The sequence below is a fragment of the Gracilinanus agilis genome, chromosome 4 (genome assembly GCF_016433145.1).
Source record: "Gracilinanus agilis isolate LMUSP501 chromosome 4, AgileGrace, whole genome shotgun sequence".
Taxonomy (NCBI): Eukaryota; Metazoa; Chordata; class Mammalia; order Didelphimorphia; family Didelphidae; genus Gracilinanus; species Gracilinanus agilis.
Window position 1 is genome coordinate 377297550 of NC_058133.1, and position 72089 is coordinate 377369638.

The following is a 72089-nucleotide window of genomic DNA, read 5'->3' on the forward strand; positions in this document are numbered from 1 at the left end:
CTGCTCTTTTGCCCATGGATAACAACAATAATAGCTTGCATGTATGTAGCACTTTAATGTTGAAAAGCACTTTACAAATATCTCACTTTTTATCCTCACAATCACCCTGGAAGGTAGGTGCTATTATCCCTATTTAAGAGATGGGAAAACTGAGGTTTAGTGACTAGTTCAGAGTTATATAGCTATTAAGCATCTTTCCACTTTGCCACAGATACAAAATCTTATCTTTCTCCTTTTTGACGATAGATTGCTTTTAGTTTCTTCCTCTGATATTTTTTAGCTGTAAATCACTTAATCTCTATAAACCTTAGTTTTCCTATTAAAAAAAGTCATATTAATACCTATTGCAGTAATCTCATACAGTTGTCATGAAATAACATATTTATAAAATGCTTTACATTAATCAAGTGATATAAATTACAGTTATTATTCCAAAGGAATATTTGATTTAGGTAGGTTATCTTTAACATTGGTGTATTTGTGCTGTGTCTTAACAGAAGCATTACCAAAGACTTCTATTAATTATTGGGTTATTTGAAAATTTTAAAGAGTTGTATAAATGTGACTTGCTTTTTTGTTTTCTAATAATCTACAAAGAAAAATTTCTAAGTAGCCCAGTTAATCCCATTTACTTTTTTAAAGTAATTTCTATTGAGATACTAATCCCCAATAAGAACCCAACTCTCCAATATTCTGTCTCTGTCCCTATTAGCCCATTCCTTATTTAGACAGGAATCATTAAAATGCAAAAATGCAAAGGTGAGTACAAAATTGGCACCTGAGGGAGCACTAAGTATCTTAAGAAGTGCCTCATTATCTACTGGCATTGGTGGAGGTACTACTAAATAAATTAAACCTATTTCCTTCTTAAACTTTGCTACTTGCTGCTACCATATTGCTGCTGTAAATAACAAGACCAAAGGCCAGCAGGCTCTTTGAAATGTTCTTAAGAATGACACTATTATTCTTATTAATTTGTTTTGTTCTTCTGTGCCATCTCTGTTCCTTAGAAACTCAATAAAGTATATAGCATCTCCTGGTGATGTCTTACTGAGGACTCATCTTAGACAAACTCCCCATTGACCACGTACTCTTCATGAGGTGATGTACATGCTCATTTTTAGCCAGTAAGAACTAAATAAAGAATTATAATAACCAGTGGTCTAAAGCACTTCTCTAGGTAGAACTATGTGTTCAATGGAGCGATTATTGGTATTCTTCTGTTACGTACCACTAACCAGGACCTTAGTGATGGATATAATGCTACTGTAAAACTGAAACATTAACTAATATAGATCTAAGCCATTCAGGGTTTCATACAGAACATCAAGGAAAGGCTTAAGGGAAATAAGGGATCAGAACTACCAGATAATTCTCAAGTGCAAAACATAAAATCAATTTTATTCATCCAATGAAACATCTGAAAATTATTTTCCAGTATATTCAAAGATTAAAGAAAGACATTCCATTTTGGACACTCAAATTGTCTTACTTAATGGAACAGAATTCATTTTAATTTATTGAATTAATGGAAAGGTCTTTTGAGATGCAGAGTGATATAATTGTATATATGCTTCCTTATGTACAAAATGGGGCATATTGCTTTTATATCTTACCTTGTCTAGTCATTGAAAGGAAAGTGTGGTATAAATAGGTACATAGTGGATTATGATTATTAAATAAATATGTAAATTCCTTTATAAAATCTACTCATATATAATAGTTATCCTTTGCTCTCTAAGATTATGCCAGTGTAGTGCAGCCTCCCTGGTGGAGAGACTTCAAGCATAATCCTTGCACAAGATCAGCCAAACTAAATATGGACTAACTCATAACAAAATGACTGACCACTTGGCAATAAATTATTTGGCCATTGTAGGAGTCCAGGCCTATATTCATCTTGAGCACTACTAAAATAATCCAAAGATTAATATATGGATTCCTACAGCTATGAAACAAAGAAAAATACAAAATGATCTCCAATTCCATGAGGTTTTTTTTTTTTTCAGTTTCTTCAGGAATGGTGTGAGTGGTAGGAAATGGGACAGATGGTTTTAAGTATTACATTTTTAGATTGTCTATAAGCAGTAGCTTAACTGCTGGCATTCAAGATATTAGATCATTGTCCAATGCACAAATGGATATACTGGTAGAGGAACTAAATTATATCAATCATGTCATTCTTACTATAAGTGCAACAAGGAAGTTGAAGCTAAATTAAAGAAGGGAATACAAGTTGGCAGAGTTCATTGTAATATGTGTCTGTAAGCAACAATAAATGGCATTTCATATTGGAAATATGGCACCTCATATTGCAGTACTCATGAAAAATGTGTGCAAAAATATCATCATGAAAAATAGTGTAGATTATGTAGCAACATCTGTTGCATAAGATGAAAAGATAGGGAAATTCTATGAAAAATTCATTGAGCCACTAAATTAAATTAGCATATACTTTGATTTTTTAAAAATTTCAACGAGAACATGAGAATAAGCAAGGAGGGCAAAAATATGTAGCATATGATCTCTTGGTCTTATTCTCCCTAACCCAGTTCAGAATAATAAATGGAGTCCCAAGAGGTTGGCTGTTTATTCCTCTCCTCACCTCGGAATTCTAGAGTAACCCTTGGAGGTTGAGCTATTTTTCTAATATTACTTTTCTTGAGCTACAATAGTATGCTCTCCCCAGTATTATTTACCAATTAATGTCTCCTTAATATCATTTTGCCAATTAAACTCAATTAGCTTTTTATTTATTTTTTTCATTTAATAATTTTTATTCTTTAGAAAAGTTAACATGGTTACATGATTCATGCTACTACTTTCCCCTTCACCCCCCGAATTCTCCCCCCCCCCCATAGTCGATGTGCATTTCCACTGGTTTTAACATGTGTCATTGATCAAGACCTATTTCCAAATTGTCGATAGTTGCATTGGTGTGGTAGTTTCGAGTCTACATCCTCAATCATGTCCGCCTCAACCCATGTGTTCAAGCAGTTGCTTTTCTTCTGTGGTTCCACTCCTGCAGTTCTTCCTCTGAATGTAGGTAGTGTTCTTTACCATAAGTCCCTCAGAATTGTCCTGTGTCATTGCATTGCTGCATTACATTCGATTTTACCACAGTGTATTGGTCTCTGTGTACAATGTTCTTCTGGCTCTGCTCCTTTCACTCTGCATCAATTCCTGGAGCTCTTTCCAGTTCACATGGAATTCCTCCAGTTTATTATTCCTTTGAGCGCAATAGTATTCCATCACCAGCATATTCCACAATTTGTTCAGCCATTCCCCAATTGAAGGGCATACCCTCATTTTCCAGTTTTTTGCCACCACAAAAAGTGCAGCTATAAATATTTTCATATAGGTCTGTTTATCTATGATCTCTTTGGGGGTACAAACCCAGCAATGGTATGGCTGAATCAAAGGGCAGGCATTCTTTTATAGCCCTTTGAGCACAGTTCCAAATTGCCAGCCAGAATGGTTGGATCAGTTCACAACTCCACCAGCAATGCATTAAAGTCCCAATTTTGCCACATACCCTCCAGCATTCATTGTTCTCCCCTTCTCTCATTTTAGCCAATCTGCTAAGTGTGAGGTGATACCTCAGAGTTGTTTTGATTTGCATTTCTCTAATTATTAGAGATTTAGAACACTTTCTCATGTGTTTATTGATACTTTTGATTTCTTTACCTGAAAATTGCCTATTCATGTCTCTTGCCCATTTATCAATTGGGGAATGGTTTAATTTTTTATACAATTGATTTAACTCCTTGTATAGTTGAGTAATTAGACCCCTGTCAGAGATTTTTGTTATAACGATTTTTTCCCAATTTGTTGATTCCCTTCTGATTTTGTTTGCATTGTTTTTGTTTGCACAAAAGCTTTTTAGCTCAATATAATCAAAACCATTTAATTTACATTTTGTAATTTTCTCTAACTCTTGCTTGGTTTTAAAATCTTTCCTTTCCCAGAGATCTGACAGGTATACGATTCTGTGTTCACTTAATTTTTTCATAGTTTCCCTCTTTATATTCAAGTCATTTACCCATTCTGAATTTATCTTGGTGTAGGGTATGAGATGTTGATCTAAACCTAATCTCTCCCATATTGTTTTCCAAATTTCACATCACTTTTTGTCAAATAGTGGATTTTTGTCCCAAAAGTTGGGCTCTTTGGGTTTATCATACACTGTCTTGCTGATGTCATTAACCCCAAGTCTATTCCACTGATCCTCCCTTCTGTCTCTTAGCCAGTACCATATTGTTTTGATGACTGCTGCTTTGGTTTAATATCTGGTACTGTTAGGCCCCCTTCCTTCATATTTTTTTTCATTATTTCCCTTGATATTCTTGATCTTTTGTTATTCCAAATGAAATTTGTTATAGTTTTTTTCTAATTCAGTGAAAAAGTTTTTTGGTAGTTTGATAGGTATGGGTTAAATAGGTAAATTAATTTGGGTAGAATGGTCATTTTTATTATGTTAGCTCATCCTACCTATGTGCAATCAATGTTTTTCCAATTGTTTAGATACAGTTTTAATTGTTTGGCAAGTTTTTTGTAGTTCTTTTCATATAATTCCTGTGTTTATTTTGTTAGATAGATTCCCAAATATTTTATATTGTCTAGGGTGATTTTAAATCATGTTTTTCTTTCTACCTCTTGCTGCTCTGATGTGTTGGAAATATATAGAAATACTGATGATTTATGTGCATTTATTTTGCATCTTGCAACTTTGCTAAAGTTGTTGATTATTTCTACAAGCTTCTTAGTTGATTCTCTAGGATTTTTAAGTATACCATCATATCATCTGCAAATAGTGATAGCTTAGTCTCCTCATTGCCTATTTTGATACCTTCAATTTCTTTTTCTTCTCTAATTGCTACCGCTAGTGTTTCTAGTATAATGTTAAATAATAGAGGTGATAATGGGCATCCTTGTTTCACTCCTGATCTTATTGGAAAGACTTCTAATTTATTCCCATTGCATATGATGTTTGTTGATGGTTTTAGATATATACTGTTTTTTATTTTTTGGAAAGGACCTCCTATTCCTATACTTTCCAGTGTTCTCAATAGGAATGGGTGTTGTATTTTGTCAAAGGCTTTTTCAGCATCTATTGAGATAATCATGTGATTTTTGTTTGTTAGACTGTTGATATGGTCAATTATGTGGATGGTTTCCCTAATGTTGAACCATCCTTGCATTCCTGATATAAATCCCGCCTGATCATGGTGGATAATCCTCTTGATCACTTGCTGGAGTCTCTTTGCTAGTATTCTATTTAAGATTTTTGCATCTATGTTCATTAGGAAAATTGGTCTATAGTTTTCTTTCTCTGTTTTTGATCTCCCTGGCTTTGGAATCAGTACCATATTTGTGTCTTAAAAGGAATTTGGTAGGACTCCTTCTTTGCTTATCATATCAAATAATTTGTATAGTATTGGGATTAGTTGTTCTTTGAATGTTTGATAGAATTCACTTGTGAATCCATCCGGCCCTGGCGACTTTTTCTTAGGGAGTTCTTTGATGGCTTGTTCAATTTCTTTTTCTGATATGGGATTATTTAGGTATTCTATTTCTTCTGCTGTTCATCTAGGCAATTTATATTTTTGTAAATATTTTTCCATATTCAACCATATCACCTAGATTGCTATATTTATTGCCATATAATTTGGCAAAATAGTTTTTAATGATTGCTGTCAATTTGGTTTTCTTCTTTCCTTTTTTTATTAGATTGACCAGTACTTTGTCTATTTTATCTGTTTTCTCAAAATACCAGCTTCTAGTCTTATTAATTAATTCAATAGTTCTTTTAATTTTGATTTTGTTAATTTCTCCCTTGATTTTTAGTATTTTTAATTTAGTTTTCATCTGGAGATTTCTAATTTGCTTGCTTTCAAGTTTTTTAAGTTGCATGCCCAATTCATTAATCTCTGCTCTCCCTAATTTGTTAATATCTGCACTCAAGGATGTAAATTTCCCCCTGAGTACTGCCTTAGCTGCATCCCACAGAGTTTGGTAGGATGTCTCATTATTGTCATTCTCTTCAATGAAATTGTTGATTGTTTCTATGATTTCTTCTTTGACTAACTGGTTTGGGAGAATCATATTAATTTCCAATTAGTTTTTGATTTACCTGTCCAGGTACCCTTACTAATTATTATTTTTATTGCATTATGATCTGAGAAGGTTACATTTATTATTTCTGCTCTTTTGCATTTGTTTGCAATGTTTCTATGCTATGGTCAATCTTAGTGAATGTACCATGTGCAGCTGCAAAGAAGGTGTATTCCTTTTTGTCCCTATTTATTTTTCTTGCTGTTCTAATCACTCAAAATGCATGTGTTAGCTTAATGAAGTGTCAGCTGTTCCCATTCCATAGATTAAACAAAGTTATTATTCTTCTCTTTAGTTGAAAACATTTTATAAAAAAAAGTGCCCATTATAAGCACATGTTGTTTTTACCTGGCCAGTTCTATCTCTGGTATTCATTCACAACAATGAGCACTGATATTCATGGGAATAAGCAAATTATTGTGGGCTTGTAAGCTATACAATTAGAAGAATTATATCCCAACCTCAGGGCTATCCCTGAAATATCAAGGGAAAAGTAGCCTAGTTGAACTCTGGGGATCTGAAGTGACAATATAAAAGTGTGTTGGAGAATAGCTCCAGAGTCCATATGTAATATATACTGAATTAGAAATTCCAAAAAACTCTAAAGCATTTAGAAAATTTAAAGAAAAAAAGGCCATTGGACTGAGGAAGAAAACTAGAAGCAATAAAAAACCTAGTAAAATAGTTATCTGAAAAGAAAAGGAAGAAAATAAAATCGTTGGTTTCAAAAAAAGAATTTAATACAGTCAAAGATGAAATGATTGGGAATTGCACATTGGCTGTGGGAGGGGGTGGGAGAAGGGGAGGGAAAGAACATGAATCATATAACCATGGACAATTTTTCTTAATCAAAAAAAAATGAAAAAAAATGAGTGATAAATAAACCAATTCCAAAAAAAGAAATTAAACAAATAAATGAATTCTCAAAAGAAAAATAAACAAACTGACACCAATTGCAGACATGTCTTTTTAGTTTTATATTTTTTTTGTCTCTACAAAAAGGACTGCTATAAATATTTTTTGTACATTTAGTGTCTTTCCTTCTTTCTTTGACTGAAGCCTAGTCCAACATAGGACTGGGTTAGAGGGTAGGCATAATTAGGTAATTTTGGGGTATGGTTTTAAATTGCTTTCAAGAATGGGTTTACCAGTTCTTAGTTCCATTGGCAGAATTGTAATGTTCCTGTTTCTCCCAGCTTCTCCAAAATGTGTCCTTCTCCATTTTTTGTCAATTTAAAAAATTTTATGTGTATGTATTCTAGTATTGCTTTAATTTGTAATCCTCTATTAGTGATTTGGAGCATTTTTCCCCATAAGGCTGTAGAATACTTGGATTTCTTCCCTTAAGACCTTCCTGTTCATATCCCATCACTATTTGTCAATTTGCAAATGATTCTTGGCTTTATAAACTTGCTCAATTCTTTCTATATCTTGATAATGAGAAAAGGGAAAACAATTATTAATATATAGAGCTACCCAAGTCATGAGGTCAGAAATCAATAGACTCTAGATACCTATAAGGGACTTCAGAAGTCATCTAGTTCAAGTTTTTCATTTTATATATAAGAAAACTGAGTTAAAGGGAAGTTTCCTAAGGGTACAGGTATAATAAATATTGGAGATAGACTTTAAACTAATGTCCTCTGACTACAAAAACAGGGTTCTTCCCACTCTTCTGCCCTGAGAGCTCCACATTAGTTATTCAAAAAGCATTATATACTATGTGCCTGGCATTGTGCTAGGTGGCTACTCATTATGGGTCCTAGGAAAATAGGCTTAAGGCTGGAAGGAACCTTGGAGGTCCCTGAATCTAACTGCTTCATTTTAAAGATGAGGCAATTGAGGTCCAGAAAAGTTGTATGATTTTCCCCAGGTTACATCATAAATGTCTGAAATAAGATTTGAATGGAGGTGTTTCTGACTCCAAGTTTAGCAATCTTACCTCTAGACCATACTTTGGACTATGTAGGCAAAAACCAAATTGTTTGTTTATTGACATCTACAATTTAGAATCTTTTCTCCAGACCTCCATTCTGTCCTTAGTTATCCTTTTGCCTCCTGCTGACTTACATACTAATTATTGTCATCTAAAGCCTATAGATATGTTTAAGATGTCAGGGCTTCTTGTTTCTCTGCTTCTTCATTCCTTCACTCTGGTGAGAATTAAAGAAATTGAGCCCATATGCAGATAATTCTGTATTTAAATTTCTGAGCATTTATATCACTAATTAGATGTCTATTTTCCCAGCAAGTCTTAAAACTAATTATTTAAAATATCTACTTTTAAGCCAAATCTATTTTATTATTATACTCAATAAATAGATTTTGCCAGCTCCAAGAATATTGCCTTATAAATTCTTCCTATCATAAGATTCACAGAGTTTGAGAATTAAAAGGGACTTTCTTGTTCATCTAGTCCAGTGATTCCCAAAGTGGATGCTACTGCCCCTGGTGGGTGCTGCAGCGATCCAGGAAAGCAGTGATGGCCAGAGGTGCATTTATCTTTCCTATTAATTGCTATTAAAATTTTAAAAAATTTAATTTCCAGGGGCCTAAGTAATATTTTTTCTGGAAAGGGGGCGGTAGGCCAGAAAAGTTTGGGAGCCACTGACTAGTCCAATCTCTATTCAAAAGGAATCCCTATAAAATATACCCAATAACTCATAATCCAGCTCTTGTCTGAAGTCCTCCAAGGAAAGGGAACCTATCACCACTCAAGATAATGTAATAGACCCTAATTGTTAGGAAGTCTCCCCGCCCCCCCCCAAATCAAACATAAATTGGACTTTTTGAGGCTTCTAACCATTATTTCTGGTTTTGCTTTTTGAGTCCACACAAAACAAGCCTAATAACTTCACATAACCCTTTAAATACTTGGACCCAGTATTTCATTCCCTCTTGGCTTCTCTTCTTTAGGCTAACCAAACCCAGTTCCTTTGATTCTCATATGAATTGATCTCAGGACCCTTTATTATTCTATTTATCCTCCTTTGGACAAATCCAACTGATCAAGGCACTGCTTAATACTAGAAGGACTGAAATTTTAAGATACCTCATACCTTGTTCAAAGGAGGATTAATAGGATGATGAAGGGTCTTAACAATACTGTGATGCCCATAACTGTCCTTAATACTCCAGATGAGACCCAAAGAGGGAAGAGTGCAGTAGGACTTCACCTTCCTATTCCTGGAAAGTGTACCTCTCAATACAGCCTATGATCTTTTGATTGCTACTTCACAGCGTCGGCTCCTACTGAGCTTTCAGTCCACTAAAAACCCCAGGCTTTTCCTCCCAAATTTCTATGTAATGATAACTCTATCATTTTATACTTGTTAAATTGATTTAAAATCTTTTGTCAGTGTTTCTTCTTTAACTAGAGAAAGGAATTTCTATCCAATTATGTGAAATATTCCCAGATTTTGAGCCAGAATCTATGTAAGTCTCTTCAAGTTTTCTTCCTCATGCTTACTCAAGAAAAAGGAAGCTATTAAAACAGCAATTATCTTAGTAAGCAATAGGTCTTTGAAATAAATGTTTTTCAGCTCCAACAGACTAATGATGAAACATGCCACTTAACTTAACTTAACTCTAGATTAAGAGCTGAAGACATATTATATGTTTATATGGTTATATTTATATAAGGAATTACATGTGTGTACATATAATCTATGTGCATATATGTATATTACATATGTGTATGTATTTATCTACAGAAAGAGAGAACATGGCTAATGCAAGAATTTGTTTTGTTGACTATATGTGTTTGTAAAGGGTTTAGTTTTTCTTGCTTTCTCATTGAGATAGGGTGGAGGGATTTCAGCACTGAAAAGAAAAGAAAATTGAATATAAAAATAAGTGAATGACTTTAAAGGAGAGAAAAAGGACAAATAGCCACATATATCCTAGCTTAAATTTCTCCTGTCTCTTTTCCAGCCTCCATACAGCTGCCAAAGTGATAATTCAAGAGAAGAGGGTTTACCATGACATTCCTCTTTCACAAACTCGATTGGTTCCTAATGGTCCCTAGGATAAAATTCAAACTTTTCTGCTTAGTATTTAAAGCCCATCAAAATCTAATTCAAGCCTTTCTTTCCAGAGTTATTATATATATTATTTCTACTTACTTACTCAACATTATAACAAACCTGGCCTCATGTTTCTCACCTTTACATAGGCTGTTCCTGATGCTAGAATGCTCTTTCTCCTTACCTAGCTCTTTTCAACACTCAGCTCAAGTGCCTACCTCTTTTATGGAGCCTTCCCTAATTACTCTAATTATTAGTGTCCCCTCTTTATGGATTTTTTATTGACCATATATGTGTACTTATCACATACCTTCCTAGATATAAGCTCTTGGAGGACAGAACTATTTTATTTTTGTCTTTTATCCCCCAAAGTTTAACACAACATAATAGCAATAATAAATATTTATGGATTGATTGAACATAGCATCTCTACACTGAAAAAGTGGTTTGGGTTGTTAAAGTTCTTATGCTTGATTTCCATATTAGTGATAGCAAATGTGGCATGTCCTTGATTATTTTCCCTCAGGCTGGGAACTATTCTCCTTTTAATCTTTCTGCCCCAGAACCTTATACAGAATCTGGCAAGCAATAAGCACAAAATAAATATTTGTTGACTGATTGATTTATACATGGTGAAATATCAGTCATACCTTGAATGCAGTGCTTGGAGTGAGCCAAAACAATACATTCTGTTAGCAGGGTGCAGTAGAAGGAATAATAGACTTGGAATCGGCCAACTTAGCTTCAAATTCTAACCTTAAAACTTATTACCTTTGTATCCTCGTTGTCACTTATTATCTAGAGGTTTCAGTTTATTTATAATTTAACACTAAAGATTTGGCCTAAGTGATTTTTGAGGCCCCTTTTAGCTCTAAATGTTTAATAATATGGCTGGTTCTTTAGCATATACTTTAATTAATTGAGTCTAGTTCTCTTTTTCACAGTTATAAAGTCCATGGTAGCATTTCTAAACCATATATTACTAGTGGCTGATAGTGGAAATAAAGAAGGAAGGAAGGAAGGAAGGATGGAAGGAAGGAAGGAAAGAAAGAAGTAAGGAAGAAAAGAATTACTTTGTACCTACTATTGTGCCAGGCATTGTGTTAAGTTTTTATAAATATTATCTCATTTTACACACACACACACAACAACCCTGAGACATAGAAGCTATTCTTATTTCAATTTTACAATCAAGGAAAATGAGAAAAATGAAGGTTAAGTGACTTGCCCATGATCACGCAGCTAATACATGTCTAAGGCCACATTTGAACTCGGTTCTTCCTGATTCCAGGTCCAGCGCTCTATCCACTTGCTTCCAAGTGCCAGTGTTTCTTTCCATGAAAATTGAGATTATTCTCCACAGCATGGAATAGCATTATCCCAGTGGTTACTCTGGCTACCCATTCTATACTATCTCAAGGAAAGAAAGAGATTTCCACTGTCCATTCCCAAAGCAAAATTGCTTCCCAACCAATAGCTATCTAATGGTTTCAAAAGCAAAATCATTATATTGTCAGGGCTGATATTCACTTTTACTGAAACATACTCATTTTAGTTCAAAGTGATTTTTGTTGTCAGTGAATAACACTTTTTGATTGCTTGCTGGGTGGGTACTTGAAGGCACAAGGAGAAGAAAGAAAGAAGAAAACCACAGCCTTTGTGATTAATGTTTCATTTTCTCCTCCAGCGAGTCTCATTTTGTAAAGGTAGATGCAAAGTACAAAATCTTTAAGAATATCTATAGAAATTAAAAGCTCCTTGAATTCAGTCTGTATCTACATACAGGGGAACAATCAAATAAAAGCTCAGTCTAATGCTTGCTGTCATCAGAGTGATCTGGACAAATTGCTGTGTGATTGATTCAGAGTCATTGAATCCAGATCCTTTGAACAAACAGGCTATGAAGAGACAGACACACAAATTCATCTGGGTCAGAGGGTCTTTCTTCTCTAGAGGGGACATTATCTGAGTCTGGTTATTCTCTTTCTTGTTAAATTGCTGCCCAACTCCCAGAAGAGGAATCTGCTTTTATAAGTCTATATTAATCCTAGATATAACATGATGCTATTCTTAACATAGAAGATTCAATAATTAAGTACTAGAAGACCAAGAGTATAGTTTAGGAAACTAGTAGAAACAGTGAACACAGGATTCCAATTGTGTATGTTTACTCAGACAGTGTGATATAGTGGAATGAGCATTGTTCTTCAAGTCAGAAAGTCCTAGGTTCAAATCTAGCTTCTGACATTTGCTCTGTATTAATGCGGGTAGATGGCACAGTGGATAGAGTGCCAAGTTAGAAATACTCATCTTCCTGAGTTCAAATCTGGCCTGGACAAATCACTTAATCCTAATTGCATCAGTTCCTCCTTTGTAAAATAAACTAGAGAAGGGAATGACAAATGACTCCAGTGTCTCTAGCAAGAAAATTCTAAATGAGATAACAAAGAGCTGAATATAACTGAAATGACTGAAAAACAAAAATGTTCATGGGGAGGTCACTTTAATAGTAGCCCATATATTGCACTTTAGAGTTTGCAAAGCCATTTATCTATGTTAATTTATTGAGTTCTCACAAAGGACCTATTAGATAGGCATTATTATTATCACCATTTTTACAGATAATGAAACCAAAGTTCTAACTTGCCTAGAATCCTACAGCTAGAAGGCATCTGAAGCAGGATTCAAAGCCAGAGACTCAGTCCTTCATTCTAGCCTCTACACCTGGCTTTCTTTCATTTAAACACTCTCTGTGACTCAGTTTCCTCATTTCTAAAATGAAGATAATACTTGCAGTACATCTTTCAGAGGATTATTTTGAGACTCAAATGATAAAATGGATTTTATATGTGGTTTCTAAATTCTAAAGTATTTTATAAATGCCATCTATTATTATGATGATTAGATTTCCTGTGATAATTACCTATTTCATGTTGAAAGATTGACAGGTATAATGCAGATTATACTAATGTCAATGGAAAATGAGTTTTCCTTTTTTAATATTTAATATGGTTGATAGAGAGTTCATACTTAGGAATAGTCTTTATGTGTAAAAACAGCAGGAAATTATGTATATTAGTCAATCAAAATTTTAAGTACTTACTATGTGCCAGGCACCATGCTAAGTGCTGGGAAGACAAAAAGAATTAAAGCCCCTGTCCTAAGGGAACTTACAATCATAACATTAAGGGGTTATGAGAAGCCCTATTAGTAAAAATCTTCCTAGTGCATGAAATTCCACCTTGAGAAATTCACAAAATTTTTGAGTAAGGAGAGACCTTAAGAATCGTTACATCAACCTTCCTAATTTTAAAATTGAAGAAAGTAGGCTTGGAGAGGCAAAATGTCCTACCTCCTGTCATACAGTTTATTAAGTCTTTTTCTTCCATGCCGCCATACCTTCTTTTTCAGTTAAAGTATAGAACATAATCTTGTCAGAAAGTTAGTGTTAAAATATTTAGGCCTTTGGGAAAGCTATAATATTTAAAAAACAGTATGAGTCATTAAAACATCATCAGAAACTTTTAAAGCAATTACCTTCAAAAGCTGATATAGGATTCTGAAATAATGCAAAATAAAACCTAAAAATATTAATGAGAAATTTAGGATGGAGAAGGAATACAGGAGGAATAATTCCTGAGAAGAGGGACAGTGGCATAAAAACAAAAGGTATATTCTGCCTAGAAAGGGAGTTCCAAATGGGAAAACATGAATATTGAAAGGGAAGTTGCTGACTATCAAAGAAAAATTGTGCATTTTCCCAAAATGTCATCTAATGCCTGTCTTGGCTATAATTTATAATGAAATAAAATAAAAAGGAAACTTGCAGGCAGCATAGGTCCATCTAGATTAGATCATGCCAGAATAAATATTTATTTTTGAAAGTATCTCAGGAGAGTTTTCTATACTTATTATCCTTTAATTTTAGCAAGAAGTTGTATAAAGCTTCTCATGATTTTTTCTAGATTAAATGGGGATAATTGGATAGGAAATATAGTATACTTATGTATGTTCATAAGTCAACAACTTGACCTCAAATTTAGCCATTTAATGAATCCATCAAAAATGAAAGAGAGTCTTTTTGGGAGGACACCAGGGTATTGTTCTTGGCATTATTTTGATCATATTTTTAAAAAAATCACCACTTAACATGAAGGTAGAAATGACATATTTTTCAAATTTGTGATTACCATGAAGTTAGAAGATAACCGAAAACATAATGGATTAAAAGGAACCCAAAAGATCTTCACTAGAACTATGGATTTAAATTAGTTAAGATGAATTTTAACAATGGTAAATAAAACGTTTGATGCTCACATTAAAAAAAATCAACTCTACAATGACAAAATTGGGAGATGACTAGATGACAATTGTTAAAACAAAGTGGGGATTTCAGTGGGATTCAAGTTTAATATGTGCATACAAGTTATGAAATGGCAGATAAAAATGTTAGCTTGACTTTTCAGTGAGATGAAAGCCCTATGGCATGGCCAGAAAGCATTTAGACTAAGGTATTACTGTATTAAGTTCTAGGTGTCAGGTAATAGGAAGGAGAATAAATCTGCTGATAGGAACTGGAGGATAGGCTAAAAAGGTTCTGTTGAGGAATTAGATACTTAGCCTGGAGAAGAGAAGACTTCAAGAGGAATTCAAGTAATTGAAGAGCTTTCATATAATAGAAGAGTTAGACTTATTCTTGACTTCAAAGAACAGAGCTTGAAACAATGAATAGAAATTTCAGAGAAGTAGATTTAGGTTTGATAAAAGTGGGGAGAATTCCCAATAATTAATCCTATATAGAAGTAGAATGGACTTCCTCAAATAATAAGGAATTCCCCATTCATTGGAGTTCTTTGATAAAAGGGAAGATGACAAATTCTAGGAAATACTATAAAAGGGATATATTTTCAAATTGAACTTGGAAACCTCTGAGGTCCCTTTTAACTCTGTGATACTGAGATACTATTTTCCAATTCACACATGAGCCCATTCTTTGTTTATTAACTCTTGAGTCTTGTTTAGATGATGTGTGTATACAGATGTAGAGATGACAGCTGATAGGTAGTTTTGGATAACAGAGGGAGGATTGTCCTTTAAGGTAAAACGACTCTATCTGATGTGATGCAAAGTGAAGTGAGCAGAACCAGGACACTGTACACAACAACAACAATAAAGTATAATGAACAACTGTGAATGACAACTATTATCAACATTGCAAACAAGGACACTATGGAACCCGAGCTGTGATTGATTCAGTGAGAAGATTTTGGATTGTACCTGGAATATCCTCATATGCCATAGAAGTATGTCAAAAATGTAAAATTTGTATGCAGTTCAATCAGGGAGTTTATAAGACCAAAGGGTTAGGAAGTCCTGTTTGAATGCATACAGATAGATTTTATCAACATGCCGAAAGACAAAGGATTTAAGTATTGTCTTTTGATCATAGACAGACTGACTAGATGGCCAGAAATTTTTCCTGCTAAAAAGAACAACGCCTCATTTGTGGTCAAACTTCTATTAAAAGAAATCATATTAGGAATTCCCATGAAATTGGACTCAGACCATGGATGTCATTTTACTCAATCAACACTTAATGAAATTTATAAAAATATAAGAATACAAGCAACATACCACATACATATTATCCTCAAGTTTGGAACAAATAGAGAGATTAAATAAAGACATCAAAACATTAATAGGAAAAGTTTGTGCAGAAACATGCCTCAAATGGACAAAAATTCTACCATCAGTTCTGTTCCATCTTAGAACAAGACCCAGTAGAAATCTGCACAACTCTCCATTTGAGATGCTATACATACATGCAATTTGGCAGGGAAGGACTTGTAAACCAGCATACATAGCAATGATAGGAGGAGATTTTCAATTAACAAAATACATACAAGCTTTATGATCAAGAATGGCAGAGTTGCACGAAATGGGCTTGATAAAACAAACAGTACCCCTGAGTTGCAATTTGCACAACATCAAACCAGGAGATAAAGTATACATAAAAAAATTCAATAGAAAATTGGCTACAGACATAAGAAGGACTGGACTACATTAAATATTGCTTACTATCCCAACAGCTATAAAAATTGCAGGGAAAGACTCATGGTTCCACTGTTCTCACATAAAACTAGAAAAATCCAACCCCACAGTAATAGACATAGAAGAAGATACAAAAAGGAGAAGAAGAGACAAAGGATAGTGCTAAGAAATGAAAACAAAACCAGAAATAAATAAGCAAGTAAATAAATAAATAAATAACAACACAAAGAAAGAATAGTGCCACATAATGTTCCAGACAATGAGATCTCAGCAGTTGACTCATAACAAAAATAAATACCACAGCGACAAGAAGAAGACAAGTTTCCTGCCTAGAGGAAAATATTTTAAGGCATCCAAAAGGAAAAGCATTAAGAAAAGGTGTCAGAAAGAAGAAACAAAGAGAAAAAACTAAAATGGACAGCTAAGACTTTGAACTTTGGACTTTGTATATACAACAAGAGGACAGATGGAAAACAGGACTTATGTGTAAGACTAAGTGAGGCAAAAGCATAAAAACAAAATTAATTTCACATATTAGGGAAATAGCATGTAATACTACATAACTTGGAAGAAAGAAGGGATCCATCAGTAAACATGAGAAGTGGAATTCTGAAGAAAATTAGTAAGTATTCATTCAACACAACACTATTAGACATAAAACACTAAATCACAAAATGACATATATTTGGAGACCTCATGTAAATAAACAAGTGTCTGAAATTGAATTTATGCAAAATCGTAAATATGTATATAGTTAGTTCCATAAGGTCTTAGGCAAATAGAAAGATCAACAGATATTTCTATTTGACTAACATCAAAATAGGGAACAATGTATATTATTGTATTATATGTAAATAATCTCTGTAAATAATGTATATATTGTATTTAGGTTAGTAACATACTGATAGGGTCTATAAATATGTAACATAGCAGTTATATACACTGTATATAAGATTAACTTATAGATTAGACTAGGGATTTAGAGAATAGTTATAATAAGTAGAGAATAGATTAGGAATTAAGTTTAGACATAGGATAGATAGTTATACTTAGGAACAGAAGTAAGTTGCATTGGCAGATAGTTGTTAAAGTTTTAATTGTTTATTGTAAAGTAAGTGCTGAAATTGTGTTAAATGGAAAAATATATACATAGAATAGTTTGGAAATAATTATATATAAGTAGAGCAGGAAAAACGTTTGTATTAGTTTAACTTAAAAAGAGTAAGTAATATTAGCATACGGATTCACAGTTCATTGAAATGTTCTGTTTGAAAAAAATGTTATTGTACTGAAATTTATTGTAAAACCCAAAACTACCCTTACTCAAAACTTTCCTGCATAAAATTCTTTAGATTTGATAAGGTTAGCTTAGAATAGAGATTGAGTAATTGATAGAAGTTTATTATTTGGGGGGAATAGTTAGAAATTAGATTAGTAGTTTGGTAAGTATATTACATATATGTGACCTTGGGAAGGTCACAACATAAAAAGGTGATGATTGTGGAAAGGAAAATCAAGCTTCTGGCACTTTGGCCCACTGAGACAGATGGAGACAGTGGCTGGAATGTGAAGGGAGGGGCAGTGATAGTTGGAGTGAGAGAAGGGGATTATGGGAAAAACTGTTAACTGAAAAGGTCTTTGCCCTTTGAATTCTGTTGAGTATGGAGCAAAGTCCTGGAGCTCTAGATTCCCACCTGTGGAAAAGCCTGGCCTCCAATTTCCCTTGCCCAGAAGAGAAAGATGGTTCCTGTAGTTGGAGAGCCTCCATTAGAAGAAGAACGAACAACTACAGCTGCTGAGAAGGGGCTGATCCCTTAACTTCAGGGGGTCACCCTGAAGATCCTTTCCATCCCTTGACCTTCCCAAGAACTTGCCACTGGTTAAGGTAGGAGAGAGACTTTAAGTAGATAAGAAGAGGATAGTTAGGTTGGAGCCATTTTGACTCAGCTAAAGAAAACAAGAAAACCCCAAATAGGGTCTCATCTTCCCTCAAATCAAACCCCCTTGATTCCTCTATCCTCTCCCTTCTCTAGGTACCTTGTTTATCTACAAAATAAACCAATTCGCAGTCAGATCAAGGAGAAGTCATTACACGAGGCAAAGAGGGGGAGGGCATTTGAGCAGCTGCTTTGTTCAGACTCCATTTTGAGTGAGACCCCCTGCGATGCTGACAGTGGCTGTGGGGACTTCTGTAGGGAGAGAGTCCAAGCTTGATCAGCCAGTGTTACCACCCAAATAAGAAAGCTTTCCCTTTAGCATCCAGGGCCGGCTCCCATTCTCTAGACATCCACCATTCCAGAGAAACCTCCTCTGTTGTCTTAAGTAAAAGTAGAGCATTGAGAAGGGGAGTTGACAGACATTCACACCAGGTCTGTCACTCTCTCCACATCAAACCCTCTTCAATATATACATATATTTTTACAAGGACAACTCCAGAGGACTCATGATGAAAAAAGCTGTCCACTGCCATAGAAAGAGCTGATAGAGTCTGAATGCAAATTGAAACATACTATTCTTGAATTTATTTCCTCTGTAAATTTTTCTCTCATTTAAATGATATGTTCTTCCACAATATAACAAACATGGAAATATTTATTGTATATTAACACAAATATCATATTCTCTGCCATCTTGGGAGGAGGACAGGTTAGAGAAGGGAGGGAACATGGATCCCCAAATGTCAAAAAACAATTATTGAAAATTTTATCAACATGTAATCTGGAATAATAATAATAGATTAAATTATCTTGGTTCAAGTCTTGCTGCATATGACTGAGCAATTTGCTTCACCACTCACTTCTCCAGGCAACTCTCTAAAACCAAAAGCTGACTGATGAAGAGAAATTCTGCTTTCCGTGTTCTACACCCAAAAGAAATCATAGGTATAGAAACTTATGATAAAAATAGATAGAGACAGTGATTTTTCAGTTGTTTCCAAGTCTTTGTGACCCTATTTGGGATTTTCTTGGCAAATATATTAGGATAGTTTGCCATTCCCTTCTCCAGCTCATTTACATATGGGGAAATTAAGGCAAACAGGGTTAAGTGACTTTTTCAGGATGACCCAGCTAGTAAGTGTCTGGGGTCAGGTTTAAACTCAGGAATATGACTTCCCAAATATAGAACCCATATTCTATCCATTGTACCACCTAACTATAGCCCCTTGCCTCAATGGATAGCTATTTAAAAATAAATTGTTTTCAGTCATTAAAAGCAATTAATTTGGCTACTTTGGGAGTGAAATCTATATTGATCTCCAAGTTTGCTATTTTTTTCTCCTTTGTAATCTTTTTTTTGAAAATAAGTTATCTGATTCCACCAATCTCTACCTTAGTTCTTTGCAGAATTCAGTTCTGGAATCTTTAAACCTTAAATCTTAGATTCATATAAACATATGTATATCTTTATATTCAATCAGGTAATTCTCAATCCTGGATCATACAAACCATTTCTAATGTCTACTGCATTAGAACTACTTTTTAAAACATACCAATAAAGATACAGGCTATTAGCATTGCTGTTTGTTTCCAGCATAATAAGAAAAGGACCAGAGGCCAAAGAGCGCAAGCCTTTTATTTTACAGATGAAAGTGAGGCATGACTTGCTAGAATCATATAGATAATAAATATCTGGAGAAGGATTTGAACATAAATCTTATCATGTTATCATATGTAGTTCCCTTTGATTAGAGAATCATATTTTTTTAACCAGAGAAGGATGACTTTCTTTCTCTTTTCTATCATTTATAGCAGTGATTCCCAAAGTGGGTGCTACTGCCCCCTGGTGGGTGCTACAGTGATCCAGAGAGGCAGTGATGGCCACTGGTGCATTTATCTTTCCTGTTAATTGCTATTAAAATTAAAAAAAATTGATTTCCAGGGGGCTAAGTAATATTTTTTCTGGAAAAGGGTCAGTAGGCCAAAAAAGTTTGGGAACCACTGATTTTTATGTATCTGAAGGCAAGAATACTTGCCTAAAAGAAATTGTAAGATTTCATGTCAAAAAATTAATTTCAATCATATTTGAGACCTACATGTCTTGATAGCATCCTTTCATGGTAAAAAATAGCAACTGCTTAAATTAGTGAATTGCTTAATTTTATCAAGTTTCTGAAATAATTTAGATGGAAAAGCCTATTATGATTCCACCAGAATCATGGAATAAAACATTAATTCAAGTCTGTTTTCTGAACTAATTTATAAGTAACTGCAATATGTTAATCTTAAGTCATGTTGTTACTGAAGTAGAATAAGATATTGTTTATAAAACACTAAGAGATAATGACTTCCTCAAGGTATTATCCTGTGAAATGTCATTTCTTGTTAATCAAAACTGACTCTCAACACTTCCTTTATGCTCCAAAAGATTTGGCTTAGCAAAAATTGCTTAATTAAGTGATCCAAGGGACCATGTAACATCCTAATATATGTTATGTTCAGGCAAGGACTGTATGAAGGAAGTCTGCAGAAATGGGACTTTAGAAATGATTAGGGGGAATATAAAAATATAACTTGCAGGAGAAAGGGAATCTATCATCTCAGTCCTAGGTATCCTCCAATGAGAAAATTTCCCAAAATAATAATGGCCCAGCTATGTTCCCTCCAGTCCCTTTCATAGGGTTATTGATATCCAGTCACTTGAAAATAGCATCCACTCTCTTGGTTTGACCAATGACAATTTGTGAATTAAATTAATATGTAATAGTCACACTTCACTTACCTTGCTTGGTTTGATTTCATGTATTGTTCAACCTAGAGAACACCTCTGCTTATATGTCTCACTGCTAGGTTGACATCAGAAAGCGCTACATGTATATCTTTCTTTCTTTCTTCACAGCTTTCTGAATACTAATGCTGACACCTATTTCCTACCCATCTTCATTTTAGATTTAAGGAGTTTTTCTTTAATGATTCTGCCTCTTTGGATCCATGCCCCATAAAAAGTCTGCTAAAATTCTGTTTCCAATGTCACTTTAATTCTACAATTTTCATTTTATCTCTCATACAGAAAAAAAATATTATGCCAGCACATTGAAAAGAATTCTCAAACTGAATTCTTGGGCACTGGGTTTAATTCTTGGCCCTTCCAAGTACTACTGATATCTCCTTTGACAAATCAAATGATAGAGTTTGACATGATTCTTCAAATCTTTTCTAGTAATATAGGATCCATGATCCTATGATTTAATTTGTGACATTATTATCTATTCCCAAACAATATATATTTCTTAAGGGAAAAGGGAGAATTTATAATTGCATACTCTCTTATATTTCCCCCTAAATTCTGCCTATGAGACATCTATATTTGACTGTAGGGCCAGCCTTTTGAAAAGTAGAATTGAAAGATTTTTATAAGAATGGGGGAAGATGCAATATTTATCATGAAACACTGTGAAATTTCAGAAAACTTATGAAATAGAATGCTTGTAGCCTCTTGACAGAGAAGTGATAGATTCAGAGAGGCTGAGATTGAATCCTCGCTCTGCTACAGGGTTGTGCTAGTAAATGTTTTAACAACAGACCTATATATTTCTATACCTATATTTATTTCCATTTATTTGTTTCCATCATGTCCTACTTCTCATGATTTCATTTGGGGTATTACTGGCAAGGACACCAAAGTGGTTTGTCATTTCCTTCTCTAGCTCATTTCACAAATGAAGAAACTGAGGTAAACAAGATTAAGTGACTTTTTCAGAGTCACACAGCTATCAAGTATCTAAGGCAAGATTTGAACTCAAAGAGAGGAATCTTCCTGACTTCTAACTCAGTACTCTATCCAACGGGCTAACTAGTTGTCCCATGTGTATGTGTGTATACAAACTCACATCACAGTTTCAAGCTTAATATGTATTAACATTTTCTCTATCACTTTCTTACATCTAGAGCAGTGGTTCCCAAACTTTTTTGGCCTACCGCCCCCTTTCCAGAAAAAGATATTACTTAGCACCCCCTGTCATATACTATCACTGCCCCTTTATAGTTATTCACCACCCCCAAATGCACCTGTGGCCATCACCGCTTCCCCAGATCACTGCAGCACCCACCAGGGGGCGGTGTTGCCCACTTTGGGAATCACTGGTCTAGACAATTGAAAAAAAAAAAAAAAAACCTCAAACAGTGATTCATAGCATTTGTTCTTTTCTGAAGTATGAGTGCTCACATTGAAAATTTAACAATCCTTTCTCAGGAATAAGTTCCAGGTAGTGCCTTCCCACTCCTGCACCTTGGGAGAAATCACTTCACTTTTCTGAAGCTCAGTATCTCATCTGAAAAATGAATAGTTTGTTCTTAATAGTCTTAAAAGTTTCTTTTACCTCTGAATTTATGATCCCATAACTGTGTGTTGGACAAGAGGAATAGAATGTGTGTAAGTAGAAATTAGACTTCATATTCCATGTTTCTTCCCTCACCCCAAGATTCCCTTTTCCTTTCTACTTATGGGTGTCTTTTATGTGATTGTATAAAAGTTTTGGGGAATGCCTCTCGTGCTTTCTCTTCCATGTGAGTGCGGTTTGGTGAGTGTTCCCTGTTTTCTCTAGCTTTCTAGTTAAATATTAATAAATCTTTATAAGTATTATACTTTGGAGATATTGAATATTAATTTTAAAATTTACAAATGAGACAAGTATTTTCAGATATGACCAAAGTGTTCATTTGTTTTGATTAATTCTACTTAATTGTTGAAAGAGAGGGCTTGAGGAGTTGACTAAATGAGTAGTGATAAAGACTGAAAGAAAGAAATGGACTTCAAGCCAATATTAAAATACACAGAAGAAAACAAACAAAAATTCTGGAGGGCACACAAACAAGGAAATTTTTTCACTACCTTGTTTCATTTCATATCCACTTAAAAACCCAAGATGTATACAAAAAGTTTGTGGACTTCTTGGTTCTTTTTTATGCACATAAAATATTTGTATTTATTGATGTGCATTAGGTTCATGGTTAAAAAGAAGAAAAAGAAAACAAAACAAAACCTTTCCTTGATGGCACTGGTTTATGGCTCACTATTCTGTCTTTTAAATCTTCAATTCATTATGGGCCTGTGCTATCGCAAAGCATAAAAGAGTTTGAGTAAAAAAAAAGATACACAGCACAATTTTTCCTGAACAAGAATCCCTCTGGCCAACAAAAGGAAAACTTGACCCAGTTACTGCCCTGACACCTTTTTTTGCAGGCCTTAATAAATACTCAGAGAAATGATACCAGATGTCATTATTCTAAAAAAAAATCACTTCACTCCCAGAAAAAATGGCTAGCACAGGACCAGAACCATGCCTGATAGAGGACCTTTGAATATAGCTGCTTAATAAATGCTTATTAAATCAAATTAGGTATCAGTTTGTCTTTATGGCTTCCTTTGTAAGATGGCAGCAGAGCAGCACAGTGGAGGCCAGCCTTGTTCCTACTATGGAGGAGAAGAGTTTTCCTTCCCAATTCAGTGCTTCCATGGTCCCTCCTCTATCACTCCTGCATAAACTTGAAACTTTAAAAATTTTCAAAGGGTTACAACAGTCTGTCTCTTATCCCTTGTGAATGAGGAATTAGGCATAGTAATTGGTGCTAATGATGGCATCTGTGTGGGATACAAAAGAGTAGGTGTTCCCTCATACAAGAAAAAAAGTGCTAAAAAAAACACATGCCTTAATATACCTCCAGATATATTATATGGTTCTTATTATTGTCATTATAAGGGGAAAAGGTTTTTCTTGCCAGAAATTATTCTTTTGGGGGAAAAGCCTAGTTCAGTGACAAAAAGAATATTTATTTATTCTAAAAATTTGATTTTTACTGGTGTGCTAATAACTTAGAAAATAGTCAAGTAGGAAAATGTTTTTAACAAACCATAAAGCATGTAGCAGATACTGGGATACTTCATCCTTTTCTCTTTTTCCTTGAGTGACAGAAGAAGAGGAATGGCATTCACCAAAGGTATTACAAGATTTAGGGCAGTACTGATGCTGTAGTATCAGAATCACAGATTTAGAGAATTGGAAGGAATTTCAGACATATAATTTCACTCATTTATAGAGGAATCCCTACTGTGACTTCCTTAACAAATGGTTGTCTAGTCTCTCCTTAAAAGCCTCTAAGGAGGAGCAACCTATTACCTCTCAAAGTAGCCCATTTCCCTTTTGAATAGTTCTAATTTTAAAAAGAAATTCTTCTAGAAATCAGTTCTGAATTAGCTTCTTTGTAATTTCTATCCATTGTGTCCTTAGTCTCTCCTGATAGCCAAACAGAATGAGTCTAATCCATCTTCCATATGACTGTCCATCTAATACTTGAAGATAGCTACTCTCTAAAGTTTTACTTCTTAGTCATGTCTGTTCTCCTGTTGTGATTGGTACATATTTTCCTAATGTTAATAGATTGCAAAAAATAGATGGCACAGTACGATTGGAGAAAAAAAGAACTGAGAAGAAGAGCAGTGATATTAGTGAGATGAGAACTCTGCTCTATCTCGTACAAGGAAATAGTAATGGAAGATGGAGCAAGACAGAAAGATAGACATTTACTTTAACTTGCCTGAGAAAATGTGTGAACTTGTTAGCTACATTACAGAATTAGAGCAATTCATGAGGAATGATAAGAAGCTAGGAAAGTAGAGAAAACAGGCAAAGACCACTTCTTTTGACTCCCTTACTCCTTACTCTTAAAAGTCAGCGAGCATCAGGCAAAGACAGGAATTGTGAGGGGAACTTCATTTTTTGTTTTGTTTTGGAATAGATAACTTTACCAGTAGTCTTCTCGTATTTTACAAAATCACAGAGCTCAGATATTAAAGGTAACGAGTATCTGGAAAAGTTCCCCCTACCACATAAATGATAAGTTGTCATCCAGCCTGAACACCTCCAGGGAGAAAGATTTCTCTATCTCTGAAGAAAGTCTATTCTATTCCACTTTTAGACAATGCTAATTATTAGGGTTTTTTTTTCCTTACACTGAACCTAAATTTACTTCTTTTAACTCTTATCATAGAGAGAGGATAAATGTTAGTGGACAGATCATATAGGATGTCTCAAACATTTACTATTAAGTATTAAGCCGTATTAAGCATTAATTTGTAAGCTTTGGTAAATATCTAGAGAAATGACCTAGGACATTTTTGATATGTATTAAGCTTTAAAAATTAAAGTATTAATTTAATTAATTATAATCACAATTGCATATGTTATAATTAAATTATAACTTATAGAATATAAATTTTAGAAATGTATTAAAATGTGAAAAGGTATTTGAATTTCTTTTATGCTTATGTAATTTTGTGAATTGAAATATCAATTTAAAACTTTCATTTTAACAATATGTACACCCTAGATTTTGTATTCATTGTATGTGCAACAGTGGATCATGAAAACAGGTTCTCTTTCTTGGTTACCTGCACTTTCTTCATTAGAATTTTTCTTTTGGGGTCATATAAAAGCTGTCATGATTTTAGAAAAACTCCATTCTTTGAATATTCTTAAGGTGAGGCTTACAAATGCAGTACTTTCAGTAACTAAGCAGTAGGTGATGGAATTAATTACAAAATTTGAAAATCAACTAGAGTAACATGCAGCAAACAAGGGTGGTTATTTTTAATTTTAATAAAAACATGATAACATGATAAAAGTTTTAATTTTTTCACTCTTTCAAATATTCTCTTTTGGGGACTCATAACATTTGTGCTTTAGAATTTGTTAAAGGTTGAAAGCTACATTTGGATTTTTAGAATATTATGTATAAGTATAAGGATACTTTCTGTTTAAAGAAGACTAAAGGATTTTCACCTTTGTTCAACCATCTCCAAAACTCCTCTGGGTACAAATAGTATGCATCTAATCCATTTTCCATGTGTTAGCAAACAGATGCCTGCAAGGACCTTGAATAACCAGAACCATGCACAATTATTATTCATTTAATGTTCTGTTTTATTTTCCTGCTTATTTTATTAAATTTTCTTCTGTAATATTATGAACTGTGTGCAAGAGGGGAGCAGGTAACTGAATTTTGAAAGTATACTACATAGAGTTTTCCCAGATTTCTTGGATGGAGGCTGGGGATCCCAGGGTTATCTGGACTCCACTTGTAATGAGAGTGTCTGACTTGAAGGTAGCATACACATAGAACACATAGAAATAAATGTAATGATGGTTAAATTTTAAGTGTGCATGGTATAATGGAAAGACTACAGGACTGGGATTCAGGAAGACCTGTATTTCAATGACACCTCTGACATTATCTATGTGGCCAGTTAAGTCACTTTAATTCTTTGAGCCTTGGGAAACTCTCTAGACCTCTCTATTTAGTCTTTTACATTGATAGTTTCCACTCTCCAAATCTTTGATCCTTGATATATTGACTTCAAATATTTGTTACATTGTCATGAATATGTCTGCAGTGACTGTGACACAGTTCATGAATTAGGATCTGGAATAGTTAAATTGAATTAGAAACACACATAATTTACTTTGATAGCAGAAATACCTGAACATTTTCTTTTCTGAAACCAAAAGTTGAATGTTTAAAAATCCATAAAGAGAGAAAAAAAAATTTAAGAGGCCTAACATGATGAATAGAAAATGTGTCTATAATATGTTAAAAAAATATTTCCCCTCTTTGGGTCCCCTTACTTTGTGTCAGAGCATATAAAATATTTAGTCATTCTGAAGAGATGGTGTATAACAGTGCCTGGGTCATATAAAGAAGACTCAGCATTTTAATCTCAGCTTCACTGTCTCTTTTGCTATTTTTCTTGTACAAAAGTGGCTCTAAGATACTTCCTAAAATGCAAATATAGTTCTTAGAGATGACTGTATGTCAAATTATTCCTTTCTTTCAACTCATTAGCACATCTTTTCTTGGTGGTGATGGAAAGGAATACAGGCAGATGTGTGCTGGAGCACCTCAGACTGGCTCATGAGAGTTGATTGTTATATTTTCATTGTGAACATTATACCTTAGAAATCCACTGTGTTACACATCACAGCTTGATTTATTGTTTTGTCGATTGTATACATTTTAAAAATCGATGGGCAAAATGTTAATACTACATATTAGACTCAAAAGTAGGCAGTGTATTTTTGGAGAACAAGTTATTAAACACTGGCCAGTATGTTTAATAACAATAATAATAATAGTAGTAGTAGAAGGATTAGAAGGGATCTTAATCTCTGGCTCTATTTTTCTCCCTAAATTCATGAATCCTCACATCATACATTGAATTAGTCATTGAGGAAAAGGTTTCTAGCCCAGTTAATTCTCTTCTCTTTTCTTTTCTAGCATCTACCTATTTGAGGAAAATGAACAAAAATGAAATGGAACATTAGTTTGTTTCATGCTGGTGAGTTAATCTCTAGAGGGCAGGGCTATAACTAGCATTTTTGGGTCAAGGATAAACTTTACAAACTGTACATAGGACAAATAATGGAAAATTACCTTCACAAGAAATGGCTGGAGATAAAAAGACTAAAAGTTAATTGGAAACAAAATAGCCTTTTTTTATTATTAAAGAATGAGTAGGCCAAGGAACAAAACACAGAAACAATCAACAATTTTGTTAAAGAAAATGACAAGGAGAAATATACTGAAAATTTGGGGATGTAGCCAAGGTAGTACTTAAGGGAAAAATTATATCTCCAAATGCTTACATCAGTAAAGCAGAGAAAGAACAGATCAATGAACTGAGTATGCAACTAAAAAAAAATAGAAAAAGAACAAATTAACCCCCTCAATTAAACGCTGAATTTGAAGTCATGAAAATCAAAGGAGAAATTAATAAAATTGAATGTAAGAAAATTTTTGAGTTAATAAATAATATGAGAAGTTGGGTTTATGAAAAATCAATTAGATAAACCATTCACTAATTTGATAAAATAGAAAGAAAACCATGATTAAAAGTGAAAAGGATGAGATTACAACCCGTGATATATACTAATAAATCTGATAACAGAAGTGAAATAGATGAATATTTGAAGAAATGTAAATTGCTCAGATTAACAGAAGAGAAAATTGAATATTTAAAAAACCACATCTCAGAAAAAGAAATTGAAAATGCCATCAAAGAATTTCCTAAGAAAAAAAGCCTCAAGGCCAGATGTATTTACAGGGAATTCTATGAAACATTTAAAGAACAATTAATTCAAGTAATACATAAATTATTCATAAAAATAGCAGAGGAAGAAACTTTACCAAATTCCTTTTATGAGACAAATATGGTGTTGATACCTAACCAAGTAGAAGAAAAACAGAGAAAGAAAATTATAGACCAATATACCTAATGAATATGGATGCAAAAAATTTAAACAAAATACTAGCAAGTAGATTACAGCATTATATCTCAAGGATCACACACTGGAATGCTGAAATGGTTCAATCTTAAGGATTCTATCAACATAATTCACTATATCAATTACAAAATCAATGGATACCATGTGATTGTTTCAATAGATGCAGAAAAGCTTTTGACAAAATATAATGCCTATTCCTATTAAAAATACTAGAGAACACTGGAATAAAAGGAACAAGCCTCAAAATAGTAAATAGCATATATCTAAAAGTATCACCAAATATTTGTAATGTGGATACGATATAAGCTTCTCCATTATGATCCGGAGTAAAACAAAGATACCCATTATCACCACTACTACTCAATATTGTTCTAAAAATGCTAGCTAGAATGACAAGAGAAGAAATTAAAAGAATTAGAATAAGCAATGGAGAAATAAAGCTATTTTCTTTTCTTTTATATTTTATACTTTTTATCATATTTTATATTCTTTAAAGATGATATCATGGTATACCTAGAAAATCCTAGAGAATCAGCTGAAAAATCTAATTGAAAAAATTAACAATTTTAGCAAAGATTTTGAATATAAAATAAACCCACAAAAACCATTAGCATTTCTCTGTGCTACCAATAAAGCATTTCTCTGTGCAACAGCATGGGAGAAAAACAGAAATCCCACTTAAAATAAATTAAGACAATATAAAATATCTGGGAATCTACTTGCCAAGACAAACCCAAGAACTATAGGATCGCAACTACAAAACATTTTTATGCAAATAAAGTCAGATCTAAATATTTAGGAAAACATTCATTTCTCATGGATAGGCCAAAATGAAAATTCTTCCTAAGTTAATTTACTTTTTCAGTATCATACCACTCAAACTACCCAAAAATTATCTCATAGAGCTAGAAAAAATAATGACAAAATTCACCTGAAAGAACAAAAGACCTAAAATATCAAAGGAATTATTGAAAAATATATGAAAGAAATTGGTTTTGCTATTCCAGATCTCAAACTATATTATAAAGTGACAACTATCAAAACAATATGGTGGGGGCAGCTGGGTAGCTCAGTGGAGTGAGAATCAGGCCTAGAGACAGGAGGTCCTAGGTTCAAACCTGGCCTCAGCCACTTCCCAGCTGTGTGACCCTGGGCAAGTCACTTGACCCCCATTGCCCACCCTTACCACTCTTCTACCTATGAGACAATACACCGAAAAGTACAAGGGTTTAAAAAAAAATTAGCAAAAAAACCCAATATGGTACTGGCTAAGAAGCAGTGTGGAGGACCACTTGAATAGATTGGGTACTCAGTACATAATCATAAATAATGATAGTAACCTAGTGTTTGACAAACCCAAATATTCGAGCTCTGGAAGAACCCTCCGCTTGACAAAAGCTGCTGTGAAAACTGGAAAACAATATTGGACAAATTAGGCATAGCTCAACATTTTATGTCATATACCAAGGTAAAGTAAAAAGGGATACTTTATTTAGAAATAAGAGGTGATATCATAAATTATGGGAGCACAAAATAGTTTACCTCTCAGTCCTATGGATAAGGGAAGCATTTAGGTCAAAACAAAACATAGAAATAGTAGGTAAAATAAAATAAATAACCTTTACTACAAAATTTAAAGTCTTTGTTAAAAAATAGCAATGTAACCAAAATTAAAAGTAAAAAAATTAAACTAGAAAAAAATCTTTATAGCAAGTCTCTTTGACAAAGACTTTGTTATTCAGATACGGAGAACTGAGATTTGTATGAATACAGAGCATTTCCCAATTGACGAATGTTCATAGGATATGAACAGGCAAATCTTAGATGAAGAAATTAAAACTGTCTTTAGCCAGATGAAAAAATGTTCCAAATCATGATTTTTTGAGAAATGCTAATTAAAACAGCTCTGAGGTACCACCTCACACTCATCAGACTGGTTAACATGGCAAAAATGGAAAATGATAAATGTTAGAGGGTGTGTAGATTTTATGTAAGAATAAACCAAGATCCCAAGATCCCATGAGATGAAGTGACTTCAAAAGTCATAAGTTATTGAACAGATGAATTTAATTCATGTCTCCTGGCTTTGTAGTGTGGTATTATTTTCACTGAACCATATTGGAGCTTCCCATTTACCTGTTACTTCTTTACAGCCTCCAAGTTTTTTATAAAAATAAATAAATGCTGTTATTTTGTGGAGAACTTTGGGGATCACTGTAGGTCTAAATTTTGTAGTTGGGGGAACAAAGAAATGGAGTATATGGGAGAAAGAAAAATAGTGATGGCCCTATTTTGAGTTTGCAAAATTAAGCGTTTAAAAATTTGGTCTGTTTTTTTCCTTTGCAAGTTGTGTGCATTGCTTTTTATGTTGAAAAGTCATTTGGTCATTTTTTCCATTTTTCTTTCTTTTGGAATAGAGAGAAATATTATTCTAAATCAATAAGATCTTTGAGTTTGACTATGAATTAATTTTATGTTAAAGTAGGTGTGAAAATACTTTATCACAAATGGATTATCCTTTCAGATCTATATGAATAGATCTTGCTTTTCTTTTTGATACTGTTTCCTTTTGCTACTATTTTGAGATGTGAGGTTATTTTTATGCTTTGAATTCTGAAATTCAATAAACTCTAGAGATTGCCCATAACTACAATGGGAATTACATTTACTCTAGTTATAACATGAAAAGTTTTAAGATTTTTGATTCTGTATGTCCTTTGCTTCCTAGATAAAAGACCAGCATTCCCCATCATGCATTTCAAACAATGAAAATACTGCTGGGCATAGTGTTGCTATTCCAATATTGACTCTATGATTCCATGTTCTGCACCATTTTCCATTCCCCATTGGATAAAAGCCCATTGTCCATCCTGAGCTGTTTACATAGAGTTCCCTCAAAACAAAATTTGCATAAGTCTTTATACACTCTAAGGGAAACCCTGAGACCTTATGAGATGAGGCAAAAGCCTGAATTCTGCTGGTAGTCATGTATTTTGGGGGGGAAAAGATGCAAGGGGATATTTCTGAGGTTGAAAAAAATAAGATGAGGAATGTAAAGAGTTAATCATCATAACTAGAAGAATGATGGTACATTTGATAGAAATGAGGAAGTTTAAGAGAGAAGACAATTCTGTATAATGCAGATCAAGTTTGTAATGACTGAAATATCCAGTATAAAATGTCCAGTGGATGGTAACACAGAAGTAGAATTCAGCAAAGAGACAGGATGAATAATGAAATCCGTCATCTGCAATGAGATGATAAAGCTGAAAGTGGTGGAGAGAATAAACCCAATGAACTCTTATGGCTCCCTATTATTTTTGAGATCAAATATAAACTTCTTTTTTTTTAGATTTTGAAACCATAGTCCCAAAAAATCTTTGTTATTGCTCTTCAAATGACACTATATCTTCTGTCTCCACAGCCTTGTATTGACTGTCCCCCCCTCCTAGGAATTCACTTCCACTTGACTACCATCCCTTAGAATCCTTTGTTTCTTTCAAATCACTGTTGGAGCAATGTCATCCACCCAGCTGCTAGTCCCCCTCCATTCTAAAAATGGCATCTTGTGTTTATTTTATTATATTTTGGTTCTCGTTACTTATGCACATGTGATGTCTCCCTGATAGATAAGCTCCATGAAGGTAAAGACAATTTCCTTTTTTGTCTTTGTAATTTTCTTATTTATCACTGGTGGGTGAGACATAATAGATCCTTAATAAATCATTGATGATTCAATTGATTATTGACCAATCAAAGCAGTTATAGTGCTCTTTTCACATGACCAGGTCTATAGCATACATATGTTTTTGTCACACTGAACAATACAGTATCTTCCACGTCGTTGGGGCTTCAAAATTATGGTTTAGTGGAACTGTTATTTGAATAGTGGCAAGTATTGTGAATGACACCCAAATTAAAAACCTTTTTCCTAATTTTTGGGGTCCTTTTGAAGGGATAAGATAAAAGATGAAATGTACTTTCTCAGTAATGAATGTTTTAAATTAAAAGTAGACCAATAAAATCACATGCAAAAAAAGAAACATTCATATACAAACAACCTTTCACAAGATTGTTTTAGTATTTCAGACTCACACCATCACTTTTCTGATTCTATTTTTTGGCTCCTATGGTGTCTACAATGAAATCTATTTTAGTTTGCTATATATCAGAAGATGATAGGGATATGCTTAAGGGAATGTGATTCTATTAGTGTTACATTGTTGACCTTTAGCAAAGAATATATCAAATGAATTGAAGAGGAGGAAGAAAATATAGCATCGATAGAAGTAGAGGGAGAGGGCTGTTTCCTAAAATTTTAAGCTTGGAATTACATTTGAATGTATTTTGAGGTTTGATGATTGAAGTAGTTAGTAGCTGTAAGGCATAATTTCAGAAAAAAACTATTCTTATAGAAGAAATATAATCAAATGAAGCTCAACCATGGATAACCATAATTAAACAATATGCATTTGGCAAATTCCATGTATCTGAAAAGATTAATAGCCTTTAGGTCATTCATTCTTATTTTCCTCAGAAGTTGCTGAAACTGGAAAGATGAAAATTTCATCTCAATTGGGGTTTTTGTCTTTTTATTTTTGAGAACATATATGTTATTGATATTTTTTCATAGTTTCATATTATTTCTTCAGAAATTATGTGTTTACTATGTTAACTGAAGAAAAAATATTTTTTCAAATGCCTGAAATTTATGTAAATGAAAGATGGTAATAAAATATGACCAATGTGTTTCAACATTTAAAAAAAACTTTTTGGTTTTATAATGGATACCAAGTATTGGTTCCAAGGCAGAAGAGTGGTAATGGCTAGGCAATTTGGGTTGTCATTTGTCCAGGGCCAAAGAGCTGGAAAGTATCTGAGGTCAAATTTGAACTTGGACCTCCCATCTCTAGGCTTGGCTCTCTATTCAGTGGGCCCTCTAGTTGTGCCCAGATTATTTTTCATACATCTTTGTGAGGAAGAATTTGAAATAAAGAATTTGAAATCAAAAGAAGTGTTTAAAATGATAATCTTCATGGAATTTATTTAGTAAATCATTGAGGGATACAGTGTGATATAGTGGAAAGGAGACCAGCTCTTGTGTCAAAGGACAGGGCTCAACTCATGCCTCCCATGTATTTGACCTGTTTGACCTGATACAAATCACTCAAGCCTCATTGGGCCACAGTTAGCTCTTCTGTAAACAAGTCAGACACAGCTAATTGACAAATAAAAATAAAAATGCATAAGATCCTATGTAAGTTACAAATTTTTTAGGGTCAGTTTCTTTATCTGTAAAATGAAGATAACAATATCACCTGCCTCACAGAGTTTTGAGGACAAAAATATTTAAAATGTAAACTATTCGAAAAGATGATTTCCCTCTTATGTGAACATATTTTTATAAGTGGTTTCACAGATGGAAGTGTCATATTTAAAATTCATAGAGAACTTTGTCAAATACATAGGAATATGGTCCTTTCCTCAATTGATAAATGGTCATAAGATATGAACAGAGAAGTTTTGGATGAAGAAATCTAAGGTATATATAATTACATGAAAAAATGTTCTAAATAACTATTGGTTAAAGAAATACAAATCAAAACAACTCAGATATCATCTCACACCAATTAGATTGACTAAAATGATAAAAGGGCTAAATAATCAATGTTGGAGGGGATATAGATAAAAGAGGACTCTATTACACTGTTGGTAGAACTGTAAACTGGTCCAACCATTTTGGAGAGCAATCTAGAATTATGTTCAAAGTTATAAAAGTTTGTTTACCTTTTGACCCAGTAATACCACTATTAGGTTTATTTCTTAAGGTGATCAAGGATAAAACAGAAGGATCTCTATATTCTAAAATATTTAAAGCAGTTCTCTTTATGGTGGCAAAGAACTGGAAATTTGGGGTATGTCCATCAATTGGGGAATGGCTAAGCAAGTTATGGCATATGATTGTGATAGAATACTACCACACTGTAAGAAATTAGAAATAGGTTAATTCTTTATACTTTCATCCCTAGAGCTTAGCACTGCATCTATCACAGAATAAGTTCTTAATAAGTACATGTTGATTGATTATATTGATTGAATGAGATGAACTGGCAGCCTTCATTATGTCTTACCAGTGGGGAAGGCATTAGTACCCAGGGTAACAAGAAAGACCTGCTGAAAGTGGGATTTGAACTGAGTCTTGGTGGAAGTCTGGGAAATGTTACAGTTGGAGCTGAAAAGGTAGAGAATTTCAGGTATGTGGAAGCTGGGAGATGTTTGATCCTGTAAGTAATAGGAAACCATAGGAGCTCATTAAGGGTGGGAAGGACAAATAATCAGACTAACACCTTACAAAATCACCTTGGCAACTGAGTAAAGAATTGATTAGACTGGAGAGAGATTTGAAGTGGGACACCAATTAGAAAACAATAGTCAAGGCAAGAATTCAGTAATAAGGGCCTAAACTAGGGTTTTGGTTGTTTGAGTAGAGAGAAGTTGCATATGTGGGACAGAAGTAATGAAGGCAATAATGACAAAATTTAGCAACCCGTTCTCATGTTGGAAGAATGAAAATAAGGAACTGAAGTTGATGCTGAATTTCCTAGCCTGGGTGACTAGAAAATGGTATTAGCCTCTGTAGTAAGAGGGAAAATGAGAGAAGAGAATTTCAAGAAAAATAGAGTGGTGGCTAATGGTAGCAAATGGTACAAAATGGTCAAGAAATTATAGTAGGCATTGTTTTAGTACAGGGGAGGTGATCCTGATAGGCAGTAAGTTCTTTTCTGAGTAGGCTGTAATGAAGAAATAGAGCCAAGAAATGAATATAGACTACTCCTATGATACATTTGGCACCCAAAAGATGGGAAAAAATAGAATGCTATTGTCAAATGAATGTCTTTTCAAAATAGCAAAGATTTTAGAGGGAGTGGGGCTGGAATAGAGATATCGTGTATTTTATATCCAGAAAAGTGTCCAGAAGGACTTTTAATGTAGTTTAAATTTAGAAAAGAGTAAGCTTCCCATCTATCTTACTGACATATCTTCTCATGGCCACTTAATAATATTGAATACTTAGGTTTTATAACTCTTTGAACCATGTACTACAGGTACATTATCCCTACTTCATAGGTGAGGAAACTGAAACTGAGAGACATTTAATTACTTGCCCATAATCACACAGCTAATATTTCTTAGAGGTGGTATTTTAACTAGGTCTCCCCTGATATCGAGTCCAGCAGTTTTTCTGTGATATCACATTGTCCCCATTTATAAGTGTTAGCAGGGTTGCAGACATCGCAAATAACAGCTTTACACATGAGTAAAGTCAATCCTCTCCTTTATTGTCCTCCCATCCATGATGTACACACACATCAATTCTCATATACATTTTAGTAAATTGTTCCTTTCCTTGAAAACAGGAGTGCTAGAAATGTGCTAAATGTCTTACAAACTGATAAGAATAGATAAACATTCTATGAAATGTTTTTAAAATAGAATCAAAGCATTTAAATCCACGGAGTCTTTCTCTCTTTCTTTTTACATTTATTTATTTGTTACATTAAAATTTCCAGGGTTTTCTCTCTCTCTTTCCCCTCCCTAGCACTAGAAAAGGCATCATTTTACAAAAATATATGTGTATATATACATTTATTTATGGATATATATGTACATACATGTATATGTATGACGATATCTTGCTTATGTCTATCAGTTCTTTGGATGTATACATACACAAGTTATTCTTCAATGAATATAGAAGTGATAATGGTGTGAGTGGACAAGAAGTGGCCATTTAAATGGCTTGACTTGAGGGAAACACTTTTGCCTCAAAATAACTTCTCTACCACTGACCGGCCTATTAATATTCCACTTTTTTCTCTCTTTGGATCTCAAAGACTTTTTTCTATTCTTTAGGAGTTCCCTATAAAAATGTAAATATTAACCTTCTAAAGTGGATAAAATGCTAGACTCAGAAGTAGGACAACTTAACTTTGCACTTTTCATACTAATTAGTAGTGTGAATTTGAAGAATTATGGATCCTCTGGGATCTTGTTTCGTTTTTATATTTGTTTCTCTACAACCTAGCATAGTGCTTGGTATTTAGTAGTTATTTTTTAGAAAACCTTACCTTTCATCTTAGAATCTGTTTATTGATTCCAAGGCAGAAGGGTTGGTAGGGCTGGGCAATAGGAGTTTTCATTTGCCCAGGGTCAGACAGCTAGAAGTGTCTGAGGCCAGATTTGAGCCCAGGATGTGTCAACTATAGACCTGGTTCTCAATCCACGGAGTCTCTTACCTGTTTCCCATAGTAGTTATTTAATAATGTTAATTAATTAATTTTCATAAGATAATAAGATGAGAGCAACAAGTTACTTCAGAGTTCATCTAGTCTAATTTTTCATTTTTGCCAATGAGGAAACTGAGGCACTGGAAGGTAAAGTGACGTGTTCTACATTACACAGGAAATAAGTATCGGAGGCAAAATGTGAGCCCATGTTCTCTGTTTCCAAAGCTACTTGGTGTGTACCTGTTAGTTTCCTCATCAGTGAAATGAAAATGAGTACTGATATCTCAGGTGTACTAGGAGGCTCAAATGAGATAATGCATGTGTGGTGCTTTATAAACTTAAAAGTGACTTGTATGTGTCAGCTATAATTATTAATAAAATAATAAGTGAGGATTAGTCTGATTTTTGAAGGCATTAACTTTCTCACAGCATGAGTTTAGTGAGAATGAGATCTCATGGGAATGAGACAAAAGATAAATTATTGGATCAGGATTGGCAGTCTTGGAAGGAGGGAGAAGGCTAGTGAAAAGAGAAAGTGAAGAAGTGTCAGTGATAGATTTCATTTACCTCCCGGTTCTGCCTGGGGCCACCATACTGTCATTACTGATGAATTTTAATAAATGGATGTTGGCAACTTTTAATCAATAGGAATTAAGGAGGCACATATTCATACTCCTTTGTTCTCCAGCCTGCAGCTCATAGATCAACTTGTCAGATAATGATGTCAGATGATGATGATGAAATCTAGTGTTTTCATGACACTTCGAGGTTTGCAATGTACTTTAGGAATATCTCATTTTATTTTCACTACAGCCATGGGAAATAAGTGTTATTATTATCTTTATTTTGCAAGAAGAAACAGACAGACAGAGGTTGTGACTTGTGCATCATCACATAGACTATGTGTCTACAGTTCCATGCTTCATGACTCCAGGTCAAGTATTCTAATAAACTAAGAAGGTCAGCTCTCTATGTCTTTAATTTGGGAATCATGGGGGTGGAGTGAGTTGGAAGAATACCAGAAAAATTGTTATGTGGAAGAGGAACTAGACTTGTTCTCATTGGTTTAAGAGGGAAGGAGTAGAACAAAAACAAGAAGTTGCAGAGTTTTGGTCTTGATGTCAGGAAAAGCTTACTAAAGATTAAAGGTGTCCAAAAGTGCAAAGGAGTATCTATTAAGGTAGTAAGTTCTTCCTGGAGGACTTCAAACTAAAGCTGGACTTCAAGTTGTTGGAGATGCTATAGACTGTAGATCAGACACTTGTAGGAAGAGAAGACCTTTGAGTATCTTTCCAACATCAATATTCTTGCCTAATAATCTGTAGGCATCAAGCATACTTCTACTTATAGCTCCTTCACCCCTTTAGAACATCACCTCTACCTCTCATCAGCTGTTTAACATCACAAGTTACTTCTTCCTGAGCTATGAATTTCCTTATCTCTAAAATGAGGAACTTGGACTAGACCTCAAACCCAACTTCAAATATATTGCTTCTAATAGCACATTTGTTTTAGCACAAGACATTTCAACATCATTTTCCTTAGCCTTCAGTAAGAAAGCATTGTGAAGAGACTTCCAGCTACTGTTCAGTAATTCTTTGTAGCTTCGAGTTGAAAATTGGCTGACATAGAAGAGCATGTAAATGAGAAGGTGCAGAATGCATTCCTCCTTACTATAGGGGTAACTCTAAGCATTGAAATGAGGCTTTGGGAGCCCTTAAAAGAGAAAAGAAAATAGCTTTAACCATTATTTTTTCTTTAGTAGATGCTTCCTTTGACCATTAAAATAGACAGTTTGATGAGCCACCTTTATGATAGAATGGCCTTCTTTCTTGTTCTTCAATAACACTTCCCTAGCTATTCTGTTCTGTTTTGCAGATAGCTGTTACAGTTCTGTATTTAGTACCTACTAGTTAATGACTAACATCTTAATCAAAGAGATAATTTCCTCTTAATAGGTAGTTGTAGTAAATTTTTTCACACTTTCTAAGTGTGCCCTTTCAAATTGCTTAATATTTCTGACTATAATTATAGAAGGAAGTTGTTAAAATCCATGAAACAGTCTTTACCATTTACTCAGCTATAGTGATGAAATTTCTTAATTCTGCTTATAGGTCAAGAGTAATATTACTTTTGTCTTTTCCTCTTCAAAATATTAACACTGTGTCATATAAATCCTTCCTTGTGAGTCAGAATAAGCAATATGTATTCACAATTCTATGTATGCGTGTGAAAAAGTACAGGAATACACAAGACATGAATCAAAAGTTGGGAGATAGTCATTGTCTATGTAGATTATCAAATTAATCTTATTAATTTATTTTAATAATTCCACACTCTACTAGATCCTTACCCTTATCAGTATGGAAAATCCCTCTGCTAGGGAAGATCATAAACTATCCATACTTTCTTATCCTGGAATATCCTCTGCCTTTCCACAGAGAAACTGTCCCATACTCTCAAAGCATCTATTTGGTCACTGTTCAGTCTGCTATTTGGCATATCTTCATATTTAATCTTATAAGCTCTAGAAAATAGAGCTCTAGAATAATTCAGAGGCATGTTTGTATATATAATTAATTTTAAATATTTAATATAGCTCTCAATTAATTGACTAAGTTCAGATTGACCAATTCAATAAATTGGTGAAGCTTTCTTAGATATGTAATATGTGTATATATAAATACATATATATATATAAAGTGTCATTACATATAACATGTGATCTATAAATGTCTATAAATACATGTATATATTTCATTAATTTCTTAAGATTAAACAAATGTTATTGAATATATAATTTATTATTCATGAAAGGAATAAAACTATACATATGTGTGTGTGTGTGTGTGTGTGTGTGTGTGTTAACAATGAGACTGGCCACAATAGGAATCGCCTCAAATCCTTGGTGTAATAGCATCATATGTCAGTGATACTGACTCTAGTTGACTTCTATTATTCTTTGTCCTTTCTACGTGAACACTCCATATCCTTTTCTTGTCATCTCCTCCTGGCCATTCATACTATATTCCTGATGATTTCCCCCCCAAAATTGTCACTTCTGTATAGAAGTCATCATTAATAATAATATGCTACAATGTACTTACATCCACCATCCATCTCTCTACTGCAATTTTGAATCTATTTAAGTCATGAAGCTTAAGAGGAGCAAGACCTCCCTCTGACCAAAGCTTATATGTCCTGCTGCCTATTACCTCAGGGAAGGCTGTTAGGGACCAGCTGATTGCATTGTTGTTCTATACTAGTTCAGGGTAATGTCAATCTCCTTCTCTGCCTGACAGCTTGATGTCCTGTCTGATATGATGTGGAAAATCTCCATTTCAAAGAGGGGCAACCTTCCCTTTCCTACTGTGCCATTTCCAGCCTAATCTCCAGCTTTTAGAGAAAAGAAGAGTAGTGAAACAGGACTGCCAATCTAGCCATTTGAACCTGTGTTTTCCACATAATGCAATATTTGTCTCCAAGTCTAATTTCCAATCTCCTATGGGAAGAGTTGTGGGAACTTCCACTCACAGATAAACATACTCACACCTGGTTGTATTCTACATATCTCAGAAATTACCCTGTAGATTATTGTCAAAACCCTACCCCCCCATCCCTACTAGATGATTCCTTATTTCTATTACCCTTAACCATTCTATTACCCTTAACCATTCTATACCAAAGTTCCAACTAAATGCCACTCACCTTTTCCACCATATCCTCTCATGTCTGATTCCATAGGCAATGGACTTCTCTTCGCCCTAAATCTTTTCCTCTCTCATTCCTTCCATCTTCTAGCCAAGCTATCATTGAAATTTGGCTTCTCCATGATTACACAGATTAATCTGGCTCCCCTTTCTAGTACTGGTTGCACTTTGACTCATTTGCCTCAGTAAAGGAAGAAGAGTTGGAATACTCAATGCTCTTTGTTGCTACTTCCAATTTTTTCCTCCTTTTCCCATCATAACCAATCCCCAGTACTTTGAGGTTCATTCAAGACTTATCTAACACCCAATTAATATCCTGGTAGATAATGTCTACCAGTTTCCAGAAAGCTTCCCTTTTCTTTCTCAATGGATTCAGAACCGGGGTCATAATTTTTTCCCCTCTTCAATTCGTGCCTTCAAACTAAGTTATTTTAGCACATATAATGATTCTCCCACAAACACCATAACCATTCAATTTCTCAACCTACTTGTTTCTCATGACCACCATCTCATCTCAGCCACACACAAAGATGCCAAGCCTCAGTGTTATATCATTCTTACCATTTATTGTCTTTGCTCCTTTACCATATGTGTCACCATAAGTGGAACAAAGGTGGAGAAAATTACACCACTATTCTGAATGGCTCCAATAAAATTTTACATTATATCATCACAACTGGGCCATCATTGCTGCTGGACAATCCTTCAACATCTCTCTTTATCAACTCACTATCCCACTTTCCACCACAGCTCTTACAAACCTTTTAATCTCTTTTCAAACCAAACTTGGCTTCCTCTCTATGCAATCTTCTCAGCTGAGAACTTTCCTCATTCTTATAGAAAAATATTGAGGTAATTCGTGATGAGGTCCCTCTATTTTACTGTTCCTTAGGGTTTTCTCCTTAGTAAGGCTCATTCCTTTACAGGCACAAGCAATCCCATTCCATACCATCTTCTCCAACAGATTTCCTCCTCTATCATCCCCACTGTTAATCATTCAGCCTTTCACTATCTACATCCCTACCATCTCCAAGTCTCTCCAATACTAAAAAAATCCTTTCTGGACCTTTACATACACTCTATTATTCTATATTTCTTATGTCCTTTTTGGCTAAACTCTGAGAAGACTATCAAAAATAAGTCTTTCTGCTTTTCCTTCTCTCACTCTCTTCTTCTAGACCTCTGCAGCATTTGTCACTTAGAATCTCCATCTTCTCCTCAACACTCTTTTCTCTAGGCTTTTGTGATACCATTTTCTTGGTTCTTTTTTAAACCTATTTGAAAAATCTGCTCCTTTTTCGTATCCTCATCCAGATAATGCTCTCCAACAATAGGTGTCCCTCAGGGTTCTATCCTAGGTCCTCTTCTCTTTTCCCTTCATATTTCTTCACTTGGTGATCTCATCCCATTGACTAATTACCATCTCTCTGCTAATGATTCTCAAATCTACACTGCTGACCTCCAATCTCTTATCTTCAACCACCTTTTAGATACCTCAAATTGGATGTCTAGTAGATATCTATCACCATATTCAAAACAGAACTTGTCTTTCATTATAAGCCCCCTCCTACTCTAAACTTTCCTGTTACTGTAGAGGGAAGCATCATTATCCCAATCTGCTACACTCAATTTAAGTGTAACTCTTGATTCGCAATTATCTCTTATACCATATCTATTCAACCAGTTGCCAAAACCTGCCCTTACCACATCTCTTGAATATGCCTCCTTCACTCCTCTGATATTGCTACCACCATGATCCAGACATTCACAACCTCATGTTTGGATTATTGTAAAAGTCTGTTTGTGAGTCTGCCTGACTCAAGTTTTTCCTTTATTCCAATACATCTTCCATTTAGCCAATCAAAATGATTTTCCTAAAGTGCAGGATACATGGCCAATCATGTCACACTGCTCCCCATATTAAACGTTATTGCCTTTATTTCCCTTCAGGATAAAATACAAAATCTTCTCTTTGGCATTTAAAGTTCATCATAACCAACTACTTTCACTCCTTATCTTCCCAGTCTTTTTACACCTTACTCCTTATCACATACTCTTCAATCCAGTGACACTGGCCTCTTTGGTGCCTCATGAACAAAACTCAGTTTTTCAAATTTAGGTATTTACTTTGGCTGTCCCTCATACCTGGAATACTTTCCGTCCTCATCTCTACCTTTTGGGTTCTTTGACTTCCTTCAAGTCTTAACTAAAATTTCATATTTTGTAAGAAGCCTTTATCAATTCCTCTTAATTCTTTTGCCTCTCCTCTGATCTCATATATAGCGTGCTTGTACATATTAATTTTTGTTGTCTTATCCATTAGATTGTGATATTGTGGACAGAAACTGTCTTTTGCCTTTTTTTGGTATCACCAGCCCTTAGTGCAGTCCTTTAATCAATATCCATTTCCTGAGTCACTGTCTGATCATGGATATAGCCATATATAATCATATTGGTGTTGAACAAATAAAATTTTATATCAAGAAGCAGATTGGGATCATTGAAAGGACTAAGCCAACTCCCAGCTGCTATTCATATTGCTAGACTTCTAGCCTCAGTTCATTGTCCATTTATAGTGTCGGTTCCAGGTTATTCTAGTATATACAACCAACAAATTCCATATTGTAATGTGGAAAGTATGTATCTTTCTTCAACTTTACATCCTTCTTTTGATTGCTAAATGGATTTCTATTTTTGAGTCATTATGAATCTCATTTAGGAGACTTTGTATTGTTCCCAGAGAGAGCATTTAGCACAATGCCATCCATAAACAGGAGCACTTGAAAAATTTTATTATATAATTAATTTATTATATATTATCTAATAAAAAATTATTATATAATTTCATTATATAATTACATAATTATTATATAATTATATAATATAATTATATATATTTTATATGCTATAATTTATTATATAATAAAGTTTTTTATTATATAATTATATAATAAATAATATTATATAACATTATATAATATAATTTATTATATAATTAATTCTTCTTGTATTTGAACTTTGGATAGGACATTCTCTATGAAAATGGTGAACATCTTTGGCAAATAAATATTTTAATGATCCTGTTGAAATTTATAATCACAAGATAAAGGAACAATATAATTTCTGTGACCTTAAGTTCATTTTGATGGATTTGGTGTCTTCAGAACTAAAGTTGAACCATGGTGAAGTCAAGTGACAATCCCTTTCCAGAAGCAGTAATATCAATTTGATTACTGTGCAAGATCAAGAGATGAAAAGTGTGTGGGGAAAGGAGAGAATATATGCAAAGTGCAAGAAGTATGGTAAAATGGCTTGGTGTGATAATGAGATTAAATCTACCCTGCCCATCGTTAGATTTAATCACCAAAGGTGAAAACATCTCCACTTAACTCACAAGTTGGAAGGTCTATGACCCACATGTGGTAGAGTGAGTGACAAATCAAAATTTACTGACTGCCTCTTAGGCAGTCCTAAGAAAAACATCTGTTGTGATTGGACATGTAAACTAAGAGGAAGGCACAAGAAGTGCCGCATAACAAGCCCCTTTAAAGGAGAGCTCCATGAGTTCAGCTAGGTTCTTCTGGTTTTTGACTGGGACTTGGAGGAGCTCTGGAGCTGGGACCCTGAGAACTTGGTGAGACTGTTCTTAAATCTTTCCTTTGGAATTCCATGTGGTGAGTGTAAAGACTGAATCTTCCTGAACTTCTCTTAATGAACTTCCCTTTCAAAGAGACTCTGTGACTGAAGCTTTTGCTTCATTCACCTCCAGGGCCCTTTGGGCCTCTAGCCATTTGACTTTCCAGCCTTGGCCTCAAGGCTGAATCTCCCTCTGCTGAGGGTTAATGAGATCTTCCTGGGTTAAACTAGGGGACTGGAGCAAATTACCTAGTGTGTTAGGTTACTTATCCTATCTTATCCTCTCTATAATTTTCTTACTTTCTCTCTCTCTTTTCATTTGTAAATAAACTTCCATAAAGGTTAATCTGACTTGAGGTTATTCTATTCTTTAACTGGGGCATGATAATTATTCAATTCCCTGGGGACCAAATCTTTTAATATTCACCCCATCAAAACCCCTTTTTACCCCTTACACTGGGTAGCATAAATGGAAGAGGGAAAAAGAACAAAGTGTTTATTAAGTGCCTACTATGTGCCAGGCACTGTGATAAATATTAACAAATGTTATTCCATCATGGTTAGATGTAATGTGATACATGTTCTGGATTGGATCTAATTAGATATGGTGAGCTATATATGAATAGGATTCACTTATTCAATTACTAATAAGGGTAGCTCACCTCTATAGCTGAATGGTAGAATATCTCTAAAGCCTGAGGGCATAGATGACAAAGGTCAGGTACAAAAAATAATGATCCAGGTAGAGATGGCAAGATGGCCTAAGTGGATGCCTGGAAGGAATGTGTAGCTTAATCTGAGGATGACCAAATATAATGGATTAGACATGTTGGCATTTACTCAACTACCAGTCAAGATTCCTGGAGATTCATTTCTCTTAGACTTAAAAGTATGACTTTTGAAGGTGAATTGTAGAGAATGCTAAACCTGATGCAAATAGTAAATTCAAACTATATAAAATGTATTACTACATGATTTCAGGAGGAAGAAAATGCTAATAATTGAAGGCAGAGCAAATGGGAGAATAAAGAAAGATCTTATATGGGAGTTTCCACCTCAAATCCACTTTGAAAGAAGTTAGGAAACTGTGAAACACAAAACCTGGATTCCCTCCAAGTCTTTAGAAAGGCTTCACACATAGAGACTCTAAGGATTTTTTCTTTTAGGTTGCATGTCAGTCTTCCACAGGTATCTATAAATTTTCTTAATAACAATCAATGTATAACATAAAATGATTAGGACATGGTGTATGTAAGTCTGGTAGGGCTCCCAGGTGAGGACCAACCCTCCCAGGCAATGTGTAAGTTTACCTTGGGATACCCTTGGAAGTAGTTTTGCAAAAATAGCTACCAGAAATATAATTAAATGGGTTGACTTTTTAATATCACCATGAATATTCCCTCAAGGTATAAGGAGTATGCACAGAAAAGCAGCACCTATAATGTGAGGGCTTGCAAAGCCCTTTCCAGAGCTGTTCATTTTTTTTTTCTTTTGATGACAAAATGTGACCTTTATTATAGATATCAAAAAGCAAGGTTTTGGGACCCACTTATTTCAGTTTTACATGCACTTTAATTTAGTCAAGCACTTCCCTGTCTCCCTTTCTGAAGGTTCTAGACTTCTGAACTTATTTGGAGCTGGGTAAAGAAATATGGGGTCCCCATTGCATCCACTGAGGAAAAGCAAAATAGCTTTCATATGACTGCCGAGGGCACAGATCCTTCAGAGAATTTTCCCTTCTACTTATACCCTAACAGACTCGTATATAGTTGGGCAGGATATGTAAGGGGTATGTAGAGAAAACTAGCACCTCTGGTTGGGGGCTTGCAAAGCATTTTTCAGAGCTACTCATCTATCTTTACTGTCTATTTGTCACCCAGCTGTGGCTCCAAGAAGCTCTAGAATATGAAGCCACCATTTCCCAGAAAAAAAACTGTCTAGGCAGATAGGCTAAACAAGGTTGAAGGGAACTTAATAGACCTTTAACCTTTTATTGACTTAGAAGGATGTCTACCCAAACATGTGAAAACTTCCTTCCAATGGAAGGAGTGGATGAGAACAATTTGTTCCTAATGGCAATGAAAGTGGCTAAAGCAGGTGCTGCGGAGTAATTAAATTTTGGTCAGACATCAAAGATGCTCAAGTCATCCACTGTATTCTGGGGCCATTGCCAGTTGTGCTAATTTTTGTCTTGCCACTGGACTTTTTTATTTAAATTTAAATTTTTAATTTTTTTCTAGATCACCTTTTCTGACATTTTGCAATCCATGCTCTTTTCTCTCCCTCCAAACCCTCGCCCAAGAAGACAGGTGATGTGACATAGATTACACATATATTACTCATATGATATGTATTTCCCTTTTTTCATGCTATGAAACAGGATTTACACTAGAAAAAATCATGGAATAAAGTGAAGAGTGGTAAGTTTCCATTTGCATTCAGAATTTTACTTCTGTGGTGGTGGATATTCTTTTTTGTCATTATTCCCTTGTAGTTGTCCAGGATTGTTGTCTTATTGATAATAGTTACAATATTTAATGTTTATTAATGATGTTATATTATTAATGATATTATATCAAAGATTAATAACAATAATAGTTAAATCATTCAGTTGATCATTATGCATTATAGTTTATACTTTGTACAACTTTATTCTGCATTACTTCATAAAAGTCTTTCCAGGATTTTTTGTGATCATCTTGTTTATCATTCTTATGGCACAATAGTATCCCATTACAAGTATATACCACACAGCCATTCCCAAATAGATGGACATTCTTTCAGCTTCCAAGTCTTTGCCACCAGAAGAGTTGCTATAAATATTTTTTGTATAAGGAGGTTCTTTTCCCCTATCTTCAATCTCCTTGGGATGCAGGCCTACTAATGGTACTACTGGGCCAAAGAGTATGCACAGTTTGATGGCATTTGGGGCATGGTTCTCATTTGCTCTCCAGAATGGTCGTATCAGTTTGCAGTTCCACTAGAAAGTTATCAGTGTTCTGATTGTTCCATATCCCCTCCAACATTTAGCATTTTCCTATTTTGTTATGTTAGCCAATCTAATGGGTATGAAGTTGTGACCAAGAATTGTTTTAATTTGAATTTACCTTATTGGTAGCAATTTTGAGCATTTTTATGTGACTAATCTTTAAATAGTTTTAATTTCTTCATCTGAGAATTGTATTCATATTCTTTAACCATTTATCAATTGGAAAATCTTTGCATTCATGTAAATTTGACCAAGTTCTCTATATATTTGAGAAAAATTTTCGTCCAAGACATGTCTTTTAAAGATCTTTCCCCAGTTTACTTTTTGCCTTTTAATCTTGGTTGCATTATTTTTATTTGTGCAAGAACTTTTAAAAAATTAATATAGTCAAACTTATCATTTTTACATCCCATAATGTTATCTGTCTTGTTTTGACCTAAATTCTTCCCTTATTTATAGGTCTGACAGATAAACTCTTTTGTGTTCCCCTAATTTGCATATGATATCACTCTTTATTTCTATAATCATATAACAGAAACAAAACAAAAATTTGAACCCAGTACCTCAGACTCCAATTAGTCAGTCATAATTGTTATTCTGTATATGATAATAAGGAAAGTAGACTGATCAGGCCAGAAACAAGAAAAAAAAATAATCATTGTTGACTTGGAGACAGGGGAGATTTAAGTTTGGATTATATCTCTGGTACTTATTTGGTCATGGACAATTTGCTTAACTTTTTAAAACCTTTAGTTTTATCATTAACAAAATGTGGATAAAATTACCTGTGTATATATTTCATGGAGTTATTATAAGGATAAACCACTTTGCAAGTCTAAGAGCACTATTTAATGTCAGCTATTTCTAGAAAAGGAAGGATGTTGGTATGGAAAGTGGGAGGGGAGTCTGTTTTACATATTAACACATTGATGAAATTATATTAGTGCCAGTATGATATTCAGGTGTCCTAGACCACTCCAGGCTTTTGTATGCTGTGTTTTCTTAAAGGGAGCACATTTAAATACATTTGCTCAAGCAAAAAACCTACATACTTACTTTAAAAAGTCAATATGTTGCTGTTTTTTGTCTTTTTTCTAAATTTAAAAGATTTTTCAACTTAAGCTCATTGTCCAGAATATTTCAGAAAACCCATTATCAAATGAGATAAAAATTTCCCTAATTTTTCATGGGAGGGGGAACATATGATTCACATAATTTCTTTCTGTTTGCCACACTCTGAGCTTAATAAGATTTTTTAAAAAGATATATTTTTTGCCCTTGTTAATTGAAAAAAGATGACTTTAAAAGGTGTGAGGATATAATGACCCCAATTTTCTTTTTAGATAGACATGGTGTAAAACTATATGGAATCCTGAGAAGTGCTTGTGTGATAGAAAGTTGATATTTTGAAACTTCTTAATAAATCTTCTGAGTTTTACTCTACTAGGGTGGCATTTTTATAAGTCTCATTCACATGCATTATATCACCTGCCCCAGCTCCTACTTCTTTTCATTTTTGCTATATTGTTCAGATGTTACATTTCTTCCTTGGGAAAACATGCCTCCTGATTTCAGTAGGAAGAGAGAGAGAGTTCATAGTAGAGAATTATTGATTGTGAAATAGGCTGGAAATGTCACTGAGATATCAATTAGGAAGGACATCTGCACATCTCCCTTGGGAACTAACGGAATCACATATCAAAAGCCATTGAATGTAGATGAGATTAAAAAGTTCTTATAGTCAGATTGAAAGAAACAGATTTAGCAGCTCAATACATTTTCCTTCTTTGCTAATTTAGCCCAGTGGAATATGTGAATTTTGGATGTTCAAGCATGATTATTATGAGAAATCTTGTCAAAAGAATGCTATCTAGGTCAACTACAAGGAGTAAACTAGTCAAGAGCAGCTTTCTATACCTTTGTTTAACCCATCTTGTAGCACCTCATACAGTTCCCTGTATGAAGTCAGTAAGTGATAAATGCTTGCTAACTGTTAAAGAAAAAAGACTTGTATATAGGATCCAATTCGAAGAAAGTATAACTTCTTATGAAGAAAGATCTCTATTTTCTGACATTTCTGGAAGTTAAAAAAACACATGTTACTTTCTTTAAGTGCAAATCTCACCAAATTATTCATTTAATCTAAAAATTAACATGTATTTTTAATCCATTTCTATTCATTTTGGTTTTAATAAAGGATGAATAAGGGTTCTAACATTCCAACTGAAAAAAACAGATTCTTCTTTTCCAAAGAAAGTATTTTAGGAAAATGGTAGACTCAAGTACAATTGCTGAAGGTAGGAACAAAACCTCTGTCAAAGAGTTAAAGTAATTAAAATAAGACATGGAAAAGAGAAAAGAATTCTAGCAAACAGATAAAGAAGGTTTAAGTCTTTTGAGATGTTCTCATCACTCTATGTTATTTTCCTGGGAGATGAAGTGGAATAAATGAAAGATAACATTTTAATTATAAATATCTAATAACAAAATGTATTAAGCTTGATTACTCAAAAGGAAAATCAAATCATTCACATTTGTTGCATCTATTTGAAAATTCATTTCTACATTTTTGTCCTTTGAGACTTGTGAATATTTCTTATTTTTTCATCCACACAGATCCAATGAAATGTGAAATACTAAGGTGAATTTATGATCAAATTAATCAAAGAGACAGTATGACCTTGAAGTCAGAAAGACCTGGGTTCAAATTAGCCCAGCCTTCTTACACACATCTTGGTTATGATACTTGCTAAGTCACAGCTTCTAACTAACATCTTTGCAGCCCAGGAAACTTACTCAAACTATATGTTGCCAAGAAGCTGCTAATCCTCATCAGTGCAGAATTTTCCCACCAGGAGCTCCCAACCTAATAAAATCATAAACCTAGTCAAAAAAAAAAGAATAAAAAAGATCCAGAAAGAGTTACAAATACATTATTTTTACTAGGAGATAATGGAGTTTAACTTTGATCTTCACTCTAAAATGACATCTGCAACCATTTTGTTGATAAACATCAATATTAGTTTCTTCCTTCTGAAATATATTGCTAATGGGATAAATCTGACACAAATTTATGGAAGTTCAAGGAAGATGCCAGCACCAATGCATCCATATTCCCTAAACAGGTCATCTGTGAGAATGACTAGATCCAAATATCCTTCACTGGCCATTTATATCTTATATGCATGTGTTGGCTCCTCCTATTAAAATGTAAGCTCTTTGAGGCCAGGAATTGCTTCATTTTTTGGATTTTTTCCCTCTATCTCCTAATACAGGATTGTTCAGTCGTTTTCAATCAGGTCTGACTTTGTGACCCCGTTTGAGGTTTTCTTAGAAGAGATACTGGAATAGTTTGCCATTTCCTTATCCAGATCATTTTACAGATGAGGAAACTGAAGCAAACAGAGTAAAATGACTTGCTCAGCCTCAGAGGTGTTTAGTAAAAATGCTCATTGCTTGCTTACTTATTATTATCTAGAGGTTGATGTGATTTTGGGAATCATCTAATGTAGATAAAGAAAATAATGCCCATACTGGTGCAACGATTTTTTCAAGCTCACCAAAACAGTACTATTGCTAATAATTGTCTTTAAACTCAATGCTCAGTCCATAGACTTAGCAGCAATTTCTCTTTTAAATAGGTTTCTCTCCCCAAACATCCAAGTCAGAAATTATTAGAACAAAGTCAGCTACAGATATGGTAATTTCAAAGGAGGATTTGAAAATAGGATCTTAACAAGATTTTAACTAATAATGCAATTCAATTCAATAAACTTTTTTAGTCGCTCTTACTATGTACAAGACAGTGGGCTAGGTGTCACAGTGCTTACAATGAGATGATACAGACACTGCTCTCAAATAGTCTAATGAGAAAGAGATGCTTCACTGCAGAAATATAATATGTCTGGCAAAGTAACTAGAAAAGGACATTTTAGAATTCAACTATTAACATGATCTATCACCAATTTAATTGGTTATAGCAGCTTTCTGTAATATGGTTGTAATGAGGCATTCAACTAGGCAAGACCTCAAACCTAGATTCTTATTTGGAAGACCTTTCAACAAACTTTTTCTGTGTTTAGATGGCAAAGTAATCCATATTTTACTCCGGGGTTAGTGGGGATAGATATATATTATCATCTCCACAGAAAAGTAACAAGTGAACTATATAGAATAATAATTTATTAGTGGTAGCTAAAGAACTAAATGTGTGCAAGAAAGAAACTAAATAGTGTGATATTGGAAATTTGGGAGTCCTTGAACTAATTTTGAGGTCCCTGATCTAAACTTCCTGTGGACATTTAGGGATCTTCCAAACTACATTTCCCATGATTCCTGGCTTACGTAAATGACTTAAGCAATTACCTAATAATGTAAACAGAAGGTTAAATAGTGAGTGCTGAGTTGGTACTTCCTCTTTTGTGATTGTGGATCAGGAGCCAGGACGGGAGGAGCAGGTAAATGGTGGGTCCCTTTAAACAGGTGTGTGGCTTCATTTTTCTAAATGGATATCAATAAACCCTTTAAAACCCTAATAAATTTAAATTTATTGTTCTTATATTAATTTTATTTTTTACAATAGACAGCCTCCAAAACAAACCTGCTTAAAACATCAATGGACAAAATAAGAATCTATGACCAAATAAGACATAAAACATCATGAAAAATAAAATGGATAATTTTGATTACATCAAATTGAAAAGAGTTTGTACAACCAAAACCAACACAACCAAGATTAGAAGGGAAACAACAAATTGGGGGAAATTTTTTATAGCAGGTATCTCTGACAAAGGCCTTGTTTCTAAAATATATAGAGAACTGAGTCAAATTTATAAGAATACAAAGCTTTCTCCAATTGATGAATTGCCAAAGGGTAAGAACAGGCAATTCTCAGATGAAGAAATTAAAATTATAGTCATATGGAAAATGTTCCACATCACTATTGATTAGAGAAATGCAAATGAAAACAATTCTGAAATACCATCTCATACCTATCAGATTGGCTAAAAAATGAAAATGATAAATGTTAGAGTATCCTGGAAAATGGAATACTAATACACTGTTGGTAAAATTGTAAACCAGTACAACTGTTCTGAAAAGCAATATAGAACTATCCCCCCAAAGGCCATAAAACTATGTAATCTTCTTGACCCAGCAATACCCACTACTAAATCTGTATCCTAAAGTGTTCAGAGATAAGAGAAAAGGACATACTGGTGCAAAAATATTTTTAGCATCTCTTTCTGTCATGCCAAAGAATTGGAAACTGAAATCATATCCAACATTTGGGGAATGCCTTTTCAGGTTGTAACATATGGTTGTAATGGAATACTATTATACCAGAAGAAGTGACAGACAGGATGAGTTCAGAAAAAATATGGAATGACTTATATGAACTGATGCAAAATGAAATGAGAAGAACCAATAGAAGTGTACACAATAACAGAAATATTGTATGAAAATTAATTGTGAAGGACTAAATTATTATCATCAAAACCAGGTGTCAAGATAAACTAAAAGGACTCATGATTCAAAATCCTATCCATAGTCAAAGAATGAATTCTTGAAATCTGACTACAGATCAATGCATGACATTTTTAACTTTAATTCTTCACGAGATTTTTCTTGTGTGTATGTGAAATATATCCCCTTTCATGGCATAATGAATATAGAAATATGTAATGCATGATAGCACTGGTATAACCTATATCAGACAATTTACCCCCTTGGGAAGACATGGAGACAGTGAGGAAGAGAAGTTGAATCACAAACTGTCGAATAACAATTGTCAAAAATTGCTTGTACATGTAATTGAAAAAGACATAAAATATTTAAAAAATAGCAACAGATAATATTTTATTTTAAAGGCTTTTTTAAAATAGCCCTTTTAATTTTTAATAGCTTTTTAAGTTTGGCCAGCACTTTACAGAATTATTTCATTTGAGCTTCACGATGCCTGAGGGGTCAGTCCCACAAGTATTATTATATCTATTTTAGAGATGGGAAAACAGTCTCAGAAACATTAAATTATTTACTCCAATTCCTAGAGCTAATAAGTGTTTGAGGCAGAATTTTGAACTCAGACTCTTAAGTTCAAATTTAGCACTATATCTTACCAGACTGATCCATGACAAAGTCAGCTTCAGAGAAATCCACATAGAAGTGCATCTAAGTAGAGCTTGGTTTCTAGGCTCTAATGCACAACAGTAGAAATTTAGAACTAGTAAGTCATTGTGAAAGGAAATTCAGAGAGCATCCTTTATTTCACTGAATAAGTACTTATGGAATGCTAGAAACAATGCAAGATGCTTACAAAGATAGTAGTTAGCTTCTTTATAGCACCTACTAGGTGCCAGGCTCTGTGAAAGTGCTTTACATATGTTATCTCCTTTGATCTTCAAAAATATTATTTCCCCCATTTTATACTTGAGAAAACAGATGAACAGAGGTTAAAATGACTTGTCCTATTGACACAGCTAGTAAGTATCTGAGGCTGGGTTTTAACTCATGTCTTCCTGGTTCTACAGTCAAGTCTTCTTTCTATTGGGCCACCTACCTGCCTCTCAAATACACAGGTGCTAGGGATACAAAGATCCTGAAAAAGTTCCTGCATCCAAGGAGTTTATATTAAATTGTAATCTTAATAAGCCTGAGATGCCATTGGAAGAATAGTGTGAATGAATTTAAATGCCCAAAATGCCAAGCCAGAATAGTCTAATCTTATCCTAAAGGCAAGAAGAAGTTCTTCATATTTCTTGACAGGAGAATGAAGTGGTCAGACACATTCTAAATTTTGTCACTCTGACAAATTTTGAAAGTTGGATTACAGACATAAGAAATGTGTGGCACTTTAATTTGAGAAACATGTGATAGTAATATCCTTTGAAATAGAAGGGAGGATAAATGGGATGGATTTCAAATTTGAATTATAAATAAGTCCAATAACTTTTTCTTCTGGTGCAAAATAATTTGTAGTTTTCTAATGATGCACTTCACCCATCCTTCTATAATTTGATTAGTTACCTATTATACTATGCCACCAGGCAATCTGTGAAACTATCTTTATATTCATTTTTTCTTTGAAAAGTTTTCTAGTACTATTAAATCTTGTCTACAAATGGACAATAATAAGAAACAATAAGAGAAAAAAGAGATATGTGGCAAGAGGTTTAATCAAGAACCAATTACAATAATCCAGGTAAGAGAGATAACCACTAAGGTGCCTCCAAAGGGAGATAGAGAAATGACAGAAGCAAGAAATGTTTTGGGGAGAAAAATGAGAAGTTATAGTAATTAATTGGCCATTGGAAGGCAAAGAAGAGGAAAACTCAATGAAGCCTCTGAGGTTTCAAACTTTTGTGTTAGTCAGTCTGGTGGACCCATCAATAGAATATATTAGGAAGAAAGAAGGGTTTGAGGGCAAGGACAATGAAGTCTGTTTTGGATACATTGCCTTTGGGATACGTATAGGACATCCAGATGGAAACAGTACAAAAGGCAGTTGGCAATGCAAAACTAGAGATCATAAGAATTATGTCTAAATATGTAGATCCTTGAGCCATCTGCATGGAGATGATAATTGAGCTCATGGGAACTAATGAGATCATAGAAAGAATGAAGAGAGATTAGAGAAGGGGGTCTGGGACAAAGCCCTGGAGTCCATCCATACATAGTTGTTGGGATGTGGATGAACTGCCAAGAGAAGAGATTCAGTAGTAATAGCCAGGTAGATAGGGGTATCTAGGGAGAGAGGCTGAATCTGGGAGAGAAAGGTGGTCAGTACTGCTCAGTGCTGCTAACCATTCAATAAGATAAAGACAGCAATTAAAGTAGCATAAATAACTATGTAGAGAGCAGTTTCAGTTGAGTGATCTGAATAAAAGCAAAATTGCAAGGGCTAGGAAGTTAGTGAGAAGAGAGGAAGTAGTGGCAAAAAAAAGAGTAGAAATTTTTTTCTAGGAGTTTTTCTGGGAAAAGTACAAAAAATATAAATAGTTGGAAGGAAGAGTAAGGCTCACTGAAAATTATTTTAAGGCAGAGGGAGAAGCCTGTATTTTTGTAGAAATAAGAGAAATGACCAGTAGAGGAGAAATTAAAGATTATATAGAAGATGGAGATTGTGGAGAGAAGCTCTCAACAGAGAGAATACATTATAGAAACTTGATTACAAGTAGAATGCCAGACAGTAAAGAGATAAATTCTATGTCTTCATCAGGTATTAGAACAAAAAAGGAAAGAATTAAATATAATATCATGGGACTGAATTTCCTGTTTATAGAATAGTCAAGTTTCTTCACTGAGAAGAAGGGAGAAGAGATGGTTCTGGAACTTTTAAGAAAATGTTTGAATCATCCTCTCTATTGAGTGTGATCATTAAATAGGGTCAAACACAAGTATTGCCTTGCTTCAGTAAGGACCAAGCTGAGATTAGCTAAGATAAATTTATTGTAGTGGGCCCATTCATCAAGTATATATATATATATATATATATATATATATATATATTCATCCTTTAGTTTACAACAGTAAATGGAATAAAAGTAAAGAAGGTGGTTGGTTAGGTTAATAGAGTTAAGATATGGAAAGACATGAGTGATAAGGAGGTAAGCAAGCAAGTTATTCTCATTTAAAGGAACTGGTAAATAATAGGGTTAATATTGGAAAAGAAGGTGAAGCCAAAGTAAAGTTGATAGTATAGGAGAGCAATGAAGAAGTATGACAGATAAAAGATTAAATGACAGAAGGAACAAAGGCCCCATCTTCTGAGGGTATCAATTTATTAATCAATGCATGGTAATTGTCCAACAAATTGGCACCAGGCCCCTTTCTCTGCTCAGGACTTGACCCCCAAAGCAAGGGAAGACATTATACATTATACATTAAAAACAATTAATTGAATGACTATTTAATTAAAACGATACAACACAACATATTGCCAGGAGAATTCATTATAAATTATTCCACAATTAAAATGTTACTACTGACCACCTCCTTTTTGTAGATCTCTGCACTGGGCACTCTGATGTAAACAAAGGATATTTAATATATGATATCTCACATCAAGAAGTTGGTTATTTTGTTGGGAAATTCTGATGGGAAAGTAGGGCTCATGAAAATTTGAGAAGATGCTGGAACACATTGTGTCTTACTGAAATGTATAGAATAGAAAAGACATTTTCTTAGCAAAGGCATTTGACCCAGCCAGTGCCATGGGGGATTAGGACATGTAAAGATGAGATACCTGGGCTTGGAGCCAGGAAAACTGGGTTTGAATTGTGGCTCTGAAACTTTTGCTAGGTGTAGGGCCACAGGCAAGATGTTTCATGTCTCAGAGTCTTACTGCTTGTATTACCTGCCTCCAGGGATTATTGGGAGAAAAGTGTGATACAAAGCATCATGTGAGTTATTGGTACTGTGATTATACTCCTTTCATAAAGCAAATAATAATGCAAGTGGATAAGTGTTTAGTTACAAATCTTCCTCTTACATGTCTGCACATTTTCTCATTTGATCATCTGGTGATGATCAATTATTATTATTTTTATATTAGGAGACTATAGTAATTTTTATAGGTTATTTTACTTTTGGAATGAATTTGAAATTTCTTCAGTACAGCCACACTTGATGAGGAAGGTCTCTTAACCAATGCAGTGGCTCAGTCTAGCCTCCTTACTCAACTGTGATCTTCCTAAAGCACTCTTCTGACCACGGCGTTTGCCTGTCTCCCTATCACCTTAAGGAAGAAATTTAAAATCTTCTGTTTGGTGATCAAAGTCCTTCATCATCCACTTTCCGTCCCACCTTTCCAGTCTTCTTACACCTTACAGCCCGCTTCTCCTAACACATACTGCTGTCCAGGGATGCCTCTTCCTTGCATGGTATCCTGTCTCCCAGCTCAGGTCATTTGCCTGCTGTCCCCCATCCCTGGAATGTTCTCTTCTCATCTCTGCTTCTGGGCTTCCCTGACCTCATTCAAGTCCCAATTGAAATCTCATCTATAGGAAACCTTTGCTGATCCCTGTCAATGCTCATACCCCCTGATCCTGTATCTAGTTTGTTTTGATTTTTTCTTCCCAATGAGACTTGATTATCTTTTGCTTCTTCTGTATCCCCTGCATTTAGCACAGTACCTGGCATATAGCGGTCACTTAATAAAAGTGTGCTGGCTGGCAGCCCTGCAAATTACAGTCTTAGGGAATGGTGTGCCTCAATAAGACTTGTTCAGGGTCACAGCCTATATGTGTCAGAAGCAGGGTTTGAACTTGGGTATTCCTGGCTTTAGAGGTCAACTCTCTTTTTTTACACCAAAATGCCTCTTCCTGCAGGTATTGGCTTCATAATGCAATGAGGAAACTGAGGTTCAGGGAGTTTAAGTGAATTATCCAGTGTCCTATAGAAGCAGAGTTAGAGGTCATTTATTGGCTCTGGATCAAACACTACATATTAAACTGTCACATGATAATTATTTACAACCTAGAAAGTGGAATCCAGTCTAAACAGAAAAAAATATCTTCTAGGGAATCAAATGCTTCTCTAAAGCCAAATATTAGTAGGACAAAGCAATGGAAACAGAGTTCAAGATTTGGGATTAGAGGGTTTATGTTCCAATACTGGCTCTGCTCTTTACTACATTAGACTGAGAAGTCCTCAAAGGCAGAGACTGTCTTTTTTTTTAATTAAACCCTTACCTTCTGCCTTGGAGCCAATACTTTGTATTGGCTCCAATTGACTCCAAGGCAGAAGAGTGGTAAGGGTAGGCAATGGGGGTCAAGTGACTTGCCCAGAGTCACACAGTTGGGAAGTGTCTGAGGCCAGATTTGAACCTGGGACTTCCCATCTCTAGGTCTGGCTCTCAATCCACTGAGCTACCCAGCTGTCCTCCAGAGACTGTCTTTTGTCTTTCTTTATATCCCCAGAACTTAGTTCAGAGACTGACACATAATAAGCATTTAAATGCATGTAGGCAAACTGACTTGGCCTTTGAAAAGTGGGAAATTTGGGCAAATTGGAAGGTCAGAGTGAACATACAGAAATGTGCTGGTTGCAGAGAAGAGACTGTGGAAGAGAGAAGCTCAGAATTCTCAGGCAGGGTTCTGAGGTTCTGGAATGACAGTTGGTGAGAGAGAAAAGAAGTGGTAAAGAAGTCAACAGCTTCTGATCTTAGCTCTCTCCTGATCCAGTATGAGACCTACCCATATCATCCTCTCTGGTTCCTGTTGTCCCTGATAGATCCCAGAAATTGAAGTAACATCTATTGACCTCTCAAGAAGAAGAACAACCATTGACAGTGATCTGGACTTCTGAGTTACCTCAGTGGACTTCACCTACCATCTGGAGTGACTTGGTCACTTCTGGTACCAGCTCCTGATTCAACAGCTATCTCTGGCTTTCATTAAAGACTATATTTGGCTAGATTTAGCCTAGGGTAGCTAGGCAGGATGGTGGGAATTTAGGCAGAGAGCTAGTCAATGTAGCCCCAACCCTGTTGGGGACCAAAGCGACCTTTTGCAAGGTCAGTGTCTGGGAAAGGTAGAACCTTATTAGTTTATAGGGAATCTCCAAGCCCTCCATCCTTATCTAATCCAAATTATTATCTATAATAAACCTGTTGCTGCTTGAAAGCTTGAGGTCAGATTGCATGTATAAATCTCAGGACAGAGAGTAACCATCTTGCTCTCTGTGCCTGGGAGGATTCATCACCAACAGACTTGGGGTTCAAACAACCCCAGTTACAGGTCAAATTACCACCTTTCAGCTTCTGTGACCTTAGGTAAATGACTTAATCATTCTGAGTCTCAGCTTCCTCAGTTGTCAGATGAATTTTATAACCTCATAGATCCATCCCTTCAGTCCCTAAATCTGCTATCCATAGATTTTTCCCTGTTGGTTTATCCCATCACATATTCCACTGACTGCTGTGGAATGTGTGAATCAAAATAGCAAACTTGTATTTTAACATATTTAAGATAACTTGAATATGATAACATATGGAGATGTACACAAACACATGTGGGAAATATTATTTTTATATTTTGGAATTTTCCATAAGAGTCAGAAATTAATGTAATATATTTCTCAATTCTTTGAAATACTTTTATAGATTTCTTCTCTTGTACCAATACAAGATCCCTACTTAAAGTATGATTTATATCCTAGGGGAATTAGAGCAGTGTTACATGAAAAAATTCTAAGGCATTGGGTAAATGTGTTATTCAGCAAGGAGATTACTCCTTAATCTAATAGAATCCTGGTTCAGGAAGTTTTTCCTTGTCATAATTCTAAATTTGGCTATTTTCTTCTAGGAACCTATATGACATTTGAGAAGTCAAAGAGATGAGTGAAATCTAGCAGTCTGATTAACTCCCCTGAGTGTTATAAGAAATAATTTTTTAAGATGCTTTATTACTTCATTTTAATATATCCCAACTGACATATCAAGAGCTAAATATGAAGTCACTTATTCTATTGGAGAACATCAAGATAAATTGGAAGCTAGTCTCATTTGACCTTGATGGCGCTTAAAGAAAGTGACTTCTAGAAATAAAAGTATATTCCTTAGTAGTGTGGCCAAATCATTTATGCTATAGATTGGGACATTTTTATGCCAAAATTTTAAAAAAATGCAAATCATTAGCACATTCTATTGTCAAGGATTTACTATAATTTTGGAATACAAGAAACTGTGCTATTGGCCAGATAACTAGAATGCTGGACTGACATTGAATACATGTATATTTATGAGATATCACTGTACTCTACATGGAAGAATTGGTGTATAATGGGGGAAGGGCAGCAGCCCATAATGAAATTCCCAGAGAAATGCAATAAAAATTGCCAGGTTCCTTTGAACCAGATGACTCATCTGTGATACTATAGGTCCTATAGCAGAATGAAGGAGAATATGATTTTTTAAAATCTCTTTCTCTATTGGAAATATTGAATTTTTTATCATTCATTTTCTGGGCCTTTAAAATTACATTCCCAATTCCTTTATTTATTAACAACCTTTACATGTTCATTTTCATTGTCTTCTTTTCTTTTGTAGGGAAAACAGAAGGAAAACAAAAATCCCATTGTTCTATTTCCTTCTCGTCATCCTTTTTTTTGGTCACACTCCCTCCAAAGTTTCATCTTATCATTTCACTGATCTCTTGTTCTGACATTGCTTTAATAAAGCTTTTTGTATTTTCACAGTCTTTTGATCATTGCTATATTTGTATATGTTTTCTTTCTCCTCCATTAAACAAATAATCTCATGTCTTTTTAACAAAGTTATTAAACTAATATATGAGGAGAATCCTATTGATAGTACTTATTTAATTTTAACAAAACTTTCAATAAACTACCTCATTCTATTCTTGAGAAGATGGAAAGATATGAATTAGATGATGATAAAATCATTCAGAATTGGTTAAAAAGCTTGAATCACATTTGAAATGTGATTATTAATGATTTATTGTCATCATGGCAGAAAGTCCCCAGTAGAATACTCTAGATATCGGTAGTTGACCCTGGTGGGGTTTGATAGCATTAAAATTTTGCATGAGTCAGTAGTGCTGTGTGGCAGCCAGAAAAGCTAATGTAATTTTGAACTGCATGAGGAAGGGCATAGCTTCCATGAATTAGGGAGAAAGTATTCCTACTGTACTCTAGTCTTGTCAGATGAATCCAGTTCTTGGCATCAGAGTTCAAGAAGGAAGTTGTTGAGCTTATGTGTGTCCAGAGGAAGGAACCAGAATGGTGAGGGGCCTTGAGATCATAACACAAAGATTGGTTGAAGGAAAGTTTAAATAAATTTCTTCATTTGAGAATTGCCCATTTATATATCTTTATTTGTCAGTTGGGAAATGTTTTATATTATTATAGATTTTACTCAGTTCTTTACATATTTGAGAAATTAAGTTTTGTCAGACACTTGCTATAAACACTTTCCCCAGTTTGTTTGCCTTCTAATTTTGATTGCATTGTTTTTATTTGTGCACAAACGTTTTAATTTAATGTAGTCAAAATTATCTATTTTATCTCATGGTGGCTGAGTTTTTTTTGATATAAATTCTTTCCCAATTCATAGGTCTGACAAGTAAACTTTTTTGTACTCCCCTAATTTGTTTGTGACAACACTCTATTTCTAAATCAAGTATCCATTTTGACTTTACCTTGACATATGGCTGAAGTATTGTTCTATGCCTAATTTTTGCCATACTGATTTCCAGTTTCCCAGCAGTTTTTATCAGATAGGGAGTTCTTACAAAAGCTTGGATCTTTGGGTTAGTTAAAAGGTAGCTTACTCTGGTTATTAACCATTGCATGTTGAGTGAGTGATCTATTCCATTGATCCTCCATTCTATTTCTTAACCATTGTTATGGAATAAGAGGCAAAATGTTGATGAGAGGAGGGATAATGGTGATAGGAGAAGGAATGAGGGGGATAGCTGAGGTAAGGGAATGAAGCAGGTGGTATATATGGGAGGGTAAGGGAATGAACGGGAGTATAGGAAGGGCTGCTCAAACAGGCTGGTCACTGAGGCTTGAGACAGAGGGTATTGGGAGGAAATAGGCTGGGTTCTTCAGGCAGGGAAGGTTTCTCTATGATACAAGAAGAACTGGGCCAGTCAGAAATGTTTTAGATCTGGCTGGAGGGTTTTCTCTTGTTAATTTCTAAGAACCCTTGAGGGAGGAGTCAAAGGCTCCTCCCTACCAGTGAAATTGATGTCTGCAGGAAGTCTCAGCTGGGTGCTTCCTGTCCAAGATGGATGCCTACGTGTCCCCAAAGAAATAAAAGGAAAGTAATTTCTTCCCTCTTCACCCTTTGCCTTAATATTCAATACAATGATTCACCAGAGGTGTTTGTGTAAGTAACAAAGGGGATTTATTGATGTTAGAGGTAGGCTAAGGGAAAGAGGGTTTCAGGGTTTGTAGCTGCTGCTAGGGAGAAAGCTGGTGCTGGGGGAAGGGTCACAGAGAAGGAGGGTCAGACTGAGAGAGGCCGGCTCTCCCAGTCGGGAAGGTTTCACTCCCTGAAGCAAAGGTATTATCAGATCACTAAATAAAGGGGTGGTTTGATTTAGGATGTCCTATTTGCCTACAGAAGCTAAAACCACGATGTCCAACCACCAAAACCACCCTTCCTCCCAGGGCCCAATGGGGAAATTCAGGGAAATAGCAGGATGTAAAATGGAGAGATCAGGGAGAGGTCCAAAGAAAATCAGCCTAGGTCCAAAATGCCCCAAAGACAAAAAGCACAGGCAAAGGCAGAAGCCAAAAGGCCAAAAGCCCCAAAGCCACAGGCAAAAAGCCCCTCAGATGGAGCTTCAGCACTATTTATAGTATTGTTGTATAGGCTCCAACTGTTTTTCTGGGAATATTTTAAAACTTCTAAGTGCCAGAGCTGCTACAGTTTTGCAAAAGCAAAAAGCTTCTGCTGAAACCCTGCATTACACCATTACCAGATGATTTTTATAGTTGCCACTTTTTTTGAGATCTGATACAGCTAAGCCACCTGCCTTCAGATTTTTTTCATTGATTCTCTTGATGTTATAAGCTTTTTGTTCTTCCAGATGAATTTTATAATTGTTTTTCTAGCTCTATGAGATAGCTTTGGGGTAGTTTGGTGTGGTATTGAATACGTAAATTAATTTAGGAAGAATTTTCATTTCTATTATATTAACTTGGCCAACCCATGATCAATTAATGCTTTCCCAATAGTTTTGATCTGACTTTTATTTTGGGGGAAAAATGTTTTTTAGTTGTGATCATGTAGTTCCTGGTTTGCCTTGGCAAGTAGATTCTCAGGTATTTTATATTGTCTAATTTATTATAAATGTGATTTCTCTTTTTATCTCTTGCTGTTGAGTGCTGAACTCTTTCTTTCAGCCTATCCTCAGTGTAAACCCAGATACAACATTTATATATGAATCTATCATAAACTATTTTTGAATACATATTATTTTCCTATCCTTGTCCTAGGCACTATGGGACATATAAAGAAAAATAAACCATTCCTTGTCATTTTTGTTATTCCTATTTAAGAGATGAGGAAATTGAGGCTTGTAGGGGTTAGGATGTTGCCAAAGGGCAATAAATGTCAGAAGTAGGATTTGGTCTCATATCTTTTTCTTCAAGAAATCCCACTATCTACTATATTATACTTCAGGATATGTATTCAATAAATTATTTTGAGCCAGAATATTTCACTTAAAATCCTGATAGCCACTTTCTTTATGTAACCTTGGACACATTTTTAGTTTCCTCTTTTGTAGAATGAAGAATTTGGGCAAGATAATCTTTCTATTCCCTTCTAATAATCTTGTAAGGATAAGGGGGATGAACCTTACCACCATCCCAATTAATCACAGAAAATACAGACTTCTCAATTGAATCCATCCTTTACTAGATGAGAATAATGCTTATTCAATATGAAAGATCCATAGATACTTTGAATCATTGGATAAAGACAGATGATTCAACATAGGGGAAATATTTTGTGATTAGCTTAAAATCAAGTCATTCATTTTGAGCTAAACATGAAAAGGGAAAGCTAGTTTTGTGCCAGTTGGCTAAATAACAGAAAATTCTAAATTGCATATCTGAGAAGCTCAGGCACCTGCAAGAGAATTGCTCTTGTGGGCAGTTCTCTCCCTCCTTCTTTCTCATTAATCATATTACCAGAGAATCTGGCTGAGTTGGAAACAACAAATTTGACCAAAAGTAGAAAGGGTATAACTGAGGGAAAAGAAAGATCCTCCAAGAAAGGGCAATTGAGTAACCAAAAATGAAACTGACCATTTTTATGTCTCATGGAAATCAGAAAACCTTCTAGTTCTATAGTTGCTGGTAGATGGGTACTCTTAAATTAGCAGCAATAATATTTTCATCATAGTAAAGGTTGAGAGTAATAGTTACCTAAGGAATCAGGTGGGCATACCAGGAAAATGACCCTTTGGTACACTTAAAGGTTACTAAATCTTGGAGCCCAACAGAGAAATTTCCCTAAAGGGAAATTTAAGAGGTTTCCATGAAGGAAGAAAACATTAATTTCAGTAGCCAGGAGCTGTTACTTTTTTGCCACATGTGTCTTCTACTGTGTTTATCATTCTCATTGTACTTTTAAGTCTCAGCTCACTTTGTTTGAGGGGAAGAGTATAGCCCCAGTTTGGGAACAAGGGTTGTTTTGGTTAGAACTGCTCTTACTAAAGCTTCTTAGTAAGCATTATTTCTCAAAAGTTAATTAAATCTATCTTTCATTGGGAAATATACCTGTGGGGATTCATAAGTGACTATGCTAGAAACAATGAAAACCCTTAGAAGTGAGTCCTAGATCCTGAGAAAGTAGTACCAATCACTTTCAGGTTACACAGGCTGCCAGTTTGAGTGAGATATGGGAAAATAGCCTTGGATAATACACAACAGTATGATTTTATGATGTTTATATATTCACACTTTAATAAATGTTTGGTTTTCCCCTTCAAAATGCCATCTGTCTAAATAGTCAAGTAATCTGTCTTTGCGTTAGCATCTAACCCAGTTTTCAGGAGATTGTAAATCCACTTTCACTCCATTAAGAGAAAATATTCTAAATTTGTTTCTGTGTCAGTGGAAGTTGAAAGATCAGTGGTTTAACTGCCTTTGCTATAGGTTGATTTTGCATTAGGTATGTTAGCATCTACTGTTTTAAGGTGGAAAACAATATCACTGGCTAAGTACTTTTGTTAGTATATGACAAATTTCCATGGGAGAGATGATAAAAATATTATCACGGGCATTTTTTGTTATCACTCCATTATGAGCAGAGACATAGTTCTCCATTTCTAGCTAAGATTTCTTGATTGTTGTCTCCCATTTTCACCATTTTGTTTACTATCTACTGGAACATGAAAGTGATTAAGTCCCATATGCAATTAAGTTTAATAAACTGGAAGCAGGCTGTTCTTCTCCTTTCACTCCCTTTACCACTTAATATGGTTGTAAGATCCAAAATCGATTTTCCAGATTTACTCTTTTTTCCCGTTTCTATTCTATATCATTTATTCTTTCCCTATTGCTTTGCTGTGCATTTTCCTGTTCTAACTTACTAGGTTGTCCAGCTGTTTCTAATATTGACCAATTCAATTAGGATAATTCCAAAAAACAACTGCCAGCTAATTATTTCATTCCCTCACTGGAGAAACGCTAATATACCATTCAATTACAGTATCTAAGTGGTGGAGTAGGTAGAGTACTTGACCTAAAGGCCAAAAGTGGGGAAAATCTGAGTTCAAATCTAGTCTCATATTTTTCCTAGCTGTGTGACCACAAATAAGTCACATAATCTTTGTCTGCTTCAGGTTCCATAAAATAGTGACAGTAACAGCACTTACCTCTTATGGTTGTCATAGGGATAAAATGAGATGATATTCATAAAACAACTAGTTCAATGCCAAGAAAATTATACTTTTTTAATATACATACATTCATACATATATGTATATATATATGTATTCACACACACACACACTAGCTATTATTAGTTCCCAAATTGCCTCAACATTTCCAAAAGCTTTACTCAGAAAAAAAAATGTTTATTGTTCATGGTACATCAGAAAAAAAGAAAGATGGTTTCAAGAAGAGACTTAGTCTTAGTTTCTATCTACTTTGAATATATTTATCAGTACATAGTTGTTTGTATATTGTCTCTTCCATTTGAATATGAGGTCAGAGAGACTGTATACATGGTGCCTGGCATGTGGTAAGTAGTTAATAAATGCTTGTTAGGCAAATAGTTTTAAGATTGAGTATTAATTAGGAATAAGACCTGTCGGGGGCAGCTGGGTAGCTCAGTGGATTGAGAGCCAGGCCTAGAGATAGGAGGTCCTAAGTTAAAATCTGGCCTCAGACACTTCCCAGCTGTGCGACCCTGGGCAAGTCACTTAACCCTCATTGCCTAGCCCTTACCTCTCTTCTGCCTTGGAGTACAGAGTATTGGCTCCAAGACGGAAGGCAAGGGTTTTAAAAAAAAGGAATAAGACATGTCAACAAGTCATAGTATAAATGCTCTTCCCTTTAGAATACCAGATAAATGACCTGCTATTAAACACAAAACTAGTGATTCCTTAGGATAATGATAAGTTGACATAATATAGCACTTTATGGTTAGCAAAGCATTGTACTTGCATTAGCACTTAGCACTGTGTTTAGAGCATAGTAGGTACTGCAAAATGCTTATTCTCTTCCCTTTTTCCCCTTCGGTTGCATCTCACCATAAACTTAAGTGAAAGGTCATTTGCACTCAGAATGGTAAATTGATTTGCACCTGGTTATACAACTATAGTATGTGAGAGGATGCAATTGATTCTGGGCCTTTTTGACTCCATATCTAGGTGCACTAATCTGCTTCTCAAATAGAAATCCTGTTGATGTTTAGTAAATGCTTGGTGTTTGATCAATGTCTGAGTAATAGAGCTTCAGGAAAATGTCTACTACACTGAATTATATTTTGATATGTTTATCATGATATGTTTTGTGACTACAAATTCACCTCATATCATATGTTCATACAATGACCATTTGTAAAATGAATTACTTTGAGCCAATTTATTTTGAAATATGTGTCTAACTTTTGTAGATTTGGTTTTCTTTTTATTTAAAGAATCAAAGGGTTTTCTTTCCCTTTTAGAACACATAATATTAAGCAGAAGTCAAGGGTTTTTTTTTGCTGACTGATATATACAATGAAGAGAGGAAAGAAGGCCAGGAAGGTGGTGGGCAATTATCTTGTTTTCTTAACTTAGCTTTTTTTTTCTTGCTCAAATTTATTTATATATAATTAGAAAAGATCTTGGTAGTTGGTTGAGCTTAGTAAATAGAGATTTCTCTGTGTGTGTGGCTGTAGTTGTGTATGTATGTGTGTGTGTTAGAATATTCTGAATTATTCTGGTTTTGGTTAGGTTAATTATTCACAGATCTTAAGAAAGGGTTAAATGGGAATGGTAATAACTATCTAATCCTGAGTTTAATAATTGTTTGGGACAATAGACTTTAAAGTTGTACCAGATACAGGCACTTAAAAGAGTAGCATTAATATTAACTAGGAGTTTCTGGTTAGCTTCTAGGATTTGGTTCATTAGTAGGTGCTTAAAAATGTTTGTGGATTTGACTCACTCTTTATTTTTTCCCTTTTAGTGAGATACATAACTCTGGCCCTTTCACCTATGTACTAAAGGATTCCTGAGTCAGAGAGAGGCTTTTTTTTTAACTACTAAAGGTTGGTAGGTTGAATAATAAATTAATCAAATAGCATTTATTAACAATATTCTCTATGCCAACCACTACACTAGTAACTAGGGACACAAACCCCTAAATGAAGTAGTTCTTTCCCTGAAGGAATATGTATTCTGTCAATGAGAGTAGAGAAAAAGACAGTAGATGGCTCTGAAGAACTAAAGCCTAGTACATGTTAGCAAAAAGCAACTCAGTGACTATAAGTTAGAAGCAGAGACAATGTGACATTTAGCAGACAGTTGGAAATATATGATTTCCCTCAGAAAAGATGGTCCTCAAAAAGAAAATAACACTCAAAAGAGAGTAAAGTTGTCTAAGCAGAAAGGAGAATGGAGCAACAGAATAGTATCTCCAGAGAGTATCAGCAATCTTATGGTATCAGATGCACAAATTTCCTTGGCTACAGGTATTTCCTGAATGTGTGGCCTCCAAACATGTTTCTAGATCACATATGTTCCCTTAGTATTCGCCTCCATGTTTCTCTCATGTTAACATATGTTGTACATGCATGTTTTCTCATCTTCTGATGTTAGGCTACCTTGAGGAAGAGTACATAGTCCATAAATGCATGGGAGATCTTTTCTTGTAACTTTATTTGCTAGACTATTGGAGAATATGCATTTTTTTGGGAACTGAGGTGTCCAAGAGCTGGTGAAAGTTACCACATTGCCATATGAAATAAATAACAAGATAACAACAACAAAAAAAAAACACTAGAAAAACTTATATGAAGTGATGCAAAGTGAAATGAGCAGAACCAGGATAATGTTGTACACAGTAACAGCAAAAATATATAATGATCAACTATGAATGACAACTATTGTCAGCAATGCAAGGATATAGGACCAAGGATGAAAAAGGGTAGCTACTGATATAGAAGGAACTGATGGAGTCTGAATGTGGATTGCAGCATACCATTCTTTACATTATTTCCTTCATTATTTTTTCTAGTATAAGCAATATTTATCTTCTTTCACAACATGATGAACATGGAATTGTGTACTACATGATAGTATGTGTACAACCCATATCATATTATCTTCTGCCTCGGAGAAATCATTAAAATTGTATCTCCATTAAATCTGGAAAAAAACATAAAAAAATAAAATATGAAAAAGGTAACCACATTGATAGAGGCTAACAAACTAAGGTTTTGAGAGAGAACCGAGAAGCAAGATGCCTCAAATTAGGAGAAGCTTTTCTGGAAACCATGTGTGAGAAGGGGAGTCCTAAGTCCTATATTTAAATAGTAACTCAAGTCCATTATTAGTTAATTTGTGTTTTTGCTTTAGACGTTTTGTTAGTTCTAATATTCTACTTACATTTTCTTCCCATGTTTTAGTGATACATGCATAAAAGGGAACCCAAGTTTGGACATTCTTGGGAGGGACTAATGTGTTTAGTGCTTAGTATTCCTGAGATATATGAGAATCCCTCTTGTGCCATATAGAAGCTCCTGATCTTTGATTCAGTGTATAAAAATAAAAAAGTACAGGAAGGGAAATGTTTAATGTTCATTATAATGGCCACTCCAGAGGACTTTGAGCAATTTCATTAGAAGGTTCGTTCTCTTAAAGGGGCATAAAAAAACTGGAATTCAATGATTCCATTGTTAGTTGCTTTCTAGAGATACTAAGAAAAAGAAGTCAGGTACTATTTGAGAAAGTGAGAATCTATGAGTTGGAGATTAGTACTCTATAGAAGTGTTTGATTACCTTTGAATTTGAGGAGCCATTTTTAAGAGTGACTTCTCTATATTTAAGACAGATAAGGAATTGATTCAAATTTATAATACTCAGACATATACTTTAAAGTTGTGATCAACACAATAATAGGCTAATAGATAAAATATATCATTCATCTCCTACCAAGAGTGGTGAAGGACTGAAAATGTGGCTGTCAGTGTGGGAATGTGTTTTGTTGAACTATGCTTATTTGTTATGGTTTTTATTATTTAGTATGGGCAATGGGAGGGAGAGATATATCCTTGTGAATATATTAAACGAACTTTAAAACATAGTTAAGCCCTCAGAGATCTTATGTTTGAGAAATAGAATAATTTGGACCCATTAAACCTTTTTTTCTTTAAAAAGAAAACTTAGATACATCTTTGATGTCTCCTCCACTGTGTCACCCCAAGATGGAAAATCTCCTTTCCCTTTTGTTCATATACTTTCTGGGAATCAATAGAATTTTGTTTTAACACTTTCCAGCAATAGATAGGATAGTAGTTTCTTTCCAAATGGCCTGCATAATTTATGGTCCTTAAACTCAAAGCTAGTGATTGGAGGGAAATTATAGCAATTTTAACAATGAACAAACCTCATAGGTTCCAGAAAAAAAAAAGACATTTTCTGATGTCATATCTGTTTAACTCATAGATTTGATTTTAATTATTCTCTTTTGAGTCAGAGAGATAAACTTTGAGAGAGCAATACTAAACTAAATCATTTATAGAAAACTACCACAAGGCTCTTAATGATGACAGAAAACTCTGGTCTTCTCAAAATGAGGGTCTTTCCTACTATCACCAATATCTTCATATCTTTCTTTTTTTAATTAATTTATTTCTTTGTTATATTAAAACACCCAACAATATTTCTTTTACACTGTATAATATTCTCTTTGTTTTGTTCATTTCACTTTTCATAATTTCATGAAGTTTTAAGTCTTTTCATATTTTTCTAAAATTAATGTTTGTCATTTCTTATGACACAGTAGTATTCCAACAAAATCATATGCCACAACTTGTTTAGCAATTCCTCAGATGAATCTGTTGACCCAACAATGTAACTATTAGGTTTATTTCCTAAGATGATCAAGGAAAAAGGAAAAGAGCCTAGATGCTCTAAAATATTTATAGTAGCTCTATTCATATATTTCTTGTCCCTGGTAATGAAACTGTAGAAAGTAAGTAGAAAAATTAGCTTGTAGCAATATCAAATGTGCCAGCTATAAAGATGTTTATGTTATTTAAAATCAATATTTTGCTGGTATTAATTTTTAAAAAGAGGATTTTTGAAGAATGATTGATCAATTATAAATATATATGTATCTATGCCCTGTGACCATTTCTAACCAAATATAATAATTTATATTATAGTACCATAAACTTTGTTTTCCTGAGATAACCTGTTGATTCTAAACAAACAAAAAGTGTGTCTTAGAGCATTGTTATCTGAGAAAGGAGCTGTGAATTCTGAAGCTAATTCTAGTTTTGAATGTAGGATTTTGGGGAAAATATCAATTTTCTTATTTGTATAGTAGGGATAGTAATTTGTGATTGTAAAGTGATACTGTAAAGATAAGACAGAGTCTAATTTTGAAAACTTTTAATAAGTTTTGCTACAAATGATAAGTGGATGAATCATACCCTGAAAAATATTCAATAATCTCATCTCAATCATTTCCTCCTTTTCCCTCATTGCATTTTTTATAACAAACAAATTTAACTGGCTTAATTTTGCCTTCATTGCCACATTTACCTTTTATTAGAAGTGGTAATAAGTGAGGAAAAGTGGAACAGATGGAGTAGATAGAAAGAAAAGTAGGAGGTCTGAATTACCAGAAATTGGATCATTTATCTTTGGATAACTGAGGATTGCCAGATTAAATGCCAGATATTTAATATATATATATTAAATATATTCCAAGAAATAAATGGACAATTTCTTTCTGTAGAAAAGCAGTTTTCCTCGAGATGTTGCTAATAGTGATGCTAATAAAAGCTACAATGATAAAAATAGATTAAGCACTAATGTAATGCCTTGTATTTTCAAAAAAGCAGCACAATCAATATTGGCTTTATTCAATCCAATTCAATCCAAAATACATTTATATTTTGATCATGCTATATGCAAAGCAATGTACTGGGAGCTATGGAATCAAAGATTTAAAAATGATATTCTCAACCCTCATAAATTGTACCATCTAGAAGGGTCAACATATATACAAAACACTAGAATACAAATTAGGAAGTAATTTAAGTACATGGGAGAGGTCAAAGAGAGAAGCCTCGGTGAACAGAGTAAGAAGAAATTACTTCCAGATGGAATCAGAAAAGGCAATAAAAAGGAGGTGTCACAAGGTGAGTGTTGAAGGGGAAAAATTTCAATAGTGGAACTATGGCAGGAATCCATAAGAGAGCATAGCATTGATATTGAAAGGTCACAAAAAGCTCAATGGATAAGAGAACAGGAAAAATAAATCGCCAAAGAATCTGAATTTGAGTTTTCCAGGGGAAAGTGCGTGGGAAAGGGAACATTGTGAAATTAGGCTGGAAAGGTATATTATGAATGCTACTCATGTCACAGGTCAGTGTTGTCAATCTAATTTTGTGGATGAAGGGACAGACAGACCACAGGAAAATGGAGATAAAAGACAAAACCTGCATTAGAATTTCTAATCATTTGCTTAGGTCACTGAACTATGACTATGATAGAGATCTTTCCACCACCACATTGATAGCACTGGGCAAAACAAACCACTTGGGTGACACAGAAAAACTATGAAGCAAAATCACTATACCGGACAAATGTTGAAGCCTCCCTTCATCTTTAAGTTCAATAATCTTCTGTTCATTTATAAGTTTCCTATGCCTCCAAGATAAGTGCTCTGAGGAAGTTAGTTTTAAAAAGCTCACACAGTTAGCAAGAAATACTCTAAAAGTAGGAGGACCAGATTGTCATCATTTTGCACTTAGTTGCACAGGGGAATGAACACGTTAAGAATCTCTGCATTTAATCA